Here is a 72,089-nt window from a genome sequence, read left to right on the forward strand (position 1 = left end):
ACAGTCTCAGACCATCATTGCCGAAACAGTTAGAAAAGAGGACTTGGAGAGCCTTGAGACATGGGAAAGTCCAACTACAAAGGGTGAGGACTCGCCTAGGAGTCCTTGGTCTCAAACCGGTGAAGAAATCCCATTCCCCTCTCCACCCATGTCTCAACGTTCAGTCAGGCAGGATTTCCCAACAGATCTTTCTTCCTCTTTTCCTAAGGGAACACAGTACTCTTAGTATTTAGAAATGGCAGAAGTGAGTCAAAGGGGGGGACTGTTGAGGGTACGAATTGAGTAATCTAAAATACTTAATTCAGCCATTTCATAGACCCAAAAATGTGGTTTGGTTAATGTAACCTAACAATTTATAAATGTTTTTGTCTCCTACCAATTCATATGAATATATTCAGTGATTTTCCTTAATATAAAATACTAGCTATGGATTCTCTCATCTCGGGAAAAGTTTTGGAAGAGCCTATCCCATCAGGCTGAAGTCTCTCCGGCCTAGTCTGCTGAGCACTGGCAGTGACATGCAAGTTGACGTCACATCTCAGAAACCAATGGATCCGACACAACCGAAGCAGAAAGCGGCCGCTATTCTACCCATTATTCCAGAAGGTTTTTCCCAGTCTGCGCCACAAACTATACATGAAGCCTCATCATGTTTTTTTTTTTATCAAGAGCACATTATCCAGGTTCAAAAAGTGGCCCTAAATGGACTAGCACTGACCTAGCATCCTTCTTTTTGTTTCATATCCGGAAAAAGAAACCATAGACAATCTGTAGCAAATGGGTTTTTTTGGGTCAGGTGTTAATTTTAAGATAAGGTCTAAATTCAATCTCTTTTAATCAGGATAATGTGCCCTAATGAAAGTAAGAACGCCAATTCTAATAGCCCCTATAAATCATAAAGTTATTTTTAATAAATAAAATGTAAGTACTTAAGGGGGGAGTCAAAATCTGTAGTGTTAAATTAGACAACAATCTCATAAAAAGCCCACATATAGATATAATTAAGGTCCCAAGGGCAGTAGGTCACAAATAAGTCCCAAATAATAAAATATATCTAAATGGGGAAAATTTTAAAATTTAAGGTAATAAGATTCACAGATATTTTATTAAGGGGGGACTGTGGAGGTGGCACTGAGCAATAGCTTGTTTTTTCAAACGTAATAAGAATATCTGTTTATATAAATAATCAAAATATAGATGTAGTTGTATAATAATCTGTCTATGTAGCCATCGCATAGACCCATAATATAACTTTAAGTTGTATAGCCATGAAGGATTTAACCAAAGATAATGAAGCCAGAATGTGAAGCTGCAAAAATGTTATCAGTAATGTTCACACAGAAGGAATCTACGGGAGGCAGGCAATGTGCTGTGAGAAATTGGGGAGTGAAGCACTCCCTGTTTAGCTTCAAGGTTATTCATGCTTACTGTATAATTGGATCTATCGAATACACGAGTCAGTTGATGACGTTGGCTGAAAGAGAGAGCATGTCTGTGTGTTCATTGTCTGATACATTGATATATCGGCACTGGTATACAGCTAATACGGCACCATCTCTGATATCCCAAATGAAGAGTCCATTAGCAGTCTTTACCCAAATTCCTCCCTTGACACTATCACTATCGGCCGTCCATCTCAGAGGTTCTGCAAACACTCAAGCGGATTATCTCAGCAGGAAGGATGTTCATCCGGGGGAATGGTCCCTGCATCCAGAAGTATTCCGCACCTTAGTCCTAAGATGGGGACTGCCGGAGGTGGATCTCTTTGCGACCAGGCAAAACACAAAGGTAGAATTTTTTTCACTAGATCACAACGATCAGGCACTAGCAGTGGATGCCTTCTCCCTTCCTTGGAGGTTTTGACTAGCCTATGCATTTCCACCAATTCCGTTACTGCCAAGGACTCTGCAGAAGATAAGATCAGACAGAGTTGCTACCATACTGGTCACGCCACTGTGGCCCAGGAGAAGCTGGTTTGGGGCCCTTGTCTCCTTATCTCAGGACGGCCCCTTCTTATTGCCTCAGGTTCCCGATCTTCTCCATCAAGGTCCGCTCATTCACCAAGACCTCAAGAGACTGAACTTGGCAGCGTGGCTTCTGAATCGGTTATTCTGAGAGCCAGGGGCTTCTCAGAAAGAATCATTGACACGCTACAGGAGAGCTGTAAGCCTGTCACTAATCTTATCTACTTTAAAATCTGGAAAAACTTTACCGCCTGGTGCAGTCCTCGAATGCATGATCTGTTCCATCCAAATGTGGCTCACATCATGGACTTTCTACAGTCGGGCCTTGAGAAAGGTCTCAGTCCCAGCACTCTTAAGGTCCAGGTATCAGATTTGAGTGCTTATTTTGATCAAGACCTGGCAAACCATCGCTGGGTAAAACGATTCCTGTCTTCGGCGCTCAGATCTTGTCCTAGGCAACTCCCTATAGTCCCTCCCTGGGATCTCAGGCTCCCTTTGAATTTCTGGCTTCCTCATCCTTAAGATTCCTATCCTGGAAAACTGCCTTCTTGATTGCGATCACCACGGCCAGACGAGTGGGCGAGATCCAGGCTCTTACCATACGAGAGCCTTATATGAAGATTCTTGATGATCGAATTGTCTTCTGTCTGGATTCTTCCTTTCTCCCAAAGGTGGTGTCAGACTTTCATAAGAACCAGGAAATTATCTTGCCTTCCTTTTTCCAGAACCCAGCTAACCAGAGAGAGATGGACTTTCATTCCCTTCATGTACGTAGAGCAGTGATGCTCTACCTACAAAAGACTGAATCCTTCAGGAAGGATTCCAACCTTTTCATTCAGAGTGTGGGACGGAATACTGGGAAGAAGACAGCCAAGCGCACATTATCCTACTGGATAAAGAACACTATCAAGGAAGCATACACTACCCAGGGCCTCCTTCCTCCGGATCACTTAACAGCACATTCCATACGGGTCGATGTCAGTTTCCTGGGCCGAGAAGGTAGAAGCGTCCATCGATCAGATTTGCAGAGCAGCTACCTGGTCCTTTGTCCATACATTCGTCAAACATTACCGACTAGACTGGCTTTCCAATCAGGATTTGGCCTTTGCTCGAAAGGTCCTACAGGCTGTGGTCCCTCATTAACATGTTTCGTTGGTACTCCTCCTGTGTGCTGTCATGGAAGGTGACTAGAGAAAATGGAATTTATCTTACCGTTAATTCGGTTTCTAGGAAACCCTCCACGACAGCACAATTTTTCCCTCCCTATCAATTTAATTTTGCTGCATTTTAATGGCTTATTTCTGAAATAAAAGATTTAGACTATTCATGCATTTTGTGGTTACTTGGAAAAACACTGGAGATGGGAGGTGGGGAGGTGTTATTTAACCTCTTTGTGTTTCCTGTCCCTATTAGAGTTAACCTCCTGTGTGCTGCCGTGAAGGGTGTGATGACATGGACTCTCATGGGTTAAAGTTTCTTGAAATCCAGCCAGACAGCATGATAGATTGTCTATAGACAAGGGAGAAGTCCCTCATTGTTTTTACAAGACTCTTGTTGACTCAATGTAATTGTGTTGGCCACTGAAAGCCAAACGTATTGTTCTCCAGACATTTCCAGTAACCATTGTATTGTAGTTGTGAATTGATAATGTAATTACCTTAGTAGCCATTGTCTAGTCGGTGACTTGCCGACTCCATGTAGATATACTGAGTCTTTCTATGCACATCATTTAAATGAACATTATCCATGCAGCTTGAAATTCATCCAATGGGAGAAGCAATCTTGTCCAACCAATCAATGAGGACGCAGTGTATCCTAAGGGAAGGTTATGGCTATAAAAGGGACTTCTTTAAGCCACCAGGGTGGATGAAGGTTAATGGATGCTGATGGATCCAGTCTAAGCTCTTTGGAGCTGACTAGAGGATTAGGATATCTTATGGCTTCAATCTAGGGACTCCGGATCCGGTTGGAGACCATATCCACAGCCTAGGGATTTCGACTCTGGCTGCCAGGATTGTAACATCATACCAGGACTACTTAAGGAGGACACTCAGGTTGGGACAGTTCAGTCACCTGTTACAGACTTTGCAGACCTCACACAGCTTCCTAAATCTGGCGTTATTCCTTTCTCGGTGGGTGCCCGCCAAAAGTGGGGTGCTGCTGGACTGGAGTAAGCGGCCCTGGAAGCTCTGAGGCATGGACATTCTAAATCCCTGGTGAGCCAGCGGAAGGGTAAGACTCTGTTGCCTGTTACATTTGTGTGTTTTGCTGGTTATGTGTTATGTGCCGTTAATTGTTTGGGGATCCAATAAAGTCTAATTATTGTGGTTCCCTCACCCTGTGTTGTCTGAGTAGTGTTACGCCCATGGTTAAGGAGGCCGGCGTTCAGTTGGGATGAGCCCTGAGCCACGCTGTCTTTCTAAAGGCGGCGGGTTTTAGTGGACGAGAGCACCCACAGAGCCCCTTGTCTCCACAATTGGTGGCAGCAGTGGGATACTACTCAGCCTGGTTTACCCAGGGGAGCTGCAGCGGACTGGTGTTTTCGGACACCGTCCAGGGCTCAACAACCAGGGAGGCACATAAGCATACCCAGCAGGCCATAGGGGAGGCATTCAGGTTTCGGACGCTGCCATGTCTAACCCCACCAGCTCAGCCATGGGACAAGGACAACAGAGGAGTTACGACCGCTGCAGTAAATGGATGCTACAGGATCTGTGCCAGAGGCGAAAGATTATCTACTGGAATGCTGAGACTCGGTCAGTCTTGATCCAGAAATTAGTCCGTTGGGATGCCCAGAATGATGCAGAGGACGATGAGGATCCCGCCGATATTGACCCAGAGGATTTAAACTATGTGCCACATCATGGATCTAGTGACAATCGGGAATCAAGTTTGTCCAAAATGGCTCAAGCCACAGCGTTGTTGGATGCATTGGGGCCTAGATCCTCAAGAGAAGAGAGGGCTTATGTTCTGGAATATGTTTATGGGATTCCAGCTGCAGTACTGCTAACACCAGCCGGTCGAGAAGGATGGTCCCGCTACTCAGCAGAATCTGCGCCAAAACAAAGGACTACAAACAGGGCCTGTGACTCGCCCAATCTATGGCGCTGTTATACATGTGGGCGTCATGGACATATAAATAAAGATTGTCTCCAAAACCAAGGCCGCATGCTTGGAGCCCGTCTGCCAGTCCAACCAGTCAACATATGCCGAGATGAACCAACGAGACCTGAGGAATGCTACTCCCAAGAAACACCAACAGCTGAGGAAGTGGTTTATCCAGTCCACACCCTACGGCAGGCCGGACACCGTACACCAGCCAACCTCCATCCCCACATCCAGACGGTCAAGGTCGGTGATATACAGGCTCAGGGACTTCGAGAGATTGGATCTTCCATCACTCTGGTAAGCCCAGTTATTGTTTCTCCAGAAGACCCTGTACCAGATTCCCAATTATCCATCTCCCTGGCTGAGGGCCAGCGCTCAGACATTCCTCTGGCATGTGTGCAGTTGGACCTAAGGACCGACCAGGGAGAGGTCGAGGTGGAGCTTGTGGACAGCCTCCCCACACCTGGTATTTTGGGGACCAACCAGGAAGTGATCTATGTGGGGATTGTGAACAGCCTCCCCATACCTGTCATTGTGGAGACTGACCAAAGCAAGGCTGATGTGGAGCTTATGGACACCGTCCCCACACCAGTTATTTCGGGAAAGGACCAGGGAGAGGTTGATGTGAGACTTGTGAACAGCCTCCCCACACCTGTCATTGTGGAGACTGACCAGAGCAAGGCTGATGTGGAGCTTATGGACACCGTCCCCACACCAGTTATTTCGGGAAAGGACCAGGGAGAGGTTGATGTGAGACTTGTGAACAGCCTCCCCACACCTGTCATTGTGGAGACTAATCAGAGCAAGGCTGATGTGGAGCTTATGGACACCGTCCCCACACCAGTTACTTTGGGGTATGACCAGGAAGAGGTCCATATGGAGTTTATTGACAGCCTCCCCACACCTGTTGTTTCGGGGTCTAGCCAGGAGGAAGTTGAAGTGGGGTTCATAGATGGCCCCACCAAGCCTGTTGTTTCGGATACCACTCAAAGGGAAGTGAAAGTGGGGCTTGTGAATTACCTGCTCACACCAGTCATTTTGGAGAATGACCTAGGACAAGGACTATCCAGTCAGTTTGAAGCAGCCATCACCCACCTCCAAGCCAAGCAGGAACCTGATGTGGATCTTTCTAACATCTTTTCCAGGGATGGTTTGCATTCCCGGTCTCCATCGCTGTGTATCCTAAGGGAAGGTTATGGCTATAAAAGGGACTTCTTTAAGCCATCAGGGTTGATGAAGGTTGATGGATGCTGATGGATCCAGTCTAAGCTCTTTGGAGCTGACTAGAGGATAAGGATATCTTATGGCTTCAATCTAGGGACTCCGGTTCCGGTTGGAGACCATATCCACAGCCTGGGGATTTTGACTCCGGCTGCCAGGATTGTAACGTCATACCAGGACTACCTAAGGAGGACACTCAGGTTGGGACAGTTCAGTCACCTGTTACAGACTTTGCAGACCTCACACACCTTCCTGAATCTGGCATTATTCCTTTCTCGGTGGGTGCCCGCCAAAAGCGGGGTGCTGCTGGACTGGAGTAAGCGGCCCTGGAAGCTCTGAGGCATGGGCATTCTAAATCCCTGGTGAGCCAGCGGAAGGGTGAGACTCTGTTGCCTGTTACATTTGTGTGTTTTGCTGGTTATGTGTTATGTGCCGTTAATTGTTTGGGGATCCAATAAAGTCTAATTATTGTGGTTCCCTCACCCTGTGTTGTCTGAGTAGTGTTACGCCCACGGTTAAGGAGGCCGGCGTTCAGTTGGGATGAGTCCTGAGCCACGTTGTCTTTCTAAAGGCGGCGGGTTTTAGTGGACGAGAGCACCCACTGAGCCCCGTGTCCCCACATCCTGTACCCCCAGTGTCACTGTCATTATCCTGTACTCCAGTGTCAGTGTCATTATCCTGTACTCCAGTGTCAGTGTCATTATCCTGTATTCCAGTGTCAGTGTCATTATCCTGTACCCCCAGTGTCAGTGTCATTATCCTGTACCCCCAGTGTCAGTGCTATTATCTTAGGCTATATGTAATTACTTTTCAGGGGACCTCTATATGTGATGATAGTACAGGAGGAGCCTCTATATGTGATGATAGTACAGGAGGGACCTCTATATGTGATGATAGTACAGGAGGAGCCTCTATATGTGATGATAGTACAGGAGGGACCTCTATATGTGATGATAGTACAGGAGGAGCCTCTATATGTGATGATAGTACAGGAGGAGCCTCTATATGTGATGATAGTACAGGAGGAGCCTCTATATGTGATGATAGTACAGGAGGGACCTCTATATGTGATGATAGTACAGGAGGGACCTCTATATGTGATGATAGTACAGGAGGAGACTCTATATGTGATGATAGTACAGGAGGGACCTCTATATGTGATGATAGTACAGGAGGGACCTCTATATGTGATGATAGTACAGGAGGGACCTCTATATGTGATGATAGTACAGGAGGAGCCTCTATATGTGATGATAGTACAGGAGGAGCCTCTATATGTGATCATAGTGCAGGAGGGACCCCTATATGTGATGATAGTACAGGAGGAGCCTCTATATGTGATGATAGTACAGGAGGAGCCTCTATATGTGATGATAGTACAGGAGGAGCCTCTATATGTGATGATAGTACAGGAGGAGCCTCTATATGTGATGATAGTACAGGAGGGACCTCTATATGTGATGATAGTACAGGAGGAGCCTCTATATGTGATGATAGTACAGGAGGAGCCTCTATATGTGATGATAGTACAGGAGCAGCCTCTATATGTGATGATAGTACAGGAGGAGCCTCTATATGTGATGATAGTACAGGAGGGACCTCTATATGTGATGATAGTACAGGAGGAGCCTCTATATGTGATGATAGTACAGGAGGGACCTCTATTTGTGATGATAGTTTTTTTTTTTTTTGTAACTAGGGCGACAGCGTTCTCAGCTCCTACTAAAAACAACATATTTATCTTTTGAACAGAGTATACAGTGCTCTAATTGGATCGGCCGTTCCAACGGAGTCCTTTCTCGCCTCGTCCGCGTTTTGTAATGCGCTGACAGTGACTCGCGTCTAATACGCAGGAGAATCCGCTAACTCCAGCACCCTTACCTTAACTAAAGTGATATCCTTTCCCGCCTCGTCTGCCATGCAGACAGTGACTTGCGCCTGAACCGCAGGGGAATACGCTAATTCCACTTTAAGTTAACACAACCCTTCCCGCCTTGTTTATTATCTATCCAATATCCAATATTCAATATTTAATATTTAATATCTAATATTTAATATCTAACATACAGTGGCTGTGTCATCCGCAACACAGGGGAATCGCTAGTTCTCATACTTCTGTTCAAAAACAAATAATTTAAAAAGACTGAAAAACGCATTAATTTCTCTCAAATCCAAACCAAAATAACACTTGTCTTTTTTTCAAATCATTACAACTTGCTTTACTATACAAAGGCTGCAACCATCTCCTGTATATTACCCCACTGACCCATCCTTTCTCCAAAGAGCTGCGCTGTCTTGTCTCTGCCTGTTCACTCCTTCACCCCCCTTGCTTCTCAGCTAAAAGACAGCAGGGACGTAGCTATGTAATTCGATCTCTGCTCTTTCTCAAGCAGCCGGTGGGCATATGGCCCCCACCTTTTTGCTTCCTCTGAGTGTAAGAATGTAAGGATGTAGCTGCTTCTGTGGGCTTCTGCTCCCCCTCTCGCATTCTTTGTTCTCAATAGAAAGACTGTCATGGATGTCCCTGTGCTCTACCAGACCCCCGCAGTCTGCCTCTTCGCTCTCAGTGAAAAAGAAAAAAAACTGCAGGCAGTGGGTGATTGATAACTTCCCCCCCTGCTTTCTATGTCTAAGAGACTGCAAGCACGCTGGGCTTCTCTCCACCATTTCTATAGCTGTCTGCTCAGACAATTAACTCTCCGAGAACCAAACAGAGAAATCACAAGCTTGATTAACTATACACTTTATACAACCCAACAGCTACTCAAAAAGCCCCGCATTTCTACCTTACAGCTCAGAAATACAGACAGCCGGATACTTTAAAACCTACACCTAGCCCCTATGGGAGCTGGGTCCTTCTAGCCCACCGGCGAGTGACAGTCACACCGTTAGGTCTCCGGTGCACTACCATTCTCCGGACTAGTGACCACCCCCTTTCGCCAGGTGTCTCTCGAACCACAGGTAAAACAGCACACACAATGTATATGATGGTTACCGCGAAACGGAGGGTGATCAAGTCCTCGATATCGAGCAACACCTGGATACTTGTGGAGCAGCCCCCAGACGTCCGGAAAATGGAAGCTCTGACTCACCCTTCTCGGTGGCCCCACACTTTGCGCGCCAACTGTCAAGGTCCAAATGACGATGATGATGATGAGACTCAAAGGATCTCTCGATATCCGGCTGCTGCTTCTAATTAAAATGTCATGAGTGCACTTAGAGATTAAATAACTAGACAGCAAGTCAGTTACATCTATCTCCATGACTGGCTCTTCACCAAGTGATCTTTATTATTTGAAAAAACTCTAAACCGAACAGTAAGGGGGTGTAAACAAAAGTTTTAGTCCAATCAAGTATCGCAGGGCAGGGCTTCATGACGTAGAGAGATCTACACATCCTTCTTGGATTGGTCAGTCCAGGCTCCAAGAATTTCTTTTGTCCATCTGTCTTGGGTGTAGAACAGGAAATAGCAGCCATCTTTACAATTACATGTGCTGGTATATACTGTGTCTAAGGAAAATACACTGAATATGCAATATACATATATACATGTTAGTAAGAAACAAAAGCATTCACAAATATGTGTGTTAGTTCACATCTACTGAACTATATAACTGAGTCTATGAAATGGCTGAATTAAGTATTTTTGGATACTCAATTCTTTATCCTCAACAGAGAGACACCGCCACCACCAGGGCACCAGTCTCTCAGGGCCAGCGCCTGCGGGCAAAGTAGGGCTCCTCCGGCCCATATCCAAGCCGGGGAGCGGGTTACCCGTGGGAACCCATCGCAACCATAACCGTCTTAGGTGCAGGACAAAGGGACCGTCATCGTCAACTACTGGGGAAAAGCAAGTGCAGCCGTCCGTGGGAACCGTCTTTCCAGCCGTGTGTTTTACCGAGAACTGTGTCATCGTCTCAGGCTGAGTGAGTACCACAGTGCCGCAAGGCACAGCGCTGCCCCCGCGTCCCTGCGCCCACCAAGCCCTGCATCTCCCACCTCATCATTGGGCCCCGGGACAACCAACCCCTACCCACGGAGGGGCAAAACAACAAATAGCTGCGCCATATCATCATTCCCGGGATCCCCATACAGAGCAGCGGTGGTGTCAACAAATCACCACAACCGTGGGTGGCGTCACGGACAATAAACTATATCCCAAAACCCAATCCCCTTTCACTCACGGGCGAGGAGCGCCGCTCGAGACCCCCGGGATCCGGTCCACCGCTCGAGCCACCACTGAGCAGCAGCAGCCGGACCCGAGCAGAGGGGTGAGCGCAGTGCTGACACCCTCCTGCCCGCCCGCGACAACTTGGCGTCACGAACAGGATCTTACCGCTCTGCCGTTGGGAAGAGGTGCGCCTTGTGACCGCCGGAGGTATCCGGCTGAAAAATTTCAGAAGTCGCCATCTTTGGCGCAAAAAGTTCCCGCTCGAGCGTCTTCTCGAGTAGCAGAGGCGCGAAGGCCAAAACCCCGCCCCAATAGAGGAGGGGCCGGAAAGAAGCTAAGGGGGACGCGATGGCGGCTGGCTGCATGTAAACGCAGCTATAAAAGCAGGGACGCCAGGACTCTGCAGTCACCCTGTTCCTGGAAAGCACGACTGCCGAGATGTCCGCTCCAGCTAATAACAGCGAGACCCCCGCGCCCGGAACGGCGACGTGGTTGAGGGACCGGACCGTCCCGCTGAGTAATCGTCTGCAGGCCCATATGCAACTCCTCCTGGAGGAGTGGGAGACCGACATGGCGGACGTGGTGGCTGCTATTTGGAGACGCGAGGTGGAAGAGGATCTAGAGGAGCGGGTAAGCGACCCACGCCCCTGTATTCCTGACGGATCGGCCATTGGAGCTGAGGGGCCCGTCCGGCTTCCACTCACTCTGCCTCTCTCCCCGCTACCCATGATAGCTGCTGCCGCTCCGCCATTAGGCCCGCTACCTGCCCAACCGGTAGCGATACCCTGCCCAGCCGCTCCGGCGGACCTGCCGGCTGCAGACGTCCAGGACGGCCCTGAAGTGCATCAGGGGGAACCGCTAGGACCGCGGCCCCTTAACAGCATGGGGCCAGAAGTCCCGGCAGAGACTGTGCCAGACCCTGAGCCCGGTACCGTGGCCTGGATGAGGGCCCGGGTGATTCAGTTCCACCAGCGTCAGCAGGAACAAATCCTCCAGATGATGGAGCGGTGGACCAACGAGGTGGAGATGCTGATTACAACTGTCCCAATGTACGGAGAGGGAATGGATGTAGCAGAGTCGACTGGTGACCCACGTCCCTATGTCCTACCAGGACCGGCCGCTGCGGCTGAGGGGCCCGGCCTAGTCTCGGCCTATGCATCACCCTTGCCGTTACTTATGGGGCGCCTCAGTGTAAGCTCGCCTAATCTGCTGCTCCGTGCTACCGCAGAAGGGTCTGAAATGCTGGATGCTGGAGACCAGGAGGCTGCGGCAGCTGGCGGCAACCCGCCTGACGCAGGAACAAGAGATGATGACTCCGGCCCCAGCCCCGGGTCCGCTGCTGAGTTTGAAGAGGCAAGTGAGCGTTCCCGCTATGTAGGAGCCCCAGTGGTTTTCCATACCCCGGGTACCGGCGGAAATGGGTACCGGGTACCCCTGTCACAGCAGGCATGTCAGTGCATGTTGGATATGCTGGTGGAGGCGGATGGAGCTGCTCTAGCTGAATATCCAGAGTAAGGGCAGCGGATCACCGTTGTCCAGTCCCCGTTGGGACCACCACTGAGTTTTTGTTTGCAAAGATGATAAGTAAAATGATGATTACCGAAGCTTCACCTGATTCTACTGTGATTGAGAGAGAACCGGCCGTTGCCGGCACCGTTGTCCCCGTGGGGACTGTTTGAAAAGTTGCATAGGGAACTCTCTATGAACAGGCCCGAGAACTTGCAGGGCAACCACAAACGTTAGTGGGATGTAAATAAAAATCTTTTGTTGCCGCTACCGTTACCGCCTCCGGAGAGGCAGGTTGGAGGGAGGGCCCGCAGTAGAGCCGGCTGGGGCCCAGCCACCACAGGAACCGGTGGCTACCCTCTGGAGGGGAAGGACAAATCCCGCTCGGGTAACTTGTGCTGGACTTGGGTCAAGGGGTGCTGCCTGGGTTTTAGGGGCAGCATCAGGGCCAGGTTACTTGGGTGGGAGAGAGCGGAGCCGCAACCGTTAAAATGTTTGTTACCGTAACGTTTAAGAATTGAACCTCCCGATGTGGGATGATGCTATAAGATGTAAATATGTTACCGTTTGACTTTTATATATTTTTCCGAAAATAAAACCGGTGTTGGTCGGGCAGCCCGCGGACGGTCTGCATTTTGCTAAGGGGGAATGTGACACCCTGGGCAAGCCAGGGGTCACAGGTCATCACACCACCACACCCTACACCCCAGTTAGGAACATCAAAGCTAACCCAAAAATCCTTGTTGCCTTCCTCCAGGAGCTGGTGTCCACACCAGGGGGTGGGCCAGGCGGTTGGCTCCGCCCACCGAGGAGTTCACAGCTCTGGAGGCGGAAAGAACCAGGCAGATGAGTGTTAGAGTTGAAAGTAGAAGGAAGTGAAGTGGTAGAGGAGCTTAGGAGAGAAGCTGAAGTAAAGTGAAAAGTGACAGTTTGTAAAGCCTGAAGTTGGTCCGGGTGTGTGGCCCGGGCTGAGTGACAGCAAGGTCAGCAGACGGCGGTGATAGTCCGCAGGGGTGATTGCTCGGAGGTTGCTGGAAGGACCGCGGACGGGTGGTGACCCGGCGGTCTGGAGCAGTGTACAAGGAACAGTCAGCACCAGGGCAGGGGCCTTTCGGATCCCGGCAAGGCTAGGAGTCGCCATAATTTGCCAAATCCGTCAGTGAAGGGGACGACTGTCTCCCAACAACCAAGTCCCGATTGAAGGCAACAGTCCAACCGTAACGGAGAGACACTGCCACCACCAGGGCACCAGTCTCTCAGGGCCAGCGCCTGCGGGCAAAGTAGGGCTCCTCCGGCCCATATCCAAGCCAGGGAGCGGGTTACCGGTGGGAACCCATCGCAACCATAACCGTCTTAGGTGCAGGACAAAGGGACCGTCACCGTCAACTACTGGGGAAAAGCAAGTGCAGCCGTCCGTGGGAACCGTCTTTCCAGCCGTGTGTTTTACCGAGAACTGTGTCATCGTCTCAGGCTGAGTGAGTACCACAGTGCCGCAAGGCACAGCGCTGCCCCCGCGTCCCTGCGCCCACCAAGCCCTGCATCTCCCACCTCATCATTGGGCCCCGGGACAACCAACCCCTACCCACGGAGGGGCAACACAACAACTAGCTGCGCCATATCATCATTCCCGGGATCCCCATACAGAGCAGCGGTGGTGTCAACAAATCACCACAACCGTGGGTGGCGTCACGGACAATAAATTATATCCCAAAACCCAATCCCCTTTCACTCACGGGCGAGGAGCACCGCTCGAGACCCCCGGGATCCGGCCCACCGCTCGAGCCACCACTGAGCAGCAGCAGCCGGACCCGAGCAGAGGGGTGAGCGCAGTGCTGACACCCTCCTCCCCGCCCGCGACAACAGGACAGGGCTCTACTGCGCTATCTGCAGGCCCAGGACAGGCCTCTTCTGCGCTATCTGTAGGCCCAGGACAGGCCTCTTCTGCGCTATCTGTAGGCCCAGGACAGGCCTCTTCTGCGCTATCTGCAGGCCCAGGACAGGCCTCTTCTGCGCTATCTGCAGGCCCAGGACAGGCCTCTTCTGCGCTATCTGCAGGCCCAGGACAGGCCTCTTCTGCGCTATCTGCAGGCCCAGGACAGGGCTCTTCTGCGCTATCTGCAGGCACAGGACAGGGCTCTACTGCGCTATCTGCAGGCACCGGACAGGGCTCTACTGCGCTATCTGCAGGCACCGGACAGGGCTCTTCTGCGCTATCTGCAGGCACAGGACAGGGCTCTTCTGCGCTATCTGCAGGCACAGGACAGGGCTCTTCTGCGCTATCTGCAGGCACAGGACAGGGTTCTTCTGCGCTATCTGCAGGCACAGGACAGGGCTCTACTGCGCTATCTGCAGGCACAGGACAGGGCTCTTCTGCGCTATCTGCAGGCACAGGACAGGGCTCTTCTGCGCTATCTGCAGGCACAGGACAGGGCTCTTCTGCGCTATCTGCAGGCACAGGACAGGGCTCTTCTGCGCTATCTGCAGGCACAGGACAGGGCTCTTCTACGCTATCTGCAGGCCCAGGACAGGGCTCTACTGCGCTATCTGCAGGCACAGGACAGGGCTCTTCTACGCTATCTGCAGGCACAGGACAGGGCTCTTCTACGCTATCTGCAGGCACAGGACAGGGCTCTTCTGCGCTATCTGCAGGCACAGGACAGGGCTCTTCTACGCTATCTGCAGGCCCAGGACAGGGCTCTACTGCGCTATCTGCAGGCACAGGACAGGGCTCTTCTGCGCTATCTGCAGGCACAGGACAGGGCTTTTCTGCGCTATCTGCAGGCACAGGACAGGGCTCTTCTGCGCTATCTGCAGGCACAGGACAGGGCTCTTCTGCGCTATCTGCAGGCACAGGACAGGGCTCTTCTGCGCTATCTGCAGGCACAGGACAGGGCTCTTCTGCGCTATCTGCAGGCACAGGACAGGGCTCTTCTGCGCTATCTGCAGGCACAGGACAGGGCTCTTCTGCGCTATCTGCAGGCACAGGACAGGGCTCTTCTGCGCTATCTGCAGGCACAGGACAGGGATCTTCTGCGCTATCTGCAGGCACAGGACAGGGATCTTCTGTGCTATCTGCAGGCACAGGACAGGGCTCTTCTGCGCTATCTGCAGGCACAGGACAGGGATCTTCTGCGCTATCTGCAGGCACAGGACAGGGCTCTTCTGCGCACTGTGGAGTTTGCTAATAGGCTCACGTTATACTTAGAAAAGCCGGAAATGTACAAGTAATAAAAACGTTTATGGTAGCCATAGTGCGGGCCCCTGGAGGCAATTTCCCTGGTAGGCCCCAGGTACCCCAGTCCGACCCTGGTGGGGTGTGATGTTGTTGTTGCTGTGACGACCTGGCTTGTCCAGGGTGCCACACATAGGCTACTTTCACACATCCGGTTTGAGCCGTGCGGCTCAATCCGGCTGTGAAACCTATGCAACGTATGCGGCGAAAACACCGCATCCTTTGCATAAGTTTTTACATGCGTTCGATCCGTTTTTTTCCGGTTACGGCACGCTACTGAGCATGCGCAGTGAAAACAAACACATGCGGCGGCCGGATGCGTTTTTTTCCGCATCGCGCCGCATCCGGCGTCCATAGGCATGGATTGAAAATGCGCCGCAGCGGCCGTATGCGGCGCAATGCGGGTTTTTTTGCCGGAGCAAAAAACGTTGCAGGGAACGTTCCATCCGGCCGCGGCATCGGCTAAATCTGCTGCATGCGGCAAAAACCGGACCGAACGCAAGCCCATGCGACACAATACGGCACTAATGTAAGTCTATGCAAAAAAACCCCGCAAACGGCGGCAAAAAAAACGGTTGCGGTTTTTCTGCAGAGCGCCGTATTGTGCCGCAGAGCAAAATCCGGATGTGTGAAAGTAGCCCTACACGGAGGAGCTGATCATGTGACCCTGACTCCTCCCCTCCATGTGACATCATCACAGGTCCTGTAAGCACAGAGCAGCCATATATCTAGTGTGCGGCTCTGCAGGTGGAGGTAGGTGCAGGGTCTCTGTTATTTGGGGGGGGGGTGTCATCATCGTTATAATTAACTCTTTTAGGTCTGGGCTATTTTATACTTAAGCAAGTGTCTAAACGTTTTATTTTTCACTATTTTGCTGCCTTCATGGAAGAAATGGGCAGTAACGTGCTTGTTACGAAATGCACAGACCCGTCCGCCATCCGTTTAGCTCTGTGACCCTTGAATAAGAGGAACCCCGCGACTGTCCCAGCGTCAGATCATCTGATTTTACTACATACGTCTCACTGTCAATCAATTCACAGGACCCGGATACAGAGGCCAGGTCGGTAGTCTGCTGCCATGTGACAAGAGATGTGTTACCTTACTCATTATTTCCGGTAATTTTACATATTGGCTCATTTCCTTCCCATTTACGTCCCTATAATATCAGCTCTTCTGAGTTTCTTCTGCATAAGAGTATTTCGTCTCAAGGATGGATATGGACAGGGACAAGATGGCGGAGAGGATATTCCACCTCACCCTAGAGATCCTCTTCCGGCTTACTGGAGAGGTGAGAGATTCTGATGACGTCACATTACATCATTCTTATCTATGGGAATAACAGATGGACAGAACTGGAGAGGTGAGGACTCTGGAAATGTCTGGAGTGAGATTTATTACTGTGTCTCTCCATAACCAGGATTACACAGTAGTGAAGAAGACCTCTAGTGAGCGCTGTCAGGCCCCTGTGTCTGAGGGATGGGGAAGACCCCTGAGCCCAATCACGGGGCCTCCACCTCACCCCCCGATACATGAGGACATCAATGACCAGAAGATCCTAGAACTCACCTACAAGATGATTGAGCTGCTGACTGGAGAGGTGACACTGCTGGGAATGCTGGGACATTATACAGTAACGCTATGAAGGGATCGGGGGTGACGGTATCATTGTATGTGTCAGGTTCCTATAAGGTGTCAGGACGTCACCGTCTATTTCTCCATGGAGGAGTGGGAGTATTTAGAAGGACACACAGACCTGTACAAGGACGTCATGATGGAGGTTCCCCAGCCCCTCACATCACCAGGTAATAGACAGGACTAAATACACACGGCCTATAATTATCTGTATGTAAGGAATGAATTCAGTCCCTGTATGTGTCTCCTCCAGGTCTATCCAGTAAGAGGACAACACCAGAGAGATGTCCCCGTCCTCTTCTCCCACAGGACTGTAAACAAGAAGATCCCGATGTTCCTCAGGATCATCAGGTAGATGGAGAGAAGGGGCCATGAAATCTCCCTATGATGTGTAGACGGCTGTGAAGGTCTTGTGCTCAGTCTTGTTTTATCCACCAGTATTATATGTGTTATACTTGTGTAATGAGAGCGGTGGAGATGGCAGTGTGGAGACACGGGGCTCAGTGGGTGCTCTCGTCCACTAAAACCCGCCGCCTTTAGAAAGACAGCGTGGCTCAGGGCTCATCCCAACTGAACGCCGGCCTCCTTAACCGTGGGCGTAACACTACTCAGACAACACAGGGTGAGGGAACCACAATAATTAGACTTTATTGGATCCCCAAATAATTAACGGCACATAACACATAACCAGCAAAACACAAATGTAACAGGCAACAGAGTCTCACCCTTCCGCTGGCTCACCAAGGATTAGAATGTCCGGGCCTCCTAGCTTCCAGGGCCGCTTACTCCAATCCAGCAGCACCCCGCTTTCGGCGGGCACCCACCGAGATAGGAATAGCGCCAGATTTAGGAAGCTGTGTGAGGTCTGTAAAGTCTGTAGCCAGGTGACCGGATTGTCCCAACCTGAGTGTCCTCCTTAGGTAGTCCTGATATGATGTTACAATCCTGGCAGCCGGAGTCGAAATCCCTAGACTGTGGATATGGTCTCCAACCGGAACCGGAGTCCCTAGATTGAAGCCATAAGATGTCCTGATCCTCTAGTCAGCTCCAAAGAGCTTAGACTGGATCCATCAACATCCGTCAACCTTCATCCCCCCTGGTGGCTTAAAGAAGTCCCTTTTATAGCCATAACTTTCCCTTAGGATACACTGCGTCCTCATCGATTGGTTGGACAAGATTGCTTCTCCCATTGGATGAATTTCAAGCTGCATGGATAATGTTCATTTAAATGATGTGCATAGAAAGATTCAGTATATCTACATGGAGTCGGCAAGTCACCGACTATACAATGGCTACTAAGGTAATTACATTATCAATTCACAACTACAATACAATGAATGCTCCAAAGGGTCTGGTCCCAAACAATAGTTAAGCAAACATGAGTTACCACACAGTAGAACAATACGTCTGGCTGAATTTTAAGAAACTTTAACCCATGAGAGTCCATGTCGTCACATTCCTCCCCCTTCTTAATATTAGCCAGACATGATAGGCTTCCGATCATCCTTCTCCTCTTGTCGGGAAAGCCCATCCCCATTTCCATGGTTCTTGCCCTGTTTATGGGAGATGGAAAAATTGTAAGATTGTAATGCCAGACTCCACCTGAGCAAGCGTCTGTTGTCCCCGGCAGTGCGATTTAGCCAACTCAATGGATTGTGGTCAGTGAGGACTGTGAACTCATTGCCATAGAGGTAGGGCTGCAATTTTTTTAGGGCCCAGACTATGGCCAGGCATTCATTTTTTATGGTGGCGTAAGCCCTCTCTCGGTCCAACAGCTTCCGGGAGAGGTACGCTATCGGATGTTCCTCACCGTTGTCCCCCACTTGGCTAAGTACAGCTCCTAGTCCTGTGTCCGATGCGTCTGTTTGGACAATGAATCTGCGACGGAAGTCAGGAGTAGTCAAGACTGGGCTTTGGGCTATCCGGTCTTTCAATTGGAGGAACGCAGTTTCACATTCTGGGGTCCAGATAAGGTTACGGGCATATCTTTTGGTTGTGAGGTCAGTGAGCGGTTTTGCTATGGTACTGTAATTGGGGATAAACTTTCGATAGTAGTTTGCGGTTCCTAGAAACGCACGGACCTGTTTTTGATTGACCGGGCGTGGCCACTGGATAATGGCTTCTACTTTTGCAGGTTCGGGACGAATGCACCCACTTCCCACCCGATGTTCCAGGTATAGCACTTCGGCCATCCCCATTTGGCATTTGTCAGGTCGGATCGTGAGCTGGGCTTTGGCTACCCTCTGCAGCACCTGGGACACATGCTGAAGATGCTTTTCCCACGTGTCGCTGAAGATAGCGATGTCATCCAAATAGGCCTGGGCATACCCCTGACATCCTTCTAGTAAATGGTCTACCATCCTCTGGAAGGTGGCTGGGGCATTTTTCATCCCAAAAGGCATGCTGGTAAACTCAAAGAGGCCAAAAGGGGTTATGAAGGCCGATTTCTCTTGAGCGTCTTTTGTGAGTGGGATCTGCCAGTATCCCTTGCTCAAATCGAGGGTAGATATAAACCGAGACTCCCCTAACCTATCTAGTAGTTCATCCACCCGGGGCATGGGGTAAGCATCTGTAATCGTGACCTCATTGAGCCGTCTATAGTCCACACAGAAACGAGTACTCTTGTCCTTTTTTGGCACCAACACCACACTAGCAGCCCATGGGCTATGGGAGGGGACTATGACTCCCATATTTAACATGTCATCCATCTCGGCCTTCATCATTGCCAACACAGGAGGGGTCACCCGGTAGGCGGGTTGTCTTAGTGGGGTGGCTGCCCCTGTATTGACATGATGCTGGACCAGGGGGGTTCTACCAGGCTGACTTGTGAACAGGGTTTCATATGTTTCGAATAGGTCTGATATCTGTCGCTTCTGTGATGGACAAAGCTGCTCCCCTAGTGATACATCTTTTACCCCCATTTCCCTTTTGGAGTCCACTAATAGGTCTGGGATCTGGTCCAACTCTGGATCATCTAACTCTGGACAGCAAACTGCTAAATTGGTGACTTCTCGTTCCTCATAAGCTTTTAGCCTGTTGATGTGGTAGGTACGCTCACGAACACCTGCTCGATCCAGGGCCACGGTGTAGTCAGTATTGCCACATTTCTTGGTAATGGTGAATGGACCCGCCCACATGGCTTGCAGCTTGTTTTTCCGCACCGGTACTAGTACTAGGACCTTCTGTCCACAGGCAAATTCTCGGGGCCGGGCAGTGCGGTCGTAACATCGTTTTTGCCTTTCCTGAGCCACTTCTAAATTCCCGTGGGCTAACGCCATGAGGTGCCTCATCCTTTCCCTAAACTTTTGAACATAGTCCAGTATGGGAACCTCTTCTGTGGAGAACGTGCCCTCCCAACTCTCTCGTACCAGCTCTAGGGGCCCTCGTACTTTTCGGCCGTACAGCAATTCAAAGGGAGAGAACCCAGTGGAGTCCTGCGGCACCTCCCGGTAAGCAAAAAGGAGCTGCTGCAAGTTTTTCTCCCAGTCCCCTGCCTCGGACTCCACATATCGGCTAATGAGCTGTTTGAGCGTTTTGTTGAAGCGCTCACACAATCCATTTGTTTCAGGATGGTAGGGGGTTGTGCGCATGGGGCGGACTCCATGTTTTTCCCACAGGGTGTGAATCAGTTCACTTTGGAACTGTGCCCCCTGGTCAGTCAATACTTCCTGTGGAAACCCTACCCGGCTAAAGATGTCCAGTAGGGCTTGAGCCACGTGCTCTGCATCTATGGAAGTTAAGGCAACGGCTTCTGGGTAACGAGTGGCAAAGTCTACCAGGGTGAGGATGAATCTTTTTCCACTGCGGCTAGGGATGGCTAAGGGGCCTACTATATCAATGGCAACTCTCTGGAACGGTTCTCCTATCAAGGGCATGGGTTGAAGTGGGGCAAGGCATGGGGCTCCCCCCATACGCTGACACACTGGGCAAGAGGCTCTGTATTTTTGCACTTCTTGAGTGACCCTTGGCCAGAAAAAACTACGCAACAGGCGGGCCCGAGTCTTTTTGGTCCCCATGTGCCCAGCTGCAGGAACATCATGAGCTAAACGCAATAGTTGGGGTCGGTATTGCTGGGGTACCACAAGCTGATGTACACGGGTGCAGGGTTTTTCTGGGCAGTATGCGGGCTTCTCCCGATATAAGAGGCCTTTTTCCCATCTATATACCTCCCCCTGATTTCCTCCCCCAGGTTGGGTGGCCGCACTATGTATAAGCTCGAGGGTGGGATCTGACAGTTGAGCTTCCCTAAACTCCTTACGATCTATCTCCCCCCAATCAATGGCCACAGTTGGGTCTGATGTACTCACATTTGTTGGCTCTGATGAGGAGGCTGAAGATTGAGGAGGAGGGTTCTCCTCTGATGGGTTGGAAGAAAGACCTGCACCAGGATGGTGTTTGGCTTGGCTGCGGGCGATGGCGGTGACAAACTGGCTGGATAGTCCTTGTCCTAGGTCATTTCCCAAAATTACAGGGGTGGGGAGGCCGTCCATGAGCCCCACTTCAACCTCTCCTTGGTCAGTTCCCCAGTCCAACTGCACTCGTGCCAGAGGGATGTTCGAGCGCTGGCCCCCAGCAAGGGTGATGGTCACTTGGCGGCCAGGTAAATGATGTTCTGTGGGAACAATATCTGGGCTGACCTGGGTGATGGAAGATCCCGAGTCTCGAAGTCCCTGAGCCTGTATATCACCGACCTTGACCGTCTGGATGTGGGGATGGAGGTTGGCTGGTGTACGGTGTCCGGCCTGCCGTAGGGTGTGGACTGGATAAACCACTTCCTCAGCTATTGGTGTTTCTCGGGAGTAGCATTCCTCAGGTCTCGTTGGTTCATCTCGGCATATGTTGACTGGTAGACGGGCTCCAGGCATGGGGCCCTGGTTTTGTAGACACTCTTTGGCCATGTGTCCAAGGCGCCCACACGTATAACAGCGCCGTGGGTTAGACAAGTCACCCACCCTGTTGGTAAACCTTTGTCTTGTTGGGGCTTCTGTGGGGTAATGAGTTAGTCCAGCACGTGAGTCTGGGGGTTGCTTGGATCCATAGTTGAGGGACCTCCTCTGATCGGTGGGCCTATTGGGCCTCCAGCTGGGTCGGTTGGCTGTAAATTCGTCAGCCAATCGCGCTGCTTGCTCTGGGGTGTCGGGCTTCCTGTCAGCTACCCATTCTTGGATTTCCGGGTCCATCTGCTCCAGCAGCTGTTCAAGCACTATCACATCCCGGAGGGCAGCAGCGGAGTGGGGAGCCTGACCATCGAGCCAGCGAGTACAGTGTCGTCGGTGTTGACTGCCAAATTCGACGTACGAGACACCCTGGCGAGACATAGTCCGGAACTTAGTGCGATGTCTCTCGGGTGTTATGGTAAAAAGGGCCAACAAAGTGTCCTTAGTAATTCCGTAGTCCAAGCAGTCCTGAGGCCAAAGTGATCGGACAGCCTCCTGGGCCCGGACCGGCAAGCTTGTCCACAGGTATTTGGACCACTCATCTGTGGGCACCTGGTGCATACGCATTAGCATCTCAAAATTTTGCAAGTGTTCATCTATCTCAGTGCTGGAATCATTAAACACTGGCACATCCCTGTAGCGACGATGACTTCCTTGGTGGTAGTCTATCCTGGAGGTAGGTGCTGATGGTAAGGAAATTGGAAATCCAAACACAAATTGCAGAACACCAGCCCTCTCTTCCCTTGAAGCTTCAGGCCCCAATGCAGTAAACAATTCCTTGACTCGGTCTGCTTGGGTTTGGTTTGTTTCCAGACTGTCAATGGAACTAGGATGAGATAAAGGGTTTACCTCCTCTGATACCACAACGGCAGTGTCCTCATCATTCTCTGCATCATTCTGGGCATCCCAAAAGACTAATTTCCGGATCAAGTCTGACCGAGTGTCAATGTTCCCGTATTCAATCTTTCGCATCTGGCACAGATCCTGTAGCATCCATTTACTGCTTCGGTCGTATCTCCTCTCTGGTCCTTGTCCCATGGCTGAGCTGGTGGGGTTGGACATGGCAGCGTCCGAAACCTGAATGCCTCCCCTATGGCCTGCTGGGTATGCTTATGTGCCTCCCTGGTTGTTGAGCCCTGGACGGTGTCCACGAACACCAGTCCGCTGCAGCTCCCCTGGGTAAACCAGGCTGAGTAGTATCCCACCGCTGCCACCAATTGTGGAGACACGGGACTCAGTGGGTGCTCTTGTCCACTAAAACCCGCCGCCTTTAGAAAGACAGCGTGGCTCAGGGCTCATCCCAACTGAACGCCGGCCTCCTTAACCGTGGGCGTAACACTACTCAGACAACACAGGGTGAGGGAACCACAATAATTAGACTTTATTGGATCCCCAAACAATTAACGGCACATAACACATAACCAGCAAAACACAAATGTAACAGGCAATAGAGTCTCACCCTTCCGCTGGCTCACCAGGGATTAGAATGTCCGGGCTTCCTAGCTTCCAGGGCCGCTTACTCCAATCCATCAGCACCTCGTTTTCGGCGGGCACCCACCGAGATAGGAATAGCGCCAGATTTAGGAAGCTGTGTGAGGTCTGTAAAGTCTGTAGCCAGGTGACCGGATTGTCCCAACCTGAGTGTCCTCCTTAGGTAGTCCTGATATGATGTTACAATCCTGGCAGCCAGAGTCGAAATCCCTAGACTGTGGATATGGTCTCCAACTGGAACCGGAGTCCCTAGATTGAAGCCATAAGATGTCCTGATCCTCTAGTCAGCTCCAAAGAGCTTAGACTGGATCCATCAACATCCATCAACCTTCATCCCCCCTGGTGGCTTAAAGAAGTCCCTTTTATAGCCATAACCTTCCCTTAGGATACACTGCGTCCTCATCGATTGGTTGGACAAGATTGCTTCTCCCATTGGATGAATTTCAAGCTGCATGGATAATGTTCATTTAAATGATGTGCATAGAAAGACTCAGTATATCTACATGGAGTCGGCAAGTCAACGACTAGACAATGGCTACTAAGGTAATTACATTATCAATTCACAACTACAATACAATGAATGCTCCAAAGGGTCTAGTCCCAAACAATAGTTAAGCAAACATGAGTTACCACACAGTAGAACAATACGTCTGGCTGAATTTTAAGAAACTTTAACCCATGAGAGTCCATGTCGTCACAGGCAGGATTAGAGCTGATCCTAGATGGGACTTCTCCATCTGTCTGTGACTTTTACAATATTTGTTTCAGGGGGAAGATCTGCCCCATATTAATACTACAGAGACATATGTGAGGGGTGATGAGCGGAGTAAAGAGGATATTCCTACAGATTACCGCCCTGGTGAGTAATGACCACTAAATGCAGAGACATCACAGGTTCTTCTTATTCGCTTCTATGTTCTTTTTATTAAAACATTGAAAAATAAAGGAGTAAAGTGGGTCATATCTGATGAACAATAGTGCAAACAAAGAGAGAGAGAGCGCTCACCTGCTGTGGTTGTGTGACACACAATACATGAGTGAAGGAGATGTAACTGCAGATCCACCTGTGTACAGTCAATAAAGGAAGGATAAAAAAAACATGTTTCAGGATGGAAGAGTCCAGGAAACATCAATAGATGAAATACAGTTTATTGTACACTTTTGGAAGTTTCCAGATCCTTCCTCAGGCTAAACCACAGTACAAGCAATGAATGCACACTGGTAATATACAGCTTATAGATTATTGATGCCAGAGTTCACCATACATTCATTACAATACATTTTCAATCTATCAATTATCTGTACAAGAAAAACAATGAAAACATTATTTAAATGAGATGTAGATTAGGTCTCCTACTTTGAATAAAAGTGATCAAAATTTAAGGCAAAATATGCAATTGTTGGGGAAACGAGCCCGTAATATTAGAACAGGGTACATTTCCTGTGAAGTAGAAAACCGAGTGAGCTATAAAAAATGGACTTCAGTTAAAAAATGTGAGTCAATGATTAAGAAGTTTGGAGGATCTGAAAAAAAAAATAGTATACAGTGCCTTGCGAAAGTATTCGACCCCCTTGAATTTTTCAACCTTCTCCCACATTTCAGGCTTCAAACATAAAGATAAAATGTTAATGTTCTGGTGAAGAATCAACAACAAGTGAGACACAATTGTGAAGTTGAATGAAATTTATTGCTTATTTTAAACTTTTTAAAAAAATAAATAACACAAAAATGGGGCGTGCAATATTACCGTATTTTTCGCTTTATAAGACGCACCTGATTATAAGACGCACCCCCAAATTTGGTGAAGGAAAAGAGAATTTTTTTTTTTTTAATGGTAAATGGGGTCCATCTTATAATGCCAGTGTCCCTCTAACAAATCATATAGGGTATATGTCCCTCATAGCCCCCCATCCTAAAATTAGCCCCCTTAATCTGGATATGGCCCCCTTATATTGAATATAGCCCCCTTGTGATGGCACACGTTCCCTTGTGCTGCCTATGGTCCCCTATGGATTGCACACGTTCCCGTGTTAGATAACGCCCCCATGCTGCTGCCCATGGCCCCTATAGATCGCACAAGTCCCCCTGTGTCAGATATCGCCCCCATAGTGCTGCCCATGGCCCCTATAGATCGCACAAGTCCCCCTGTGTCAGATATCGCCCCCATAGTGCTGCCCATGGCCCCTATATAGATCGCACAAGTCCCCCTGTGTCAGATATCGCCCCCATAGTGCTGCCCATGGCCCCTATATAGATCGCACAAGTCCCCCTGTGTTATATATCGCCCCCATAGTGCTGCCCATGGCCCCTATAGATCGCACAAGTCCCCCTGTGTTAGATATTGCCCCCATAGTGCTGCCCATGGCCCCTATATAGATTGCACAAGTCCCCCTGTGTTATATATCGCCCCCATAGTGCTGCCCATGGCCCCTATAGATCGCACAAGTCCCCCTGTGTCAGATATGGCCCCCATAGTGCTGCCCATGGCCCCTATATAGATCGCACAAGTCCCCCTGTGTTATATATCGCCCCCATAGTGCTGCCCATGGCCCCTATATAGATTGCATAAAAAATAACCTTTATTCCTAAACTTGTAGGAGCAACAAAATTCACTCCAAGACACACAAGTTAGGTACTGAAAGCCATCACTATGAGAGGTGAGTAAACACCCTGGATATGTCGGTTAGCCCAAATAGGCAGGCGCCCAGAGGGGTCGCATATAGTGATGGCCAATAGAATAACAAACACATGAAAAAAACTAAACAAACATAAAGGAAAATAGTGTTGTTTGTAGGCAAAGGACAGTGGTCCAATTGGCAGAAAAAACACAACATACAAAATAATACCTAAAAAAACAATCAAAGTACAATGCACTCCATTTGCTGACAATGGTCAGTCATACAGATATACGCAATGTAATCAATTTTAGGCATTAAAAAAGGAATGGTCTCACCCAATCCCTTTTGATGGAGGGACACGCAGTCTCTAGATCCTGAGTAGTGGATATGTCCGCCATGTACTGGCCCTACCACCTACCAGATATAAAATAACAAAAGACTGCTGCCCCAGACTTCCGTCCTGACAAGGACGGACCACAACTAGGTCTCAAGCTGGACCCCTATGCTGACCCTGATGACATCCCGGCGTCCCGACGCGTTTCGTCACTAAGACTCCTCAGGGGACATGATAGTCTTCAGTCAGGTCCTTGCTGCCAGCCCTCACCAAACCATAGTGTCAAAGGTTCTGGCGTGGTCGAGAATGGGGTCATTTAAACCTGTGAGTGATGTCATTGCTCCAATCAGAAGCTACATTCCACCTGATGCTTAATTAATCAAAATCAAGTGGATATCCTCATATGGGTATGGATTAAACCTGTGCAAAACACACCCCTAACCGGGTGTATAACTGCAGCAGGTGCAGAATCAGGAGTCCTCCCCACATCCCCTCCAATCATATGTTTACTTACATCCTGCCAGGGAGGCACATCGCATGTGCGCCGGCATCATGGGGGAGGGGGACTTCCTCACAGAACAGGTGTTACATTCACATCAGGCCCGGGACGCACATCCAGTATGCACCAGCATCAGAGGGGAGGAACTTCCTCTCTGCTCGGATGCGAGTCCACTTCCGGCCGGGGACGCACATCCCGTGTGCGCCAGTAACAGGGCGGGACTTCCTCTCTCCTCGGATGATGATGCACATCCGGCCGGGGACGCACATCTCGTGTGCGCCCTTCTCAGGGGGGAGGGACTTCCTGTGGGCCGTGATCACATCTGAGAGAGTTTGTTATTCGGCACTTTATCAACTGCCGTACACAGGGGGTTGTCTACAAAATTGATTGCATCTGTGGTCTTGAATATATTGGTAAAACCATCCGTGAATTCAGACGGAGGATTGGCGAGCACCTTGGTGATGTTGAACATCGTAGGGACACGGCGGTGGCTAGACACGTCATTGAAAAACATGGCGGAGATGCCAGTGTCCTGAGGTTTACTGGAATTGACAAAGTCCCCGGCCGGAAGTGGACTCGCATCCGAGCAGAGAGGAAGTTCCTCCCCTCTGATGCTGGTGCATACTGGATGTGCGTCCCGGGCCTGATGTGAATGTAACACCTGTTCTGTGAGGAAGTCCCCCTCCCCCATGATGCCGGCGCACATGCGATGTGCCTCCCTGGCAGGCTGTAAGTAAACATATGATTGGAGGGGATGTGGGGAGGACTCCTGATTCTGCACCTGCTGCAGTTATACACCCGGTTAGGGGTGTGTTTTGCACAGGTTTAATCCATACCCATATGAGGATATCCACTTGATTTTGATTAATTAAGCATCAGGTGGAATGTAGCTTCTGATTGGAGCAATGACATCACTCACAGGTTTAAATGACCCCATTCTCGACCACGCCAGAACCTTTGACACTATGCTTTGGTGAGGGCTGGCAGCAAGGACCTGACTGAAGACTATCATGTCCCCTGAGGAGTCTTAGTGACGAAACGCGTCGGGACGCCGGGATGTCATCAGGGTCAGCATAGGGGTCCAGCTTGAGACCTAGTTGTGGTCCGTCCTTGTCAGGACGGAAGTCTGGGGCAGCAGTCTTTTGTTATTTTATATCTGGTAGGTGGTAGGGCCAGTACATGGCGGACATATCCACTACTCAGGATCTAGAGACTGCGTGTCCCTCCATCAAAAGGGATTGGGTGAGACCATTCCTTTTTTAATGCCTAAAATTGATTACATTGCGTATATCTGTATGACTGACCATTGTCAGCAAATGGAGTGCATTGTACTTTGATTGTTTTTTTAGGTATTATTTTGTATGTTGTGTTTTTTCTGCCAATTGGACCACTGTCCTTTGCCTACAAACAACACTATTTTCCTTTATGTTTGTTTAGTTTTTTTCATGTGTTTGTTATTCTATTGGCCATCACTATATGCGACCCCTCTGGGCGCCTGCCTATTTGGGCTAACCGACATATCCAGGGTGTTTACTCACCTCTCATAGTGATGGCTTTCAGTACCTAACTTGTGTGTCTTGGAGTGAATTTTGTTGCTCCTACAAGTTTAGGAATAAAGGTTATTTTTTATGCTGAGATTGTACCCCATCTATATTTGGATTGCTATTTTACTACATGGTGATGGCAGGGTTTCTCTCCACTGGTCTAAATACTGAGGAATGGTTGGCTGAGGCCAGAAACGTCTTTTCTGATAAAGAGTTCACACAGAAAAAATATGTACCATCTTATGGGGCGGCCTTTAATGAATTAACTCAGGTATACAGGGACCAGATTGCCTCTTGGTGGGAAGTCCAGTCCCTGGAGAGTTACATTAAGGCTGGAATAGTCCCAAGGGGACTGAGAATTCATCTATCAGTTGGGCCACGGTATAAGAGTGCTTCCTTTGTGGCCAATTGGGAGAGAGAGGCCACTAATAGCTCCCTGAGATTGATGCAGATTATGCTGGAGGAGGAGAGGGCCACTCTCTCACAGCTGAACGCCAAACTTAGGGAATCTATTGAAGTCACTAAGAAATACTCTGGTGAGCCGGACTTTACCAGTAAAGAAAAGAAATTACAGGATAGTTTGGAAAGGTTCCAGTACCATCTTAAGGAACGAAAACATAAACAGTATAATAGGGATATTCTGGACTTTAAAGATAACCGAGCGTATCAGGTCCTTAATAATCAACCAGGCCCAGATATCCCTCACACAGTGCCATCTTCTACGGACACTGAAACCTCCGATACTGAAAACTTCAGGAAGTCCAGGAAAAACAAAAACAAGGGCAGAGGGAGAGGCAGGGGTGGCTTTAAACCTGGGGAAAGGGTGGACTTCACCTCCCCCACCCAATCCTTTGAGCCCCATTTTCTGAGGAACCGGCAGTTCCACAGAGGGAAATGACACCAAATATAGAGATCATCAATTTGTCCCATAAGATACTCAGCCCAATAGAAATTGGTTTATTGAAAAAGGGATTATCATTTGTGCCAACCTCCAATTTTGATCACTTCGAATCCATTAAAGACCTCAGTCTGTTTCTTAGGAAACTAAGGTGGAGGAAGCACTTTCTCAGGCAGGATGCCAGGGTCTGTCAAGATCTTGACATCCCATCTGATTTGCTTCCAGATGTAAGGCTCCTGAGTAGTTTGGAGGAAGTAGACCCTAACTTGAGGGGTCTTGGCCCCTTTACAAATCTTAAAAAAAAGAGTTCAAAGATGCCGCCTACCGCTGGGGATTTATCGGCAATTGATATATTTGAGCGGCTAGTGACGGATGAGCTTAAGAGTCTTTCAGTGACAGGCTCTTACTCCAGGTATAATCTTGATAGCTTGGAGATTGAGGCTTTGAAAAATTTGGAGAGTGACGACCACATTGTCATCAAACCCTCAGACAAGGGTGGCAATGTGGTCGTCATGGACAAGGACAAATATGTTGATCTCTGTTTGGGGTTACTGAGTGACAAGGATACGTATGAGATTCTACCAGGGAATCCCACTAGGACCTATATGGAAGAGCTGAGAGGGATTTTGGATGAGGGTCTGTCGGTAGGAGTTATTGACAGAACGGAATACGAATTCTTGCTCCAAAAAAATCCTGTGGTGGCTACCTTCTACTGTCTCCCCAAAATCCACAAGGGATTGAATCCCCTGAGAGGGAGACCGATTGTCTCGGGGATTAACAGTCTCACACAGAATTGTGGAATATATCTTGATAAAATCTTGAGACCTTTCGTCCTGGCCCTGCAGTCTCATGTCCAGGATACACCTGACCTTCTACGTAAACTAGAGGGTATTAGTGTTCGACCTTGTGCTACTCTCGCCAGCATTGATGTTGAGGCTCTCTACTCCTCCATCCCACATGACAAAGGGATGGAGGCGGTGAGATACTTTCTCTCGACTAGGGGGACTCAGTATCAGCAACATAATGATTTTGTGTTGAGACTCCTTGATTTTTGCTTGACCAAGAACGTCTTCCTTTTTGATGGCCGTTTCTACCACCAGCTCAGGGGCACCGCGATGGGGAGCCCTTGTGCCCCATCCTATGCCAACTTGCTCCTGGGCTGGTGGGAGGAGACTATGATCTTTACATCTGAAACGGAGGAAGTAACATCATATTTTGAGATCTGGGCCCGCTACATAGACGACATCCTGGTGGTCTGGAATGGCGCCAGGGAAGAGTTGTCTGACTATGTGGCGGGTCTGGATAGGAACACTATTGGTCTAAGGTTTACATCAGCTTTTGAGGAGGGAGGCTCCCTCCCCTTTTTGGATGTTCTCATTCAGAAAGACCTAATGGGGAATTTGCAGACATGCACTTATTATAAACCAACAGCCTCTAATTCCCTTCTCCGTTGGGACAGTAGCCACCCACAACATCTAAAAAGGGGTATACCGAAGGGACAGTTTCTTCGTGTTAGAAGAAATTGTTCCAGAGATGGTGATTTCCACACACAGGCGAATGACCTGGGAGTTAAGTTCCAGGAGAGGGGATACCCAAATACAATCATTAAAAGAGCCTATAATGTGGCAAGGGAAAGGCCTAGAACTGAACTTCTGGTCCCTAAAAAAATGGAGGAGACTCAGTATGGCATAACCAGATTTATAACTACCTTTAACAACGGGGCGGATAATGTACGCCGGATATTAGGTAAACACTGGGCCATCCTGCAAATGGACAAGGATCTGTGTCCGATTCTCCCGACTAGACCACAAATTACATATAAGAGGGGTAAATCCCTCTCGGACCGGCTGGTCCATAGTCATTTTTCACGGTCAGTCGAGGAGAATTGGCTGACAAGAGGAGTCAAGGGATGTTTTAAGTGCTCAGGTTGTATTGCGTGCCCGGTGATACAAACCACCAAAACATTCAGAAGCAATGTAAATCTGAGAGAGTTTGTTATTCGGCACTTTATCAACTGCCGTACACAGGGGGTTGTCTACAAAATTGATTGCATCTGTGGTCTTGAATATATTGGTAAAACCATCCGTGAATTCAGACGGAGGATTGGCGAGCACCTTGGTGATGTTGAACATCGTAGGGACACGGCGGTGGCTAGACACGTCATTGAAAAACATGGCGGAGATGCCAGTGTCCTGAGGTTTACTGGAATTGACAAAGTCCTGAGACCAAAGAGAGGGGGGGATTGGGATAGATTCATCCTGCAAAGGGAGACAAAATGGATCTTCCAATTAGAAACCCTCTCCCCCAAAGGCCTAAATGAGCAGCTACTATTCAACAGCTTTATTTAGTTTCCTATGGAGAGTTTTTCGCTGCCACTTTAATCTTTTCACACCTTTATATATCTTTCGGGCAATTAGGACAAGAAATCCATTCTTGCCTCCCTATAATTCATCAATAATTGTCACAAGTATTATGTATGCACCTGTCAATTCAGTTGCATGCATATGTGATAATATAACAGCACCTTGTGGATTTGAATTTCCTATTGGATTGGATTTAGTTTGTGTAACCTTTATGGTTAAGGTATTCAGGTGTCTGAGAAATCCCCTAAACACGCCCACATGAGGTATGGTGATTTTTTTCGATGAGGCCTATTGGCTATATGCCCCTGTGCAATATTCTGCCCCTTATTGTTGATGTTCATGGGGGTGGAAGGCTATGCATGGTATGGCATATATACGTCGATTGGAACGTATCCCCATGGAGAGGGGGCGGTCCTCTTATCTCCATACTGGGCTTCGGAGTGGGTGGGAATATGTGGTGTAGCCTTGACGCCCACCGCCGATGACGTGTTCATTTACAATGGGAGTACCTCCCCTACTATCTATGCATGTGGGAGCTGCTCCGTGTGGTGTAATGATTGACATCGGGGACCGGAAGTGATGCGGGAATCTCCCGATCATGTGATCACGGCCCACAGGAAGTCCCTCCCCCCTGAGAAGGGCGCACACGAGATGTGCGTCCCCGGCCGGATGTGCATCATCATCCGAGGAGAGAGGAAGTCCCGCCCTGTTACTGGCGCACACGGGATGTGCGTCCCCGGCCGGAAGTGGACTCGCATCCGAGCAGAGAGGAAGTTCCTCCCCTCTGATGCTGGTGCATACTGGATGTGCGTCCCGGGCCTGATGTGAATGTAACACCTGTTCTGTGAGGAAGTCCCCCTCCCCCATGATGCCGGCGCACATGCGATGTGCCTCCCTGGCAGGATGTAAGTAAACATATGATTGGAGGGGATGTGGGGAGGACTCCTGATTCTGCACCTGCTGCAGTTATACACCCGGTTAGGGGTGTGTTTTGCACAGGTTTAATCCATACCCATATGAGGATATCCACTTGATTTTGATTAATTAAGCATCAGGTGGAATGTAGCTTCTGATTGGAGCAATGACATCACTCACAGGTTTAAATGACCCCATTCTCGACCACGCCAGAACCTTTGACACTATGGTTTGGTGAGGGCTGGCAGCAAGGACCTGACTGAAGACTATCATGTCCCCTGAGGAGTCTTAGTGACGAAACGCGTCGGGACGCCGGGATGTCATCAGGGTCAGCATAGGGGTCCAGCTTGAGACCTAGTTGTGGTCCGTCCTTGTCAGGACGGAAGTCTGGGGCAGCAGTCTTTTGTTATTTTATATCTGGTAGGTGGTAGGGCCAGTACATGGCGGACATATCCACTACTCAGGATCTAGAGACTGCGTGTCCCTCCATCAAAAGGGATTGGGTGAGACCATTCCTTTTTTAATGCCTAAAATTGATTACATTGCGTATATCTGTATGACTGACCATTGTCAGCAAATGGAGTGCATTGTACTTTGATTGTTTTTTTAGGTATTATTTTGTATGTTGTGTTTTTTCTGCCAATTGGACCACTGTCCTTTGCCTACAAACAACACTATTTTCCTTTATGTTTGTTTAGTTTTTTTCATGTGTTTGTTATTCTATTGGCCATCACTATATGCGACCCCTCTGGGCGCCTGCCTATTTGGGCTAACCGACATATCCAGGGTGTTTACTCACCTCTCATAGTGATGGCTTTCAGTACCTAACTTGTGTGTCTTGGAGTGAATTTTGTTGCTCCTACAAGTTTAGGAATAAAGGTTATTTTTTATGCTGAGATTGTACCCCATCTATATTTGGATTGCTATTTTACTACCCCTATATAGATTGCACAAGTCCCCCTGTGTCAGATATGGCCCCTAGGCTGCTGCCCAAAGTAAAATAAACCCCTCTTTACTTATCTGCTCCAGCGCTGAGCTCCCTCCTGTCTGCTCCGTGCTTCTGTTCTTCCACTTCCTGGTTCAGTGCGGTCATGTGATCGGCACAGCAGCCTGAGCTCTCTGCCTGATTACAGTGGAAGCAGGGACACGGGGAGAAACGCTGCAGGGTAAGTAAAGATTTTTTATTTTAGAATGAGCAGCAGCCTGGGGGCCAAATCTAACACAGGGGTGGGCATGTGCGATCACACTGGGACGCAGGCTCATATAATATGCACCGCTCACCAGCCCCTCACTGCGGTGCGATTTCAGCACCATTGGAGATGGACAGCGGCTGTGCATATTATATGAGCGGGTGCAGGAGATCAAAGGCAGCGTTCCCCTGTGCTCCAGAGCTGCTGCCCCCACCTCGCCTGGACGCTGCAGTGTACATATACATATACCACCCCCCCCCCGTATATTCGGCTTATAAGACGCACCCCCTACTTTCCCCCAAAATTTGGGGGAACAAAAGTGCGTCTTATAAAGTGAAAAATACGGTATATATATCGTCCCCTTTAAGTTAATACTTTGTACAGTAGTGCCACCATTTGCTGCGATTACAGCACAAGTCTCTTGGGGCATGTGACTATCAGTTTTGCACATCGAGAGACTGAAATTCTCGCCCATTCTTCCTTTGCAAAGAGCTGGAGCTGAGTGAAGTTGGATGGAGAGCAATTGTGAATGTCTTGCTAAATTCTCCTAAAAAAGGGCTTAAAGCCCGTACTTACGAAGCACTCACTGATATCCTAATCGGGCACGAATACTAAGATTCTTTATAGCAAGATTTTATTTATTTTAATAGCACATGAATAATCAATGGTACATAGGCATTAGCACTACTTTATAGTCATAGAATCTTATACAATAACAGAAATATGCATCAACATTACCTTATGTTGTAGCATTCCTTCCTCATCGGAGTGACTTGATTAGTGAGAAGGAAAACAACCCGGACTCTGCATCACAGGTGCAGTGCGTCCACTTTGGGCGTCCTGGAAATGTCCCTGTCTCACTGAGCGAGCCCTGTATTTTTATACCAAACTTCGTACATTGTGGTCGTCGTGTGCACTGAGTTTTGCAATTGGTGACCAGCATGTGATTGCTGAGTCATGGTCATGTAACCTGACCACACGCTGCTGTGGGCACCAGTAGCTTCCTACACATGTTGCTAGCTTAACCACTGGTTTCCTGCATAAGTTGCAATGAGCCATGAATTTTACATCGCTAGGTTCCTACACATGTTGCTAATTAACCACTGCTTTCCTGCATATGTTGAACTGTAAGTGTTCCTTCCTCATAATAGTGGTTTGTTCAAGACCTGCTAACACGTACTCTTCATCATGGTGAAATCGGGTCAACCAGAGGACACCTCTCTGATACTGAGTTTGGATGTATCAAATAAGACCTATTATCACTATCTTTTGATTAGGATTCCTTTTTAATCACACTCATTCTTCATTCATATTACATTGGTATCACAGTGAACAGTAGTTTTCAGCTCTTTCCACAGATTTTCGATTGGATTCAGGTCTGGACTGTGACTTGGCCATTCTAACACCTGGATACGTTTATTTGTGAACCATTCCATTGTAGATTTTGCTTTATGTTTTGGGTCATTGTCTTGTTGGAAGACAAATCTCCGTCCCAGTCTCAGGTCTTTTGCAGACTCCAACAGGTTTTCTTCAAGAATGGTTCTGTATTTGGCACCATCAATTTTCCCATCAATTTTAACCATCTTCCCTGTCCATGCTGAAGAAAAGTAGGCCCAAATCATGATGCTGCCACCACCATGTTTGACAGTGGGGATGGTGTGTTCAGGGTGATGAGCTGTGTTTGTTTTTACACCAAACATATCATTTGGCATTGTGCCTAAAACGTTCGATCTTGGTGACCAAAGCACCTTCTTCCACATGTTTAGTGTGTCTCCCAGGTGGCTTGTGGCAAACTTTAAACAACACTTTTTATGGATATCTTTGAGAAATGGCTTTCTTCTTGCCACTCTTTCATAAAGGCCAGATTTGTGCAGTGTATGACTGATTATTGTCCTATGGACAGACTCTCCCACCTCAGATGTAGATCTCTGCAGTTCATCCAGAGTGATCATGGGCCTCTTGGCTGCATCTCTGATCAGTCTTCTTCTTGTTTGAGATGAAAGTTTGGATGGACATCCTCTTAATTCAGGAGTTGAAACCTTTCTCTGTCCTAATGGATGAATTTGGCCTTCACAGAAAGTTCGGCATTTTTTAAATTCATGTGTATTTCCCTTATCCAGCCATAATGCTGTTTGCTCGCCAATACTGCGTTTTGTTTAGTTCCTCCTCCTCTCAAAAACACGGCCTATCGGTAGTATATAAAGTGTTTTAATTTCCCCTGTAATGATCCTAAACAAGCGTATATGAGGCGCTGGGAAGGGGCTCTTGCTTTTTTCTCAACCCCAGACCAATGGTGGTTCGCGTCTGGCAACCTGCAGAAATATTCCTCCTGTATCAATCATCTTGAACAGCTTAAGAAAGTACACTTTGACTGGTACTACACTCCGCTGAAGATTTCCCCATTCCATGGTTCCTATCCCCAATCCTGCTGGAAGGGCTGCTCGGGTGTTGGTTCCCTAGGGCACGTGTGGTGGGATTGCCCGCTCATCCGGCCTTTTTGGGAAGAAGTGTCTAACATTAGTACCTCAGTTACAGGCCTGGCTGGAAGTTTGAGCGGACCGCTAGCGGTTTTGGGGATCGGTTTACATATATTCCCTGGCGATTTGAGACCAATTGTATCACACATTCTAATAGCAGCACATATGTGTCTGGCAGACCACTGAAGAGAAATATCTATCCCCTCTAAATTGGAAATTATCCAAAAAAATCAATAAACATTACTAATACGAGCTCCTTCTGACCTCAGATCTGTTTACCAAAAATAAAATAAGGAATCGTTGGTCCCCCTGGGTGGTGTCAAAATTCTCGTCCTTCCAGTCCTGATTGGTGGACCTGTTTATCTTATTACCTATCATCCCTGCCCTTGCTTCCTATGTTGCAAATTGTATGCCCTAACCCTACTATAAAAAACGGAGAAACACGAGTATATTGCTTGCAAAAATGATTTTATTGATAACAGTGGCAATTAAAAAACCCCCCAAGGGGTTAAAGAGAGGTGAGGAAAGAAAGTGAAAGAGAGGACCAGGAAAAATGGTTACAAGCCAATCAGGGGTATATATATGTCCGGCCAATACAAGGACAGTAAATACAATAAATTGCACAGAGCCCAGGTAAAAAGTTAAAAAAGGACGGACACAAATTTAAATAAATAACATATATAAAGTGCCTGTGTATAAAGGAATGTAAACAAAGACTGAATGTGCATGCCAGGGCTAAAGTGCTACTAGTATAACCGGCGCCTCCAAATAAAGGTGCACAATTCAGTAATCCTAAAGATCTCACAAGGCACAGGCAACCATCAGAGTATATCAGCAAACCATAGATCCTGGGACCGAGAGAAAAAAACACCTACGTACGTTTCACAAGAGTGAGGTAACCACCAGCTTCATCAGGGAAAGAAAGAATAGTGATCCCAGGATGGGATGTGCACTGCTTTAAACCCTCCTTCAAATGCCATAATAGTAAACAGCTGAACGTATTACTCTGACACTGCTGGAGCGGCGCGTGCATGCAAGGTCCTCCCCACCCCATCCACCGCATCCAGCCGTCCGGACACAATGCGCATGCGCGGGCGGCACGGCAACAACCATGACGCCCGCGCATGCGCAGAGGCCCTCAGGACGCCGAGGACGGAGGGCGGGGGGAGAGGAGCATGAACGCACGCGCACAGGCAATGTATTGTAATCGAAGTCAGGACATGCAGGGGGAAATATACATAGATGACTACAATGCCACAGATAACATTATTCATAACAGCAGCACATATAGAAAAACGGCAATTGGTCCAAGGCCATATTATATTTGCATGTCCATTTTCTTCAAGCCCTCAGGGACAGCCGATGCCATGACATGGTGGGGATCAAGACAAGAAAGTCATCATGGTGAATAAAAGAAAGGTAGAATACATCTGAAAAGAAGAAATAATAGAAAAAATATGACTATAAAAAACAGATAATAATATCAAAAAACATCCAGGGAAGGGAAAAGGGAGAAGTGATAAGAAAAAAATATAATATGAAAAATAATAAATCCAAGGGGAAGAAACTGAAAACCAGAGCAAAAACAATTTTTTCCTAACCCTACTATGCAGAATTTTCAGCTGTTATCTGTTTTTACTTTGAATTTTATTGTCCTGCTGTTAAAGCACAAATTTTTCAACTGTCCGCATGTTTGTTGCTGTGTATAAACTGTATTATGTAAAATCTTAATAAAAATGTATTGAAATAAAAAAGTTTGGATGGACGGCCGGGTCTTGGTAGATTTGCATTGGTATGATACTCCTTCCATTTCAATATGATCACTTGCACAGTGCTTCTTGGGATGTTTAAAGTTTTGGAAATCTTTTTGTAACCAAATCCGGCTTTAAACGTCTCCACAACAGTATCACGTACCTGCCTGTTGTGTTCCTTGGTCTTCATGATGCTCTCTGTGCTTTAAACAGAACACTGAGACTATCACAGAGCAGGTGCATTTATACGGAGACTTGATTACACACAGGTGGCTTATATTTATCATCATCAGTCATTTAGGACAACATTGGATCATTCAGACATCCTCAATGAACTTCTGGAGTGAGTTTGCTGCACTGAAAGTAAAGGGGATGAATAGTATTGCACGCCCTAATTTTCAGTTTATTCTTTTTTTTACAAAAGTTTAAAATAAGCAATAAATATCATTCAGCTTCACAATTGTGTCCCACTTGTTGTTGATTCTTCACCATAACATTAAAATTCTTATCTTTACGTTTGAAGCCTGAAATGTGGGAAAAGGTTGAAAAATTCAAGGGGACCGAATACTTTCGCAGGGCACTGTAATTATGTGAATGAAAGTGAAAAGAATGTGTTTTTGTTTGTTTTGTTTTTTTTTAAGCTGTATACACTATATATTATAAAATTGTGGAAGGAAAAAGGCAAAATGTATCCTTCATTGGTTTCTCCTCACTACAATTTGAATCCTGGAACACCCTTCGAGATGTTCTGAATTAGTATGTGCCCGTGGATGTTCATGACATCCTAGTTAACATCTCACTACTCTACATACCATTCAAGGAGGACGTGGGAGGTGTCGTATTATTTTGCTGTAGGCCTTCTGTCTAGTGAGTCTATTGAGAAGACAAAGCCCTCTCTCTCCCTCAGGTGCTGTCATGGGTTCCTAATAAATCAAATTAGTCAATGTTTTGTATACGGTAAACTTTTTATGTGATTTGGTGATTTGCCATGTAGCAAGGCACTGCTGCATTTCCACATGAACATCTTACCCTTCTTTGCTTTTTGCTAAAGTTTGGCTCACTGGAGAAGAGTGAAGCACACACCAGTGCAATAATCTCTACTTGACTTTATGATTCTCTACTAAACTAATTTACTAGAAAGAGGGTAGTGACAGGAAAATGTTATAATTAGGATGATGAATCAAAAACTTCTATGTCTGATTTATTTATTTATTTTTTTGTTTTATTAGATTTTAAAAAAGTACCATATTTGCCGGTTTGTATGACACACTTTTTTTTCCCCCCCCCAAAAGTGGGGGGAAAATAGGGATGCATCTTACAAACCGCATATGGCTTACTGGGGGCGACAGTGGTGGCGCACGGTTGGCAATACGAAGGGCTCGGACGGGGTGTCATTGCAGTGGAGCATATCGGGGGGGCGGTCAGTGTGCTGCAGAAGATGGTTGGCAATGCTGCAGACTCGTGGGGGTGTCACTGCGGCGGATGCCATTGATCTGCCTGAGGGCTTGGAGGAGGGGGTATACCAGCTCAAGAAGGTCAGTGTGTGCCAGCGGAGGGTCAGAGATATTGTGGGTTTGTGAGGTGTCGCAGCAGCAGATGCCATTGATCTGCAGGCTACTTTGAATTTCTGGCGATTGACGCAATAGACTTCAAGAAAATGGCTGTGGAGGACAATCTGTGCACGTGCCACCTCCGTGGCCATTTTTTTGACGTCCATCACCACAACGGCTGGTGATTCAATGAAGCCTGCAGTCCGCCGGCAGATCAATGACGCCCGCCACCCGTTATTGACTGAGTGAGTACCATCGCGCCATCCGGCACCGCGCTGTCCCTGCGACCCTGCACCTCACCGACCCCTGCCTGGCCAAACTCACCTCACCGGGCCCCGGGACCACCAGCCCCTACCCACGGAAGGGGAAAACATCCCAGCTGCTCCATAACAACGCTCCTGGGATCCCCGTCACCAGCAGCGGTGGTGCCCCAACCTCACCACAAACCGTGGGTGGCGTCACAAACCAAATCCCCAAACCAAACCAACCCCCTTTCACTCTCACAGGCGAGGATCGCCGCTCGAGTCCCCGGATCCGGCCCACCGCTCGAGCCACCGAGCAGCGGTAGCAGCCGGACCTGAGCAGCGAGCGCAGTCGAGCAGCGCACCCCCCGCCCGCGACAAGATCATCCGGGAACATGTCCAGGATGGTCAAGGAAATCTGCAATACGACGAAGATGGTAATGCTATCACCACAAATGAGAGAATGATTCCTCATGTAAAGAATCGAGTAACCATTGAAGATTACTCTCAGGGAGAAGTTGATATCATTTTAAGGGTAAGTTCACACAGTGCGTTTTTCGCAGCGTTTTTGTGCGTTTTTCGGGTGCGTTTTTGGCCTCAAAACTGCATGACTTTGCTTCCCCAGCAAAGTCTGTGAGTTTTAATTTTTGCTGTCTGCACACAGCGTTTTTTTTAGCTGCGTTTTTGTGGTGCCCACAAAAACGCAGCATGTCAATTATTTTTGCGTTTTTCACTGCGTTTCTCACCCATTGAGTTCAAGGTGATGTTCAAAAACGCAATTAAAAACGCAAATTGCAAATATAGCTGCGTTTTAGTGCGTTTCTATGACTAAAAACGCAGCTATAAATGCAAGGGGTGGGTAGTAAAGTGACATGTACAGGAAGAGGATTCCTGTCGGTAAACACAGAAGTGTGAATCCTCCCGGTACCGCCACCGCTGCGTCCACCTCCCGTCCGGAGCCATGTACACTCCCGTGCGGCGCCATGTCCGGGCGGGACCTGGAAGCAGCTGTGAAATCAAAAGTGAACAGTACAACAAAAAAAATGTCATACTCACCTGTCTGCAGATTCCCGACATGTCTGCTCCCATCTCCTCTCCCGGTACCGCCGCTCCAGCTGTGTGCCGGGTCCGAGGCACGTCCGATGGATGCAGGACCTGGCGGTGAATCACCTCATGCGGTCACCCGATGCGGCACCTGACGCATCAGCTGATCGTAAGTCTCGCGGTGACGCCGGCTTTTTAGCGCCTGGCCGGCTTAACCTATCAGCTAATGCCGTCAGGAGACTTCATCAGCTGATTACCGGCAGCTCCTGCAGCGATCGGACGGGATCAGACTCCCGTCTGATCGCTTCAGGTGCTGCCGGTAATCAGCACATAAGTGAGTATTTTTTTTTTGCCCTGATGCATCAGCTGATTGTATAAACGGCTTTTATACAATCAGCTGATGTGTGATGTGATTCAAACCCTTGAACCTGACACATCATCTGATCACTTTGCCTTCCAGCAAACCGATCAGATGATATTGGATCCGGATTGGATGGCGCGGGACCCTTGACCTAGGATTACTGCAGAGGGAGGGGGGGTCTTTATTTCAATAATGATGGAGTCACTAATTGTGTTGTGTTTTATTTCTAATAAAAATATTTTTCTGTGTGTTTTTGTTTTTTTTTTAATCTTTACTAGAAATTCATAGTGACCATGTCTACTATTGGTGTGACACCATGGATTTTGAAAAAGGGCTTCCCTATATTTTTGGTTCCCAGCCGGGTACAAATAGGCAGCTGGGGGTTGGGGGCAGCCCGTAACTGCCTGCTGTACCTGGCTAGCATACAAAAATATGGCGAAGCCCACGTCATTTTTTTTGGGGGGGGGGGGGGGGGCAAAAAACTCCTGTATACAGTCCTAGATGGAGGATGCTGAGCCTTGTAGTTTTGCTCCCCCTGCCTCTCCTTTCAGCATACAGTCCTGGATGGAGTATACTGAGCCTTGTAGGCCTGCAGCTGCTGTCTGCTCTCCTGCATACACTAGTGGATGGAGTATGCTGAGCCTTATAGTTCTGCTCCCCATGCCTCTCCCTCCAGCATACAGTCCTGGATAGAGTATGCTGAGCCTTGTAGTTCTGCAGCTGTCTGCTCTCCTGCATACACTAGTGGAGAATGAAGAACATATTGAAGAAGAAAATTACATCAGACCTTTTTTTTTTTCTTCAATCTTTAATGGCATTGTTCACTGATAAAAAACGCAGTGAGCAAAAGCGCAGCAAAACGCAGAAAAAAAACGCACCAAGACGCGGTAAAAACGCATGTGTTTTTTGCTGTGTTTTTGTGCTGCGAGTGCGTTTCTGTGCACAGCCATGTTGGTTTAGAGTGCTTTCAATTTTAAATAAATCCCCAACAGTGTCACCCGCAAAGCACCCCCACACCATCACACCTCCTACTCCATGCTTCACGGTGGGAACCAGACATGTAGAGTCCATCTGTTCACCTTTTCTGTGTCGCACAAAGACACAGTGGATGGATCCAAAGATCTTAAATTTGGACTCATCATACCAAAGCATAGATTCCACTGGTCTAATGTGCATTCCTTGTGCTCTTTAGCCCAAACAAGTCTCTTCTGCTTGTTGTCTGCCCTTAGCAGTGGTTTCCTAGCACCTATTTTACCATGAAGGCCTGCTGCACAAAGTCACCTGTTAACAGTTGTTCTAGAGATGTGTCTGCTGCTAGAACTCTGTGTGGAATTGACCTGGTCTCTAATCTGAGCTGCTGTTAATCTGCGATTTTTGAGGCTGGTGACTTGGATAAACTTATCCTCCGCAGCAGAGGTGACTCTTGGTCTTTCTTTCCTGGAGCGGTCCTCATGTGAGTCAGATTCTTTGTAGCGTTTCATGGTTTTTGCCACTGCACTTGGGGACACTTTCAAAGGTTTCACAATTTATGCAGTGACTGACCTTCATTTCTTAAAGTAATGATGGCCACTCGTTTTTCTTTACTTAGCTGCTTTTTTCTTGCCATAATACTATTATTATTATTATTATCATTATAGCGCCATCAATTCCATGGTGCTTTACATGTGAAAGGGGTATACATAATAGGGACAAGTACAATATTCATAAACAATACAAGACACAGACAGGTACAGGAGGATAGAGGTCCCTGCCCGCGAAGGCTCACAGTCTACAAGGGATAGGTGAGGATACAGTAGGTTAGGGTAGAGCTGATTGTGCGGTGCTGTATCAGACTTAGGGTTACGGCAGGTTGTAGGCTTGTCGGAAGAGGTGGGTCTTCAGGTTCCTTTTGAAGCTTGTCAATGTAGGTGTTACGGGGGCTGTCTGATTATAAAAACCAAAGGGATATCAGACAGTCAGGGTCCACCGTGCAAAGTCTCTGCTGCAGACTATGGCAGAGGATAAGGGGTATCTTGTGCTACGGAAGCAGTACTGACACTGATACGTCTCAGTGACACTAGAGCCAATCACGGCGTGTACTGTTAAAGTCACAGCGACTACCGTATTTAGCATTAATGTAAAAGGGATATGTTAATGAGTAAGGAAGAGTATATAAGTGTGCCGCTGTAAAATAGTAGTAGCACAAGTGCAGAGTGCAATACCTCTGTTAAACTCACAGAGGCATATAGTTAGGAAATAAAGCAATTCCTCCCTTACTCGGAGGGTGTGTGGTATAGTCTCTGTTAATGATCACAGAGACAAAAGCAGTGAGTGTGAAATGGCACCTACCTAGGTCCGTTCCTCTAGTGGTGCCAGGAGACGGACAGCAGCATAAGCCGCACAAAGCTCCTACCTGCGTTCGCTCCACTAGTGTGCGAGGACACGAACCACTAGATATGGCACCTGCCTAGGTCCGCTCTTCTAGTGGTGCAAAAGAGACGGACAGCAGCGTAAGCCGCACAAAGCTCCTACCTGCGTTCGCTCCACTAGTGTGCAAGGACACGAACCACTAGATATGGCACCTGCCTAGGTCCGCTCTTGTAGTGGTGCAAAAGAGACGGACAGCAGCATAAGCCGCACAAAGCTCCTACCTGCGTTCGCTCCACTAGTGTGCAAGGACACGAACCACTAGATATGGCACCTGCCTAGGTCCGCTCTTCTAGTGGTGCAAAAGAGACGGATAGCAGCGTAAGCCACACAAAGCTCCTACCTCTGTTCGCTCCCCTAGTTTGCGAGGATACGAACAACTGCCAGACGCAGTATAAGGAACGTTACCCTAGCGGCAACGTCCACCTACGAGTCGAATCACAAGGCCCAGCCGGACCATGTGCCTCAGGCACCTGCCTATGTCCGCTCTACTAAGAGGTAAGGATACGGACCGCAGCCGAAGCTGTAAGGTACAAGAACGCTACTCTGCCAGTAGCGCTCACCTAGCATAGACAGAGAGATGCCTAGAGGGACGTGCACAGAGCGTCTACTCTCATGCATGAACCAAGAGGACTGAGCGCCAGGCGGCGTGCGTCAGGGTCTTATATAGACTCTGTGCCTCATCCAAGATGGAGAACACCAGAGCCAATCCGCTGCCAGAACGACAGCAATGACGTCACGCTGGCCTATCACCGAGCAAAGCGTCACAAGCACATGACCAGTGACCAATCGGCATAGAAGGTGTCAGAGACATGTGATCACGTGTCACAAGCACATGACCAGCGACCAATCGGCATAGAAGGTGTCAGACACATGTGACCACGTGTATCACAAGCACATGACCAGCGGCCAATCAGCTTAGAAGGTGTCAGAGACATGTGACCTCGTGTCAGCGATGATGTCACCCGCACATGTGCAATGGCTCCAAGATAGGACTTAGTCTCCAGCGCTTGCACATGTGCAGTAGCAAGAAATCCGAACATAGTCTCCAGTGCCACAGCAACCGTAACAGTAGGCGAGAATCTGATGTGTTGAGGCAGAGCATTCCAAAGTATGGGGGAGGCACGGGAGAAATCTTGGATACGATGGTGGGAAGAGGAGATGAGGGGGGAGCAGAGAAGGAGATCTTGTGAGGATCGAAGGTTACGTGCAGGTAAGTACTGGGAGACTAGGTCAGAGATGTAAGGAGGAGACAGGTTGTGGATGGCTTTGTAGGTCATGGTTAGGGTTTTGAACTGGAGTCGTTGGGCAATGGGAAGCCAGTGAAGGGATTGGCAGAGAGCAGAGGACGGGGAGTAGCAGGGGGACAGGTGGATTAGTCGGGCAGCATAGCATAATACAAATTCTAACAGTCTATTCAGTAGGACTATGAGCTGTGTATCCACCAGACTTCTACACAACACAACTGATGGTCCCAACCCCATTTATAAGGCAAGAAATCCCACTTATTAAACCTGACAGGGCGCACCTGTGAAGTGAAGACCATTTACGGTGACTACCTCTGGAAGCTCATCAAGAGAATGCCAAGAGTGTGCAAAGCAGTAATCAAAGCAAAAGGTGGCTACTTTGAAGAACCTAGAATATAAGACATATTTTCAGTTGTTTCACACTTTTTAAGTATTTCATTCCACATGTGGTAATTCATAGTTTTGATGCCTTCAATGAGAATCTACAATTTTCAGAGTCATGAAAATAAAGAAAACTCTTTGAATGAGAAGGTGTGTCCAAACTTTTGTTCTGTACTATATATATATATTTAAGAACGTATTTGGTGTCTTCAGGGGTAAGATCTTGGCCACTATCTTACAGGTGCAGAGTCCGCTAATGTCTGATTGTGGATTTTGATGTCGCACTTTATGAGCTCCTGACATAAACTTCCCCTCATCCAGCACCATGACATCATGTGACCCCTGACTCCTCCCCTCCATGTGACATCATCACAGATCCTGTAAGCACAGAGCAGCCATATATCCAGTGTGCGGCTCTGCAGGTGGAGGTAGGTGCAGGGTATTATATATCTAGTGTGCGGCTCTGCAGGTGGAGGTAGGTGCAGGGTATTATATATCTAGTGTGCGGCTCTGCAGGTGGAGGTAGGTGCAGGGTCTATTATTGTGGGATCATTTTCATATTGTTTTGTACATGCAGTTTAACCCCTTTACGACCGCCATACGGAGTAAAACGTCAGTAGTGAAGGGCACTTCTTCCATATCCCCGTATTAAAATGGTGGTAAGGTAACAGTGTATACCGCCCCCCAGCGTCAGATAATCTCCGGGGTGTCATCTAGCAGGGGTAGCAGAGACCCTGGAGATCACGATTCGGGCTGTTTTTTACGCTCCCCGGTCATGTGGTCACCGGTATACACCGGAGAATCGTGATCATATTGCAGAAACAGGAAGGGCCGGTAAATAATGATTTATCTCCCACCTGATCGAACATCACATGGAAGATAAATGTCCTCCTCCCTCTGTGCTCCCCACTCTCGGTCCACCTTCACCTCATGATCCCCTAACATGGTCACCACACGTGTTGTGCGCCGGCTGCACGCGTCCTCCTCCACTGATTTCTGCCTCATCTGGCATGTATCTGGGCCCCTGACATGTCAAATGAGGCAGAAAAGTCATCCCCAGGTCCAGCAGGGTCATCCCCGGTCCCCAGACATGTCAAATGAGGCAGAAAAGTCATCCCCAGGTCCAACCAGGTCATCCCCAGGTCCAGCAAGGTCATCCCCGGTCCCTGGACATGTCAGAGGAGGCAGAAAAGTCATCCCCAGGTCCAGCAAGGTCATCCCCGGTCCCTGGACATGTCAGAGGAGGCAGAAAAGTCACCCCCAGGTCCAGACAGGTCATCCTCGGTACCTCTCTTGCAGCATCAATCCCCCGCCACTCCTCCTTCTCCTTGTCATCAGAAGAAATGTCAGCCGTATGCACAGAGCGGCTCTCAGCAGACTCTGCAGGCAGTGACACTGAGTTTACTGCAGCTTACACTGCTGTGCTGTGGACCATGGGAGTGTGAGTGCAGTATTCTCAGGTCACTGCAGCAACGCACCTCACATGGAGTTCCTGCACCCCCAGAAAATGGAAGATACGTTCACTGAGTGTGCCCCCATACTCTGGAATAAGGTTACTGCAGGTCACTCTGTTGGACCGGGGCCACACTGCTAACATGGATTGCCTGATCTTCCAGAAAATGGTGGATATGTTTCCTGAGCGTACCCCATATTCTGGAAGGTCCACAGTGGTCGTGGAACTTCCAAAATGGATTGCGGCAGACCGGATTTTTTTTCTTTTCAATAAATTGGTGAAAGAGGGAATGTGTTAGGGAGTGTTTTTTCAAATATTTTGTTTTTGTCATTTTTATTTTTTTATTCACTGGGTTCATAATGTTGGGTATCTGATAGACGCCGTGACATCACTAAATGCTGGACTTGATGTCAAGTGGCATTACACAGCTGGTATCTGCCCCATATATTACTCCGTTTGTCACGGCACCAGAGCAACGGGATGAGCTGGAGCAAAGCGCCAGTATTGGCACATCTAATGGATGTGCCACTTCTGGGGCGGCTGTGGCCTGCTATTTTTAGGCTGGGAAGGGCCAAATAACCATGAACCTTCCCAGCCTGAGAATGCCAGACCCCAGCTGTGCGCTTTACCTTGGCTGCTAATCCAATTTAGGGGGCAGGGCCCAATTTTTTTTTAAAATTATTTATTTATAAATAATAACAAAAAAAGTGTGGGGTGATCTCTAAATTGGATCACCAGCCAAGGTGAAGCTGATAGCTGGGGTCTGCAGGTCTGCAAGTCTATTGCCTGTGTCCAGAATGCTTCGTTGTGCAGTACTAGTGCATAGGAAGGATTTTTAGAAATCTCCTGTCCACTGTTCTTCTTTTCTCTGAAGCATAAACTTACTTGAGGTTTCCCGAGCCTCAGCATGTCAATTGTTTGCTGCGGAGATGAGACTGTTCTCTGCGGGGAAAATATAGCTAAGGTCCGCAGCGGCCCAAACCCTGATCGTGGGACTGGGCAGCTGTGTTTTCCCGCGGACAATACTCGCATCTCCGCATGAGGGCTGGCACTGCGTCCTAGACGTGGTGTTGCTGGATTGTGTGCACATAGCCTAAAAGTGAGAAATTAGCTGCTTCAGCAACATTTTTGCGAACTACCTGGAGATTTAAAATGCTTACTATACCCCTGAATAAACTCCTTAAGGGGTCTAATTCCCCCTAATTACCCTGCAAATGCGACATTGTGCCTGCAATATATTTCAACTTTTCCAAAATTCAAATGGTGCTCCTTCCATTCCAAGCCCTCCCGTGTTTCCAAACAGAGGTTTCTGATCACATGTGGGGTATCAACGCACTCAGAAGAACTTGGGAATATATTTTGGGGTCCACTTTATGTTATTTCTTCTAAAAGTGAATAAATTGGGGTTAAATCAACATTTTTAGGCAAAATTATATATATTTTTTTTTCATTCCACATCGCTTTAGGTCCTGTGAAGCAATAGACTTGTTGGATGTGGTTTTGAGCACTTTGTGGGGTGCAGTTTTTAGAATGGGGTCACTTTTGGGCATTTTCTGTCACCTCGGCCTCTCAAAGTCAGTGATGTGGTCCCTAAAAAAAAATGGTTATGCAAATTTTGTTGAATAAAATGAGAAATTGCTGATGAACTTTGATCCCTTCTAACTTCCTAACTCAAAAATATATGAAAACCTGTGCTGATGTAAAGTGACATGTGGGAAATGTGATTTATTAACTATTTGTGTGACAGAACACTCTGGTTTATGGGCAGAAAAATAAAAAGTTTGAAAATTGAGAAATTTTCAAAATTTTAATCAAATTTTCGTTGCTTTTACAAATATAAGCAAAAAATATCGTCCTAAATTTATAACTCTCCTGAGCTCCAATATGCGAGGGAAAACCAGAATCAGCGAAATCCAAGGAAACTCCAGAGACATCACCTCATAGAGGACACTGGTCAGAACCGCAAAACTTGATCGCGGCATTAAAGGGATGGTGCCGTCCAAAAAAAAAAAATTTCAATAACTGAAAAAATGTAAAGTATTAATGTTTTAATGTTTTGTTTAAATATAATTATTTGTTTTTAATTGATCAAAATATATAAAAAAAATTAAGTTTCATATTTTCTACTCTTAAACACTAGGGGGAGCAGCTGCTGAAATCCTACAGAAATCCCACTGTAGAAATATCTCACATTACAGCTGCAGTAAAAGTGGGCGGAGTCTGTCCTCCTGTGTGTGATGTCACAGCTCCCCCTCCCAATCTGGGTGTTTCCTTAAGGATAAGGGAAGATGAAATGTAGGAACACAGTGCGGAGCCATTTTGTTGGTGACCACAAATGTCTAAAGTGTCACCAAGGACAGCTGATAGCGCTCTGCAAGCACTGGTCCAGCAATGCTCTGCCGCATGCACGCCCACCCACAATGCTCTGCCAAATGCCCGCCCACAATGCTCTTCCACATGCACGCACACACAATGCTCTACCACATGCATGCCCACAATGCTTTGCCACATGCACGCCCGCAATGCTCTGGCACATGCACGCCCGCAATGCTCTGGCACATGCACGCCCGCAATGCTCTGGCACATGCATGTCCGCAATGCTCTGCCACATATATGCCCGTAATGCTCTGTGACATGCACGCACATTGCTGTGCCACACACACACACCGGGCTGAGCACCTAGCGTACCCGAGCACAGCGATGCTCGCGAGAGTGGTTTACATACGTAAAGCATCTGATCTCCGCACCTTCTTGGAAAGGTCTGAGTTTGTACCGAACACTGAACTTCAGGTTCACTCATCTCTAGTGGTGAATAAAAATCACTTTAGTAAAATAAAAAAAAATCAGTTTGTGTCGCCATTTTCCGACACCGGTAACATTATTCTTTTTGCATCGATGGAGTTGAGTGAGGACTTGTTTTTTGCTTGATGAGCCGACATTTTCATTGATCCCATTCTAGGTGCAATATGGATAATTCATCACTTTTCATTGTGTTTTATATTGCTATAAAAATAATGTGCTACTTTTATCGGTCGGTTTTACTACTTACATAGCACATTTCATGTTTAATTTTATTCCTACCCAAGTGATATCTTACCTCCATTATTATCTACAGTATTTTACATATCGGCTCCTCTCCCCATTCAGGTCCTTATAATATCGGATCCTCTCAGTGGAGATCTTCTATAGAAGAGAATTCTCCTGATTGCCCCGTGAAGGATGTATATGGACAGGGACAAGATGGCGGAGAGGATATTACACCTCACCCTAGAGATCCTCTTCCGGCTTACTGGAGAGGTGAGAGATTCTGATGATGTCACATTACATCATTCTTATCTATGGGAATAACAGATGGACAGAACTGGAGAGGTGAGGACTCTGGAAATGTCTGGAGTGAGATTTATTACTGTGTCTCTCCATAACCAGGATTACACAGTAGTGAAGAAGACCTCTAGTGAGCGCTGTCAGGCCCCTGTGTCTGAGGGATGGGGAAGACCCCTGAGCCCAATCACGGGGCCTCCACCTCACCCCCCGATACATGAGGACATCAATGACCAGAAGATCCTAGAACTCACCTACAAGATGATTGAGCTGCTGACTGGAGAGGTGACACTGCTGGGAATGCTGGGACATTATACAGTAACGCTATGAAGGGATCGGGGGTGACGGTATCATTGTATGTGTCAGGTTCCTATAAGGTGTCAGGACGTCACCGTCTATTTCTCCATGGAGGAGTGGGAGTATTTAGAGTATTAGCCCCAGCCCCCTGATGACGCCAGTGTGGTGAAACATGTTGGGGAGGCTACTGCATTATGTCTTTTAAATAGCGAACATTAGTGGTCATTCATGACAGGAATGATATAGAGATTATTCACAGACTTCGGTCTGGATCAGAAACTTTTCCATAAGGAACGATTATCTATATCAATAAGAGAGAGACCACAATGTTCAGTGGTTTTAATTTGTATGTCCTCATATCTTAAACAATGGAATAAAAGTTAAATTTTAAATTGATCAGTCTTTAGTTTAGGGATTTAGTTGCCAATGGCAAATTGTAAATTGATTGCTGTCTACCCCTACGCTGACTGATAGAACGAATTTTCAGTAGCTGGAGTATTTAGAAGGACACAAAGATCTGTACAAGGACGTCATGATGGAGGGTCCCCAGCCCCTCACATCACCAGGTAATAGACAGGACTAAATACACACGGCCTATAATTATCTGTATGTAAGGAATGAATTCAGTCCCTGTATGTGTCTCCTCCAGGTCTATCCAGTAAGAGGACAACACCAGAGAGATGTCCCCGTCCTCTTCTCCCACAGGACTGTAAACAAGAAGCTCCCGATGTTCCTCAGGATGTGTTTCCTCCAGATCTATCCAGTAAGAGATATCTACTCATGTACTTTCTGCACTAATTTTGTGTTTACATTTTTAGGCTTTCTGCTCTATTTTTTTCAGCTGTATTTTCTTTGTTTCTGCTTCTTCTGTTGTTTGTTTCTAGTTCCTTCTCAATATCGCTATGATGGCAACTCAAAAATTTACAGAGAGTTTATGAATACCCTTCAAGATGGAGTTCGTCCATCTTGAATCCCTATGTATTAATACCTGTGTTTGTGTGCAATGATGCATGATTCTGTAAATTATGCTACTTGGTGTTCCTCCCCCCCCCTTTCTGTATGTGAGATTGTGGATATCTGTATATAAATTGATATCAGTGTTGTATTTATCACACTGTATATGTCTATGGGGTTTGTATATTCCCCAAAGTACTGTGCACATGTTTATATGTTACTTTTTCGTGGTATGATCTTCATGTGCACTTTTCCAGTTCACATCTAGGGGGAGTTCTGTGTTATTATTATGCACATGCCCGAGTCCTCAGCGTCTCCCTGCTGCCATGGTTACGTGTGGTAACATAATGAGCGGTGCAGATGGTGACGCGTCCAGTCCCCACGTGATATCCTGGCCGGGTGTAGATGCAGAAGGACTCCTGCAGGCAGCAACTGCACATGTGCGAGCATTCACACTCTCATTGGCTTAACGTATACCATGTGATCGTGTGGGCTGTTCACAAAAGGTCCTGTTCGTCTATCATTGCTGCCACTCTTACCTTGCCTGGTTGACAAAGCTACAAGCGAAACGCGCGTCCTCAGGCTTGATGTGAATCCCCGCCACCTCTGGGTACTGGTACATATGACTGCTACTTGATTTGTTATATATGTGCTGCTAAAATTCTTGTCTGATCCACTAGGATATGTATAGCACTTTATATGGGACAGTGTGCAATGTTTATGTAATCCCCCTATTTCTGTGGTAATAGTAATTGTATTGCACATGACACTTTATTCCCTGTATCCTTTGTGGACATATACTTCCTTGTAGCAATAATGTGATTTAATTAACTATTTACTGAATACCTGGATACCCTTTTTGACCCCTGCTCTCCATATACAATTATGAGTGTTATAATATGGTATTTGCCAGCTAATAAAATATTTATTGTTATCCCTTAAACCACAATTCTCCGTTTTTTGTTGAATTATGCCTGTGGTGGGTTATTTACCTATTTGTTTTTTTTTCCAAACCTTTTTTATTGAGTTTCCAATTATATAAAACCGTTACAAAATAATTATGATTACAAAATGCGTTCATTCAACTGACAAGTTATGACATAGAAAAGAGTAATATTCCAGCTTGTGAGTCCCTAAAGTTCTTCAGTTGAAAATGATGCATAGTAAATTAGAGCAAAGGATTCGACCTAAAACACTTGTAACACAAAACCTTGAAACCCTTTGTCATTCTTTAGTATTTTGAGTGTCGATGTCGTATCTTAAGTCTTCCTTAACGTCTCATCTCCCCCTCCCTCCTGGGTCTCCATTAGGTGAACCTCAATATCCCCAAGCTATCCTGGATTTCATTCAGAAGGTACCACTCAGTTCGCATGAAAGGTGTCACCAGAGTATTTATTTCTCCCCGCGTGAAATGGATTTCTATAAAGTTTGTCCACCTCCCAAAGAATTTGTCTGTCTTCTTGTCCTTATCCCTTTCCGCCTCTAGTTTCTCCAATCTCAGAAGGTTGTGTAAGTCGTCGATAACCTCCTTTGTAGATGGAGCTTCCCTATGTATCCAATGTCTTAAGATGCACCGTTTAGCTATCATGGCTAGGTCATGAATGATTGCAAACAGGGCCGGATTAAGGTTGGTGGGGGCCCCTGGGCAGAAAATCTGGTGGGGGCCCCATAAACGTTAACATTTTTAGCCATAACAGTAAAGCGCGAACTGTAGCATTTAGATATAAATCCAATGAACATGTGTCTTATCCTGTTCTGCCACATTCAGATTTCCAGTACTACAATACAGACACAGTCCAGGATCACTCACAGCCGTCACTTATACACACAGTACAATACAGATACAGTCCAGGATAACTCACAGCCGTCACTTATACACAGAAAGATCGATCGCGCTGTTCCCTGCTGCCATCAGTGGCCCCTTGACACGATCACGGGAAGTCGATGGTTGCTATGGTAGCGGCGGGCCATGTAATGACCCCTGTTGCTATCATGACATTTTTCTGTCACAGTCGATAGAGCGCCGACTCACACAGGAATGCTGTATTTCTGCTAATCAGAGCTGTACAGGTCTGATCAACAGGGATGCACAAGCGATCAGACTGCTGATCCTTATAGCTCTCAAGGGGACAAGTAAAATAAATACAAAATGTAAAAAAAATAAATAAAAAGTTCAAATCATGCCTCATTCGCCCCACTGAAAATAAAACAATTAAAAAAATATACACATATTTGATATCTCAGAGTTCAGAAATGCCCGATCAGTAAAAATATAAAATCAATTAATCAGATCGGTAAATGGTGTAGCGAGAAAAAAATCCAAATGCCAAAATTATGTTTTTGGGTCGTTACAAAATTTTTAAAAAGGTCCAATAACAGGCGATCAAAAAATAGCAACTACATAAAAATTGTATAATTGAAAACACCAGCTCAAGACGCAAAAATATTAGCAGTCACTGGGCCTCACATCCCAAAAAATTAGAACACTACGGGTTTCAAAAAATGGCACCAAAAGCACAATTCTTTTTTTTAACAAACTTCTGAATTTTTTTTAACCCCTTAGATAAAAGTAAGAGTATACCTGTTTGGTATCTATGAACTCGGCATCTTACTGACATGGTAGTTTTACAATATAGTGAACATGGTGAATAAAATAACCCCAAAACAATCGTGCAATTGCACTTTTTTTGCAATTTTATCGCACTTGGATTTTTTTCCCTGTTTCCTAGTACAATATATGGTAAAACTGATGATTTCACTCAAAAGTACAATTTGTCACGCAAAAAATAAGCCCTTTGTCACGCTCCCCGGCTCCCCTGCCATGCTCCCTGGCCCCTCTGCCTTGCTTACCGGCTCCCCTGCCACGCTTCCTTGCTCCCAGGTCGCGCTCCGCCGCTCCCGTGCCAGGCTTCCCGGTCCCCCGCTCCACAGCCTTCCTGCTCCATCGCCTGCGGTCCCCAGGCAGCCCGGTCCCCGCTCCCGGCGCCCGTCGGCTACTCTGCCTCAGCCCGGCTCTCCTGCTTCCTACTCTCCGCTCCCTCCTCTGGCTTCTGGCACCCGGGCCTCGCGCATGCGCATTAGGGCGCGCGCGCGGTCATTGACCCTCTCTTAAAGGGCCAGCACCTAGAAACAGGAAATTGCATAGACAGGTACAGGGTATATTAAGAATCACTTTCCTGGTGGGCGGGGCCTGTTCTACGTGTTTAGCAAGCTAGTGTTCAGGTCCCCTATTGCTTTGCCTTGTGCTTTGCCTGCATTAACCCTGTCCTGTCTCGTAGAGCCTGTCCTGCCACGCCAGCCGCTCCGAACCACGCTCATTCCCGTACCCTGACGGTGACTTCGGCGGATGTTCCACCATCTCTGCAGCTCCGCCAGTCTCCAGTCCCTGGCTCCGTTTGGTGACCCGTTCCATCGCTCAGCAAGTTCCGGATCCCGCCTGACCTTACCACCTGGCCTCGGACTCTGAGCCTCGTCACCCGGACCACCGTCCAGAACTCCGTCCACCTTTCCTGCTCCCCTACGGACTGTCCAGCTACCATTAGTGCTTCGGCTGCCGTGCACCCAGACCTTCTGGCGGGGTGACCTGCCTGGCTGCCTCCTCAAGAGAAACCGGTGTACGGTCCAGAGGTTCCACCACCCGGACGTTACAGCTAGAACAGGCCATGGATCCCGCCGAAGCACTAGCGGCCCTGCAGCAGGAACTCACACGACAGCGCGAGACCCAGACCCGCATGCTGAACTTCATGACTTCTGTGGATACCCGTCTGAACGCGCTACAAGCAGCGGCCACGCCTGTGGTATCTCGGGATTCCACTGCACAATCCACGTCCGCAGCTCCCGTGGCAGCCTCCTCGGATGCTTCCAAGCTTCGTTTGGCCTCACCACCCCGGTACGCTGGAGATCCCAAGACCTGCAGGGGATTTATAAACCAATGCTCTCTCCATTTCCAGTTGCTGCCGCACCTTTTCGCCTCCGACCAAGCCAAGGTCGCGTTCATGATGTCCCATCTAGAGGGAGAGGCACTGGCCTGGATGAACCCCTTGTGGGAGAAGGAGGATCCGGTGACCACTGATATCCAGGACTTCCTGCAGGCTTTCCGTAACACCTTTGACGAGCCCGAAAGCACCGCCGCCTCTGCTTCATCCCTCCTCCGGCTACGTCAAGGGACTCTGACGGTGGGCCAATACGCTATTCGTTTCCGCACCTTGGCCTCGGAACTCGGGTGGAACAACGAGGCCCTAACCGCCGCCTTCTGGGAAGGACTCTCGGCTTGCATTAAAGATGAGCTGGCTGGTCGTGACGTACCTTCTACCCTGGATGCCCTGATTGCTCTGGCGACTCGCGTGGATCTTCGCTTTCAGGAACGATCCAAAGAGGTGTCCCACGAGAGGCGTCCAATACGGCACTCCTCCCCACCACAGAAGTCCACCGCTCCTCAGTCGGCGTCCCCTGGCGCGTCTACCTACGAGCCCATGCAGATTGACCGCCTGAGGCAGTCGGAGCAACGCCGAGCAGAATGACTAGCAAAGGGTCTCTGCTTCTACTGCGGTGATGGTTCCCACCTGCTACGCTCTTGTCCCGAGAAGCCGGGAAACTCCAAAGCCTAGGCTTGGTAGGAGAGGCTACCCTAGGTGCTGGGACACTTTCAAACTCCGTTACCTGGACTATTCAAGTCACTATAGAAGAGACCCGGTTCACGGCAGAGGCGTATCTTGATTCCGGAGCAGCAGGCAACTTCATCCAGCAGGTCACGGTGGATAAGTATCAGGTGCCGGTCCTCCCACTAGAGAAACCGCTGGTGATCGCCTCTGTGGATGGGAGACCCCTCTCTGACACCGTCTCACTGATCACCAGGCCTGTGGAAGTACGGATCGGTGCTCTGCACACCGAGAAGATCACCTTCTACGTCCTCCCGCGTATGTCTCATCAGATCCTGCTGGGACTCCCATGGTTACGGACACACGAACCGTCGGTCAGCTGGAGTACAGGTGAAATCACCCGATGGGGCTCCTCGTGCCACGAGAGATGTCTGAAAACCATCCAGCCTGTTCGACGCTCTCCGGTTCCAGAGTCTCTACCAGGACTGCCTTCTGCCTACTGGTCCTTCTCAGACGTTTTCGATATAAAGGAGTCAGAGGTGCTACCGCCTCATCGTCCCTACGACTGCGCCATCGTTTTACTGCCAGGAACCACGCCTCCTAGAGGAAGAATATACCCCTTGTCCCCTGCGGAAACACGAGCTATGTCTGCCTATATTACCAAGAGCCTGGCAAAGGGGTTCATTCGGAGGTCCTCATCCCCTGCCAGAGCAGGGTTTTTCTTCGTCAAGAAAAAGGAAGGTGATCTGCACCCTTGCATCGACTACCGGGGTTTAAACCAGATCATCGTAAAGAACAAATACCCTCTGCCGCTTATCCCCGAACTATTCGATCGGCTCCGAGGAGCCCGTGTATTCACCAAGTTGGACCTCCGTGGGGCTTATAACCTGGTTCGCATTCGCTCTGGAGACGAATGGAAAACCGCATTCAACACTCGAGATGGGCACTATGAGTATTGTCATGCCCTTTGGTCTGTGTAATGCTCCGGCAGTCTTCCAAGAACTGGTGAACGACGTGTTCAGGGACCTCCTCTATGTCTGTGTCATGGTATATCTTGATGACATCCTGGTCTTCTCTCCGGATCTACAGACCCACAGAGAAAACGTGCAGCTAGTTCTCCAGAGGCTTAGAGAAAACCGTCTGTACGCAAAGTACGAGAAATGCATCTTTGAGAAGTCGTCTCTTCCCTTCCTGGGTTATGTAATCTCGGACACTGGCCTGCAGATGGATCCTGAGAAAGTGTCTGCCATCATCAACTGGCCTCCTCCTTCCGGACTGAAGGCTATCCAACGCTTTCTCGGCTTTGCGAACTATTATCGGCAATTCATCCCACATTTCTCTGCCTTGACTGCGCCTCTCTCCGCCTTGACTAAGAAAGGAGCTAATCCTAAGGACTGGCCCCCGGCGGCCGATGCCGCGTTCTGCTCCTTGAAACAGGCGTTTGCTTCTTCCCCGGTTCTCCATCGCCCTGAATTGAACCGACAGTTCACCTTGGAGGTGGATGCCTCTTCCTCAGGAGCCGGGGCAGTGTTGATGCAGAACTCCCCCTCCGGCAAGATGGTCACTTGTGGATTCTTCTCCAAGAGCTTCTCGGCACCCGAACGCAACTACACCATCGGGGATCGGGAGCTACTGGCCGTGAAGCTTGCCTTGGAGGAATGGCGCTACCTCTTGGAGGGAGCAGTATACCCTGTAATCATATACACGGACCACAAGAATCTGGAGTACCTGCGGTCAGCCCAAAGACTGAACCCACGACAAGCCCGCTGGTCCTTGTTTTTTGCTCGATTTGATTTCCAACTCCATTTTCGGCCTGCGGACAAGAACGTGCGGGCAGACGCTTTGTCCAGGTCCTTCGTGCCCGTGGAGTTGGAGGAGGAGACATTCCAGCCCATCATCAACCCCAGCAAAATCATTCCGGTGAATCCTGTCGCTTTAACTCAGATACCCCCTGGGAAAACCTATGTCTCAGATACTGACAGACAGAGAGTCCTGCACTGGGGCCATGCCTCGAAGATCGCCGGCCATGCTGGTCAGAAGAAGACTTGGAGTACGATTGTCCGTCACTACTGGTGGCCGTCCCTCCGTAAAGACGTCACATCCTTCGTCTCAGCCTGTCCGTCCTGTGCCCGGAACAAGACACCCAAGCACCTACCATATGGACGTCTCCTGCCTCTGCCCATTCCTTCTGTTCCGTGGCAACATATCGCAATGGACTTCATTACGGACTTACCCTTATCCTCCGGACACACAGTCATATGGGTTGTGGTGGACCGTTTCTCAAAAATGGCTCACTTCATTCCCATGGCCGGGCTGCCCTCTGCCCAGGAGCTAGCTGACTCCTTCATCCAACATATATTCCGATTGCATGGCTTTCCCGCACACATTGTGTCCGACAGAGGAACTCAGTTTACCTCGCGCTTCTGGAGGGCCCTCTGCAAACATCTGGGAGTATCTCTGGACTTTTCTTCGGCCTACCATCCTCAGTCGAATGGGCAAGTGGAGCGGGTCAATCAAATCCTGACCTCCTTCCTGCGCCACTACGTTAATGCCCATCACGATGACTGGTCCACGCTTCTTCCTTGGGCTGAGTTCTCCCACAACCATCACATCAGCGAGTCCACCTCCAGCTCTCCATTCCGAGTCGTTTACGGACTTCAGCCTTCTGTTCCATTGCCAGTATCCTCGGCTTCCGATGTTCCCGCAGCAGATGCTCTGGTCCAGGACTTCTCAGCCATATGGAGCTCTGTCAAGACCTCCCTTGAGCATGTTTCTTTGCGGATGAAGAGACATGCGGACAAGAGGCGCCTGGATCCCCCGTGTTTCTCCCCTGGTGATCTGGTCTGGCTTGCATCCAAGTATGTCCGATTGAAGTTGCCATCGTACAAGTTGGGTCCTCGTTACATCGGGCCGTTTAAAGTCATCAGCAAAATCAATGCAGTCTCCTACAAGCTGCAGCTCCCGGCCACGATGCGGATACCCAACTCTTTCCATGTCTCCTTGCTCAAGCCTGTTGTCCTTGGTCCCTTCTCCGTTGATGCCGATACTGCTCCTCCTCCCATCGCTGACGATGACATCTATGCGGTAAGGGATATTGTGGCCATGAAGACCGTACGAGGTCGGCAGTATTTCCTGGTGGACTGGGCGGGGTATGGTCCCGAGGATCGGTCCTGGGAGCCCCGGGAGAATGTTGGCACTCCTCTGATTTGTGCCTTCCTGTCCCGCTTGCGGGGAGGGGGGCGTGGGGGAGGGGGTACTGTCACGCTCCCCGGCTCCCCTGCCATGCTCCCCGGCCCCTCTGCCTTGCTTACCGGCTCCCCTGCCACGCTTCCCCGCTCCCAGGTCGCGCTCCGCCGCTCCCGTGCCAGGCTTCCCGGTCCCCCGCTCCACAGCCTTCCTGCTCCATCGCCTGCGGTCCCCAGGCAGCCCGGTCCCCGCTCCCGGCGCCCGTCGGCTACTCTGCCTCAGCCCGGCTCTCCTGCTTCCTACTCTCCGCTCCCTCCTCTGGCTTCTGGCACCCGGGCCTCGCGCATGCGCATTAGGGCGCGCGCGCGGTCATTGACCCTCTCTTAAAGGGCCAGCACCTAGAAACAGGAAATTGCATAGACAGGTACAGGGTATATTAAGAATCACTTTCCTGGTGGGCGGGGCCTGTTCTACGTGTTTAGCAAGCTAGTGTTCAGGTCCCCTATTGCTTTGCCTTGTGCTTTGCCTGCATTAACCCTGTCCTGTCTCGTAGAGCCTGTCCTGCCACGCCAGCCGCTCCGAACCACGCTCATTCCCGTACCCTGACGGTGACTTCGGCGGATGTTCCACCATCTCTGCAGCTCCGCCAGTCTCCAGTCCCTGGCTCCGTTTGGTGACCCGTTCCATCGCTCAGCAGGTTCCGGATCCCGCCTGACCTTACCACCTGGCCTCGGACTCTGAGCCTCGTCACCCGGACCACCGTCCAGAACTCCGTCCACCTTTCCTGCTCCCCTACGGACTGTCCGGCTACCATTAGTGCTTCGGCTGCCGTGCACCCAGACCCTCTGGCGGGGTGACCTGCCTGGCTGCCTCCTCAAGAGAAACCGGTGTACGGTCCAGAGGTTCCACCACCCGGACGTTACACCCTTATATGGCAAGATTGATGGAAAAATAAAAAGTTACGGCTTTCAGAAGAAGGGGAGAAAAAAAAAAAAACGGAAAATCGGGGTGAAGGAGTTCAATTTTGAGTACTATAATACTATGACAAAATATGTTGAAGTCAATATCAATAACAAAACTGATAGCTGTCAGTGAATGGCACTCAGCAATACGTCTGGCACATGTACATGGAAAGAACACATTAAACTCCGGGGGGGGGCATCATTTTACTGCAAGGGGTGTATGTAATTATACTCCAGGAGGCGGTTATATCACAATAAGTTATTATATGAATATACAATGGTACCTCGCTTAACGTGTAACCCACATAACGAGATTTTCGCTATTCCAGCAAAGGTTTCTGTAAATTTGTAACCCGCTTTACGAGAAAGCTTTGCTGTACGAGCGAAATCCTCACCGCACACACTTCCGGTTTCGTCCATCCACCGCGCTCTGACCCGCACTTCCAGTCCACACAAACACACACATGTGCGCACAAACACACACGCATGCACGCACATACAGTATAATGCTCACCTTACCTTCCGTTCCACCGCCGGTCTCATGGATCTTGTAGTTCCCGGGTACATCGCGACGTCCTCGCGGCGAACTACAAGACCCAGGAGGCCGGCGGAGGAACGAAGGTAAGGTGAGCATATAACATAGTGTACCTTACGTTTCATCGCCGGCCTCCTGGGTGCTGTAGTGCGCCGCTCCACTCCGTTCCACGCTGGGATTCTGCCTCCATAGCGACGAGGGAGGAACTTCCTGTCACCGCTGCTGAATGGCAGAGCGCTGGCCAATCAGAGGCAAGCAGCTCTGCCTTGACGTCAGCGCTCTAGCAGGGAAGTTCCTGCCTCGTCGTTATGGAAACGCGATACACGGCCCGGCCCCGTACTGGTGAACAGCAAGTCCCAGGAGACCGGCGATGGAGCGGAATGTAAGGTGAGCATGTAGTATCTGCGTGTGCATGTGTGAGTTTGTGTGTGTTTGTACATGTTTGTGCATGTGTGGAATGACAGAATAGGGGACCAGGATGGGACATTTAACCCGTTGTGGAACGGATCGTCAGCACTGCAATGATTTCCTATAGGAAATCTTGCTTTGCTGAACGAGTACCTTGTTTAACAAGTACAGTCCCAGAACGGATTGTTCTCGTTAAGCAAGGTACCACTGTACTCAAAAAGGGGATAATGATTATAGTCAAAGGGATGGGGGGCATTATTCTATGATTATACTCCACTCTAGGGAGGGGGCGTTATTTTATGATTATACTCCATTAGTGAGGTGTTTTACTCTATTATATTGCAGGGGAAGGGGGGGGGCATTATTTTATCATTGCTCTCCAGGTGAGGGGAGTGTTATCCTATGATTATACTCCAGTGGGGGAGGGGACATTATTATATGATTATAATCTACGTGGGGGGCATTATTATATGATTATAATCTCTGTGGGGGCGTTATGCTATGATTATATATTAGTGTGGGGAGGGTGTTATTGTATAATTATACTCCAGTGGGGGAAGGGACATTATTATATGATTACAATCTAGTGGGGGAGGGAGCATTATTATATGGTTACAATCTAGTGGGGGAGGGGGCATTATTATATGATTACAATCTAGTGGGGGAAGGGGCATTATTATATGATTACAATCTAGTGGGGGAGGGAGCATTATTATATGATTATACTCCAGTGGGGGAGGGGGCATTATTATATGATTACAATCTAGTGGGGGAGGGGGCATTATTATATGATTATACTCCAGTGGGGGAAGGGGCATTATTATATGATTATACTCCAGTGGGGGAGGGGGCATTATTATATGATTACAATATAGTGGGGGAGGGAGCATTATTATATGATTACAATCTAGTGGGGGAGGGAGCATTATTATATGATTTACAATCTAATGGGGGAGGGAGCATTATTATATGATTACAATCTAGTGGGGGAGGGGGCATTATTGTATGATTACAATCTAGTGGGGGAGGGGGCATTATTATATGATTACAATCTAGTGGGGGAGGGGGCATTATTGTATGATTACAATCTAGTGGGGGAGGGGGCATTATTATATGATTACAATCTAGTGGGGGAGGGGGCATTATTGTATGATTACAATCTAGTGGGGGAAGGGGCATTATTATATGATTACAATCTAGTGGGGGAGGGAGCATTATTATGTGATTACAATCTAGTGGGGGAGGGGGCATTATTATGTGATTACAATCTAATGGGGGAGGGAGCATTATTATATGATTACAATCTAGTGGGGGAGGGAGCATTATTATATGATTACAATCTAGTGGGGGAGGGGGCATTATTATATGATTACAATCTAGTGGGGGAGGGGGCATTATTATATGATTACAATCTAGTGGGGGAGGGAGCATTATTATAGGATTACAATCTAGTGGGGGAGGGAGCATTATTATATGATTACAATCTAGTGGGGGAGGGGGCATTATTATATGATTACAATCCAGTGGGGGAAGGGGCATTATTATATGACTACAATCTAGTGGGGGAGGGAGCATTATTATATGATTACAATCTAGTGGGGGAGGGGGCATTATTATATGATTATACTCCAGTGGGGGAGGGGGCATTATTATATGATTACAATCTAGTGGGGGAGGGAGCATTATTATATGATTACAATCTAGTGGGGGAGGGAGCATTATTATATGATTACAATCTAGTGGGGGAGGGAGCATTATTATATGATTACAATCTAGTGGGGGAGGGGGCATTATTATATGATTACAATCCAGTGGGGGAAGGGGCATTATTATATGACTACAATCTAGTGGGGGAGGGAGCATTATTATATGATTACAATCTAGTGGGGGAGGGGGCATTATTATATGATTATACTCCAGTGGGGGAGGGGGCATTATTATATGATTACAATCTAGTGGGGGAGGGGGCATTATTATATGATTATACTCCAGTGGGGGAGGGGGCATTATTATATGATTACAATCTAGTGGGGGAGGTAGCATTATTATATGATTACAATCTAGTGGGGGAGGGAGCATTATTATATGATTACAATCTAGTTGGGGAGGGAGCATTATTATATGATTACAATCTAGTGGGGGAGGGGGCATTATTATATGATTACAATCTAGTGGGGGAGGGAGCATTATTATATGATTACAATCTAGTGGGGGAGGGAGCATTATTATATGATTACAATCTAGTGGGGGAGGGAGCATTATTATATGATTACAATCTAGTGGGGGAGGGAGCATTATTATATGATTACAATCTAGTGGGGGAGGGCGCATTATTATATGATTACAATCTAGTGGGGGAGGGAGCATTATTATATGATTACAATCTAGTGGGGGAGGGAGCATTATTATATGATTACAATCTAGTGGGGGAGGGAGCATTATTATATGATTACAATCTAGTGGGGGAGGGGCATTATTATATGATTACAATCTAGTGGGGGAGGGAGCATTATTATATGATTACAATCTAGTGGGGAAGGGAGCATTATTATATGATTACAATCTAGTGGGGGAGGGAGCATTATTATATGATTACAATCTAGTGGGGAAGGGGGCATTATTATATGATTACAATCTAGGGAAGGGGCTTAAATTCTGATTATATGAAAAAGGAATTAAGGAGGTGTAGGTAGGTTTAAACAATGATGGGTGTCAGGGACTATACTGCAATGTAGCTCCTATGTAGGTCGTTCATACACACTTCACTTCTTGCAGTAAAATGACCCCCCCCCAAAACTCCAGGAACAAAGTATACACCACTTGCAATAAAATGTCCCTGTCTCCACCTTTCATGTACAGCTATATACAGTTATTCCCCCTTACTGATAGCTCTGTTTTTGGAGTTACTTGGAGAGCACTGTAGCCCTCTCTACACCCCCCTCACCTGCCCTGCTGAGTGACCTTACTCTCACAGCTGACATCCCGCGCGTCCTTCTATCACAGCCTTCATCTCTCATGGACGGTGCAGGCTCTAGCTGCATCCACAGCAGCAGGATGGCCGTGACACATCAGAGACGATGAATTTCCCGCCCCCACAATCCTCTCGGGCAGATAACAGCCGCGGCAGAGAGAAAACACGCAGTGAGGGAGCTGAAAATCAAAATGACATCTGTCTCCCTGCACCGCCCCCCTCTGGAGCCTGGCGGACGGCACACTGTGCAACTGCACTACTCACATATAGATGCTAAAGCCAGCTATGATCACGGGGGCCGCCAACACAGGAAGCCAAAGACAGATGGTGGTGGGGGCCCCCTTGGAGGCTCTTGTGGTGGGGGCCCCTGGGCGGCAGCCCCGCCTGCCCTGCCTATAACCCGGCCCTGATTGCAAATGTCCTTTTGTCCTGAATACTTGGCCCCCCTCTAACTCCTCCTTCAAAGACATCGAAAATCCACACCATTACCTCTAATTTACAAAATATTCCCCATATTGATTGGGCCAAAATTCTGACTTGATTCCAGAACTTTTGAATTTTCTTACATTCCCATAACCCATGTAACATGTCCGTTTTCTCTTTTTGACATTTGGGACACCGCGCCTCTCTTCCCGGAATGTTATAGCCCACAATGGCCCTATGTAATATCCTGAACTGAGTGTCTCTCCATCCCTCGTTGATGACGTGCTTTCGCATTTGAACCCATCCTTTCAGTATGCTTCCTGTCACTTCTTGTCCTTTCAGTTGTTTTCCCCACGCTGTAAGGGTTCGACTATCCTCCCGAGATATGAGCACTCCCCTAAATGTTTGATAAATTTGGGAGACATTTACATTTGTTGCATCACATTCCAGGAGCTCATCAATCAGGCTTTTGTTCAATTCTCTTCCAACCTCACCAAGATCCCCAATCACTCCATACTTCAATTGCTCGTACTGAATGATATGAAAGTTATTGAGGTCGTATTTGTCGAGCACTTCCCGACCTGTCATCCACCTTCTCTCTTCCACATTCATAACATCCTTCATTCTCTGGATACCCTTCTCTTTCCAACTAATAAATAGCTTGTTATCTCGCCCCTGGGGGAAGCTTGGCGCTGCCCAGGGATTTAAATATTTAGACACCTTCCACGCAAGTCCCAACTTCCTTCTTACCAATTTCCAGGTCAACATGGTATCCCAAAATATCATTGAATTTTTTATATGGCCTTCAACCCCAGACAATGAGGAGTGGAGAATAGACGTCAGATCCCATGGTGCTGCGTATTTATTTTTCAAACCATAATCTGAGTGTCTACTTGTTCCTCTTAGCCAATCAATCACATGTCTCATAATGCACACGAGGTTATAACCCCTAACATCTGGGAAACTGAGTCCTCCCTCCTCCACTGACTTCATCAGCGTACGTAGCTTTATTCTAGGTTTCTTCCCCCTCCATACAAAATCTGCATACGCTGAGTTGAGTCTGTTGACATCTTTTAGTTTCAACAATAGCGGAATCGTCTGGAAGGGATACAACAACCTAGGAAAGCTCATCATTTTTACTAGGTGGCATCTTGCCAGAAGTGGTAAGGGCAGACCCCTCCACCCCCTTAGTTGGGTTATGATTTTTTTAATCAGCGGGTCATAGTTCAATTTATAAATTGCTTCCACCGATCTTCCTATATGCACTCCTAAGCACTTGATTGATGTCTGTGCTATAGGTATCCCACATAGACAACCATCTCTCGAGCTTCTACCTGTTATCCCTTGGTATCCCCATAAAAACAAGATCTCACACTTTTTTTGTTTCACTTAAAGCCTGAGAGTGAACCAAATTTTTCAATCATGGCAAGAGTCTGTGGCAAATCCACGTTAGGATCCCCCATATACAATATCACATCATCAGCAAAAAGTGCTGTAATCCCTTTGAAACTGTTTTGTCCTTGTAGTACTCTTGATAGTGGCTCGATTGCCAAATTAAATAACAGGGGTGATAACGGGCAACCTTGTCTCGTCCCCCTCTTCAGGGGAACACATCCGACAGGAAGCCTGGGGTATGGACCCTAGCTCCCGAATTGGCGTATAAGCCCCTGATGTAGAGTCTCATTCTGCCTTCAATCCCTGTGGCCTCCATCACCTTGTCCAGCCATCTCCAATTGACATTGTTGAATGCTTTCTCAGCATCGAGTGTGACTAGAGCAGGTCTTGCCCCTCCCTCCGTGCGCCCCAATCTAACCGCGTCTACCACTAGGATCGTCTTTCTAATGTTAGTTACAGCATTTCTCCCTTTGATAAACCATAACTGTTGGTCTGATATTATCCTGGGTAAAATAATGGCCAGTCTGTCAGCCATGATTTTAGACATTAGTTTCAGATCTTGATTGATGAGCGATATGGGTCTGTAACTGGAAGGGTCATTCAGATTTTTGGTTCCCTTCGGGAGTAATTTGATATATGCTATGTTGGCATTTCTAGGAAAAGGTCCTGGTGCCTTATTGATGTTGAGCTTCCTGATTGCTCTTGTCACCTCCTCCACTGTTATGTCTTCATTTAAGGCTCCCCTGTCTTCCTCCGTCAAACTAGGCATTTCGGCTTGTCTTAACCATTCTTCCACATTAGGTGTGTGATTATTTCCTGTCCTGTATAACTTTCTATAGTAGTCCCCAAGCAACTTGTTGATAACCTTAGGGTCTGTGGTTACCTCTCTCTCCTTTGTTTTCAGTTTAGAGATCACCGTTACTTTTCTACTACCTCTTGCCAGATTTGCCAGCATCCTTCCCGCCTTGTTACCGAATCTATGAAGATCGGCTTCTTTGTGTGACCAGTATAATTGTTCCTTTTTTTTGGCCCACTCATCAAAGCCTCTCTTTGCCTCCAACCATTTGTCTTTTAGCGTGCTAGACCTATCTGTCAAGTACTTTGTATACGCTATCCGCACTACCTCGCTGTGATAGTTGTAATTCTCGTTGGTCTTCCTTTTTAATCATTGCCGCATACCCCACCAAGCGTCCCCGCAGGACCGCTTTTGCCATTTCCCAGTATAGCACTGGGGTCACCCTGTGTTCCTTGTTATCCTCTGTGAATTCCTCCCACCACTCTTTTAGTATCTTATGAAAATTATCTTGTCTGAGGAGGAACGACGGGAATCGCCAAATAATGTCGGACCCTCTCCTAAACTTTTCTCTGATGTCCACTCTCACCAGGCTATGGTCAGAGATCACCATGTTTTCTATCATACACTTTTGTACTTCATTCACAAGATCCCAAGACATTCATATCTGATCTATGCGTGACCAGCTATCATGCGGATGGGAGAAGTGTGTGAACTCTCTGTCATGCGGATGAGTTAGTCTCCAAATATCTTTCAGACCTACATCCTCCAATGTTACATCCCTGTTGACTGAACTCCTGTCCCCTGCACCAGTCTTCCCCTCCCTCCTCCCTCTGTCTTCAGCCGAGTCCTGGACTGTGTTGAAGTCTCCCGCCACTATGATATTGGGCTCCTCATCAGATAATATGATGGTCTTTATATTGTCATGCAACGCGGTCTGTTGCGAGTTCGGCCCATACACATTATAGATACTGAGTCTGCCAGCTGGACTACTAATTGTTAAGTGCTGCCACCTCCCCTGATCATCCTCCTCATGTGCCACTACTTCATGAATTAGTTGCTTATTTATTAAAATCATGGTGCCCACTTTCCTGCCTTGCGCTGCTGCCCCATAGACTGAGCCCACCCAGTGTTTCTTCATGCGGAAAAAGTCCTCCCTCCCGAAGTGTGTTTCTTGCAGTAGGGCAATATCTGTTTTTAACCGCTTCAGGTATCTTAGTATCATCGCCCTTTTGTTGGGTGATCTCAAGCCTTTAACGTTCCATGTTATTAATTGTACCATGATTGCCTAAATAACCTGGTCTTGCCATGTCCACCCCTTAGATCCCCACCATTGGGGGAAACGAGACGACCTATCCTACGTTCCCGCATAATTCCATTAGAATGACATTCCCTTCCTCCCTTTTGTGAATGTAACATAGAACAGCATAGCAAAAACAAAAAACATATAACAATAGAACATGTCTTCCCTGTCCAAGACTTTTCGGCGCTTACCGCCATGTTGGTGACTTCTCCTTTTCCTAGCCAAAACATTGAGCTCCCTGGTCCCCCCCCATACAGTATATATTCTAATCTGTCCCCCGAATAACATGAAACAACCTTGAGCATTATACCAGACTTAGTACAATATGTCACAAATTTTAGATATGCTAGAACCTTACTGATAGCCAAGCATCCGATTTAGTCCTGATATTGAGGGACCCTCACTCCGAGTAAATCAGAGCCGCTAGGCCTGTATCCGACGGTTATTCCCGAGAGAAAACAACTAAGAGAAGTAGAGAAAAAAAAAAAACCACACACACCAGGAACACCAGAACAGATCAGCTCAAAAGTCAAAAGCCTTGTGTCTTCTCAGAGTGCTAGTCCCCGTGGCCTGTCCTGGGACTGTGCCGCTGAACTGGACTCTGACACCTGTCACCTCTGGCCTCCTCTGATGTTCGCCCCTTGGATTGTCCTGCATCTCTCCCCAGGCCTGTAGGGGATCCTCTTCCACCGGTGTCTCCTCCACTAGGTCCTCTCTCTTGTCTTTCCATCCAACTCTTATCTTGTTCTGACATGAGGATGTTTTCAGCTTCCTTATAGTCTTTATAATATGCAAACGAGACATTGGGATTTCTAATCGTCAATATAGCTGGGTACAGCAACTTGCATTTTATCTTTTTGTTGTACAAAAATGTGCAGATTTTACTGAACTCCTTTCTCCTTTTGGAGACATCGGCAGAATAGTCTCCAAAGATTAGCAGTCTATTGCCTTGGTATTGTAGTGGTCGCTTCCGATCTCTGAAAGCCTTCAGAATTTCCTCTTTGCGTTTATAATCGAGGTACTTGACTATCACCTGTCTGGCTCTTGGTGAAAATTTGTTATTTGAATTTTGTCCTTCAGCTTTATTTGCCTCCTTTTGCCTCAGTGGACCCACTCTGTGGGCCCTTTCCACCCTAAATTTCGCCTTTATGCCTAGGGCCTGTGGTAGCTCCAGCTCACATATGTTGTCCAACTGCCCCATTGATACCGATTCTGGCAGCCCCACTATGCGTAAGTTGTTGCGTCTCGACCTGTTTTCTAAATCTTCCGCCTTGTCCCTCAGGTAGTCATTGGACTTCATTAAGGTTGCTATTTGCTCTTGCATGGTCAGTATTGCTTCCTCTGACTCGGATATTCTCTGCTCTGTTTCTGTCAATCTGGTTGCCTGATCATTTATTTCCTTTTGCATAGCTGCTAATGATGTCTGTATAGCGGTTTCAATGGCTGTTTTGATTTCTTTGGACAGATGGGATGCCACTTCTTCTGCCAGTTTTTTATAATCTACATTAAATTCTTGTGGTTGCTTGTGTTGTCCTGCAGGTGGTGCTGTCTTTCTAGTTCTCCTCACCTGCACTGATCCTCTGCCTCCTTCTAGCTGCTTGTAATTTTGTGACACTACTGTGCCTGGGTGCTTCTTGCAGCCTTTATTAGGCGTAATAAAACCAGCTTTTATCTTTTGTTGAGATTGTCCAGATCCATTTCCCCTGTGCTGCAGCTTCATTTTCTCTTCCAGCCTTCCTGTTCCTCCATGCACCCCTTCATTGCTGCCCTCCTCCTCTCCTCTTTCTTCTTCCTCCATGTCCCCCTCCTTCTCCCATTGCTGACCGTCCTCTTCTGTCCCCTGCTGCCACTTCTCTCCAATTTCACTTTCCTCTGTATCCCCACTCACTACCTCCTCCTCTCTCTCTCTCTCCGGCACCGCTTAGCTGCATCTCCTGCCTGTGTTTCCGGCTCCTCCTCTATCATGCTCGCCGGCACCATGCTGTTTTCCTCCACTCCGGCCCGCACCATCGCCGCTCCTCCAGGATCCCTCTCCACCTCCAGCGCTGCGCAGCAGGTACCGTTCCATTGCCGCTCTCTTCCGCTTCCCTGCTTCCTCACTTTCACCGTGGTCACTCGTTCAGGGGGGCATCTATCTGACGATTTCTCTGGGGGGTAGCAGGAGCTTCTCTTCTACACCACCACCTCAGCCAGGACCGGATCCGGAAATCTACCTATTTGTTTTACAATATGATATGCCCTGCTATTGTACTTTGGATCGTTCTTTTGTTTATACTGTCATAATATATGTCTAGATCACATGTAAATATTTTTTAGCTATTTTGTAACACTTATTATTTTGTATATATGGCTGTTTTTTACCTGGTGTGGGCTAATAACAGAGATTTGGATTGACAGTGGTATTTTCCTATATTTCACACATTAGGAAGGTCAGTTCAGTATTTATTTTATTTTCATCTTACTTCCCTTGTAACTGGGGCTGATATAATAACTCCGCAGTGACCACATGGCCTCTGTGTATTGGGAGAGAAAGCACCATCAGCTCTTTCTACCTCGAAAATAAGCCCTAGTAGGATTTTTGGGACTTTTTTTATTATATATATTAATATATAATCCCTACTCCAAAAATAAGCCCTAGTTGCGGTTCCACAGGGAAGTGTCCAAGCAGCTAAAAAAGTTAAAAAATTACAACAAGAATCTTATGAAAGAAAGCAGACACCCCCCCAAAAGAAAGTGGACACCCTCAAAAGAAAGTAGAACCTCCCCTCCAAAAAAATCACACCAGACCCCAAACAATTACAGTTGGCAAGTACCAATGATAGATGGGCTCTCACACAGAGATCTGTGTCGCTGTCAGGTCCCTCGCCCGTTCCCGCTGCATTGCACCGCAGAGCTGTGTATACAGTGACAGAGAAGGCACAGGCAGTAATTAACAGTCTCTGCCTTATGTAGAGAAGGACGGATTTCCTCTCCGTTGCTACATGTTTGTGTATAGATGCACTGCTTTGTATTGACATTGTAGAGTAGGAGTCAGATGGCCCGGACGTGTAAAGTGTACGAGCTCCGAAACCAGTTTAGAATATCTAAACTTTGTTATTTACATAGTTTTTCAGGTTTAGGAGTGAAATATAATGTGGGCACATTTTGTAATTGAGTTAATTTTCACTATTTTGCTGCCTTCATACAAGAAATGGGTGGTAAATTATGCGTGTCACCGAGTGCACAGATCCGTACGCCATGTGTGGCCCTTTTCTTCCGTTAGAAACAAGTATACATCGAATACTAATTGCATTGTTCTGTTCTTAACCGAAAAACTGGGAAATGTTTTGATTTTGAGCTTTCGTATTTATAGACTCTTATTACGGGAACACTCTTTTATTTCTCCACTCACATTGCCAAGTGAAGAATTGTGCTTTTTATCCTAAAGATAATGTTCTACTTTTACAGTTGTATTATTTACATAGCACATTTCATGATAATTTTTTTTTACTACTCAAATGATATCTCACCTCCCTTATCGCCATTAATTTTCCATATGGGCTCATCTACTTCCCATTCAGGTCCCTACAATATCGGATCCTCTCAGTGGAGATCTTCTATAGAAGAGAATTCTCCTGATTGCCCCGTGAAGGATGGATATGGACAGGGACAAGATGGCGGAGAGGATATTACACCTCACCCTAGAGATCCTCTTCCGGCTTACTGGAGAGGTGAGAGATTCTGATGACATCACATTACACCATTCTTATCTATGGGAATAACAGATGGACAGAACTGGAGAGTCTGGAGTGAGATTTATTACTGTGTCTCTCCATAACCAGGATTACACAGTAGTGAAGGAGACCTCTAGTGAGCGCTGTTAGGCCCCTGTGTCTGAGGGATGGGGAAGACCCCTGAGCCCAATCACGGGGCCTCCACCTCACCCTCCGATACATGAGGACATCAATGACCAGAAGATCCTAGAACTCACCTACAAGATGATTGAGCTGCTGACTGGAGAGGTGACACTGCTGGGAATGCTGGGACATTATACAGTAACGCTCTGAAGGGATCGGGGGGTGACGGTATCATTGTATGTGTCAGGTTCCTATAAGGTGTCAGGACGTCACCGTCTATTTCTCCATGGAGGAGTGGGAGTATTTAGAAGGACACAAAGATCTGTACAAGGACGCCATGATGGAGGTTCCCCAGCCCCTCACATCACCAGGTAATAGACAGGACTAAATACACACGGCCTATAATTATCTGTATGTAAGGAATGAATTCAGTCCCTGTATGTGTCTCCTCCAGTTCTATCCAGTAAGAGGACAACACCAGAGAGATGTCCCCGTCCTCTTCTCCCACAGGACTGTAAACAAGAAGACCCCGATGTTCCTCAGGATGTGTTTCCTCCAGTTCTATCCAGTA

This window comes from Anomaloglossus baeobatrachus, chromosome 5 (genome assembly GCF_048569485.1).
Source record: "Anomaloglossus baeobatrachus isolate aAnoBae1 chromosome 5, aAnoBae1.hap1, whole genome shotgun sequence".
In the NCBI taxonomy this organism is placed as follows: domain Eukaryota; kingdom Metazoa; phylum Chordata; class Amphibia; order Anura; family Aromobatidae; genus Anomaloglossus; species Anomaloglossus baeobatrachus.